The sequence below is a fragment of the Mustela nivalis genome (assembly GCF_964662115.1).
Source record: "Mustela nivalis genome assembly, chromosome: 3".
Taxonomy (NCBI): domain Eukaryota; kingdom Metazoa; phylum Chordata; class Mammalia; order Carnivora; family Mustelidae; genus Mustela; species Mustela nivalis.
Genome location: NC_139022.1, coordinates 67,393,580 through 67,454,895, shown reverse-complemented (window position 1 = coordinate 67,454,895; position 61,316 = coordinate 67,393,580). Strand labels below are relative to the sequence as shown.

The 61,316-nt window shown below is 37.7% G+C and overlaps 2 protein-coding genes across 4 annotated transcripts; one reads left to right on the top strand and one right to left on the bottom strand.

Moving 5' to 3' along the window:
• Nucleotides 1–727: 727 nt before the first annotated feature.
• POLR3G (RNA polymerase III subunit G) lies at nt 728–40,818 on the top strand. Of its 3 annotated transcripts, XM_082725847.1 has the most exons (8): nt 728–974; nt 3,988–4,137; nt 7,045–7,174; nt 12,345–12,401; nt 15,763–15,813; nt 27,633–27,715; nt 33,027–33,173; nt 38,464–40,818. In XM_082725847.1, exons 2-8 carry the CDS (start codon nt 4,021–4,023, stop codon nt 38,548–38,550), a joined length of 672 nt encoding a protein of 223 aa, XP_082581973.1. In that variant the 5' UTR covers nt 728–974; nt 3,988–4,020; the 3' UTR covers nt 38,551–40,818. The 3 variants fall into 3 exon arrangements, with proteins under 3 accessions (XP_082581973.1, XP_082581974.1, XP_082581972.1); XM_082725848.1 differs by lacking the exon at nt 728–974 and having other exon boundaries at nt 3,922–4,137; nt 27,636–27,715; XM_082725846.1 differs by lacking the exon at nt 728–974 and having other exon boundaries at nt 3,923–4,137.
• A 787-nt stretch (nt 40,819–41,605) lies between these two features.
• LYSMD3 (LysM domain containing 3) lies at nt 41,606–55,022 on the bottom strand. The gene is made up of 3 exons (XM_082725845.1): nt 54,826–55,022; nt 51,078–51,340; nt 41,606–45,280 (listed from the first exon to the last, which is right to left on the bottom strand). The coding sequence occupies exons 2-3, from the start codon at nt 51,330–51,332 to the stop codon at nt 44,618–44,620; spliced, it is 918 nt and encodes a 305-aa protein (XP_082581971.1). The 5' UTR covers nt 51,333–51,340; nt 54,826–55,022; the 3' UTR covers nt 41,606–44,617.
• Nucleotides 55,023–61,316: the final 6,294 nt, after the last annotated feature.

Here is a 61,316-nt window from a genome sequence, read left to right as displayed (position 1 = left end):
ATCCCATCTCCAGAAATTGTGATTTTGTTGTTCTGGGGGGGAAGCCTGAGGTATGTTTTGTTTCGTTTTGTTTTTAAATTCTGATGATTCCAGGTCCTCAACCCACCTCTCTTTACTCCTCACTCCTTACCAACAACATGGCTCTCTTGTTCCTTGGACACTCCCAGCATGTAACTTCTTCCTCTGCACTTGATCTCCTTCTCTATCTCTGCTTTGCCCCTCCCTCCTGTGGCTCACAGGCCTTCTCCAGCATGCTGCTCAGATTTATCCTCCAGAGAAACCCCTTCCTTCTGTGAAAAGCCACTACCATACTCCTTTGTTGTTCTCTATCCCCTTACCATGAGTTCTTTTTCTTCAGCGCTGTATTGATAATTTTCTAGGGCTGCTCTCACATTTTTTTTTTTTTTTAAAGATTTTATTTATTTATTTGACAGAGAGAGATCACAAGTAGGCAGAGAGAGAGAGAGAGGAGGAAGCAGGCTCCCTGCTGAGCAGAGAGCCCGATGCGGGGCTCGATCCCAGGACCCTGAGATCATGACCTGAGCCGAAGGCAGCGGCTTAACCCACTGAGCCACCCAGGCGCCCCTGCTCTCACATTTTACCACAAATTGGGTGGCTTACAACAACAGAAACTTATTCCCTTGCAGTTCTGGAGGCCCAAAGTCTGAAATCAGGATATGAACAGGGTTTATTCTTTTCTGACAACGTTGAGGAAAAATTTGCTCCCTGCCTCTCCTAGCTTGTAGAACATCCTGGCACTGTCTGGTGTTCCTGGCTTGTAACTGCAGCACCCTACTAGCCGCCTTTGTCTTCATATGGTGTTTTCCCGCTATGCATGTCTTTCTGCCCAGATTTCCCTCTTAGAAGGACACCTATCATTGGAAGAGGACTCACCCTGATTTGCTGTGACCTCATCTTAATGTGATTACATCTGCAAAGACTCCACTTCCAAATAAGGAAGGTCCCATTCACAGGTAGTGGGGGTTAGGAGTTCCAGCATATTTTGGGGGAGGGAGGGACACACAAGAATACACATATTATGTTACACGCTTACTTGTTTACATGTTTGTGTTCTTTCCGGTGCTGAAATACAAGCTCTTAGGACAGGGACACAATTTTATTCAAAGCTTTCTGGGTCCTGCCACAGTGCCTGGAATGCTCAGTGCTGGTTGAATGAGTGACTCAGTGAAATTGGTCTGTAGGAAGTACAGGATAATGAGGAAATGGGGAAAGTTGGTTAAAAAAGGGGGGGGGGCACCTGGGTGGCTCAGTGGGTTAAAGCCTCTGCTTTCAGCTCAGGTCATGATCCCAGGGTCTTGGGATCGAGCCCCGCATCGGGCTCTCTGCTCAGCAGGAAGCCTGCTTCCTTTCTCTCTGCCTGCCTCTCTGCCTACTGTGATCTCTGTCTGTCAAATAAATTAAAAAAAATTTAAAAAGCCCTTTAGTCAAGAAGTTTGGGAGGGTGAAAAAAGGACAAGGTAGTGGTCAACTCAGAGGATTCCAAAGATTGAGACTTAGGCCTCATTTGTGAGCCATTTTCCCTATGAGACAGTTACTGGAGTCCAAGAAATACGTCTCAGCTCTGCAAGAGAAGAAAATGAATGTGTCAGTTTCTCTAGGTATGGGACGAAAGACTCCTAATAGCCAAGCTAAAAAGAGATGAATCTCTAGGCCAGAATACCATGTAATCATTAAGGGTGGCTCAAGAGCTAGGACTGATTTTTCTGTCAAGGGCAGTGTATTCACTACTGATAACAGTTTATATACCCAAAAGTGTTTAATAAATATGGAAGTGTAGAGGCAGCAGGGTTTGATATTTCTCAAGGGGTATTTCATCAAGCAGTGGTAGCTGGTAACTCTTTTTTTAGGGTGAATTTTCCCAACTGATTCTTAGAGCCCACCTCCAAAGATTCTGGTGTAAGTTTGAATACTTGAGGATCACTTGAGATTCTGTTTATTTAACAAGTTCCCCAGGTAATTCTTATGATCAGGTGTTTTGGGAAATGTTACCCAGAATTCTTCTTAATCTTTATTTCATAGCAAATCCCAGATTGGAAGTAAGCCCTTGGTCTCAACCATGCCTCCTGGGCTCCCACACTTCATTTCTTAGAGTAAAGGTGTGTCTTTCTGCTCAGCAGTTTTCATACTTGGGAAACCTGCTTTGTGTGGGCTCAGCGTATGCTTGGGTGACTCAGCAAATGAAACACAGCCATTTGGATATTCTCCCCTTCTTTGAACAGATGGAATGAGCCTGATTATTAAAATAAGCACCTTTCCCGTATAACTTGTGCTTCATTGTAACTAAATAGTGAATGAGGGAAATTGATTCCTGATAGAATTCCAATTAGTAGATATGGAAAGAAGAGAATTACAGTACATAATGGAATGATGAATTTAGACTATAATCATCAATGGCTACTAAAATCATTAGGTAGAAACTGATGGGGAAGTTTGTACTAGATGAAACAGACTGATAGTACCTGAACCCACTCACCAGAGAACATCACCGAGAGAGAGTTAGTTCATGTGCATCCTGATATGATGCAGTTGGAAGAACAGAGCATCTCTTTTAAGTCTTCTTTCAAAAAATTTAACTCAAATTTGAGTAAACGTCTAGCTCACCTATTTAGAAAATACAGGGGCTAGAGGAATGTATTAAGCCACATCTCATGGATTCAATTCCTCAGATTCAGAAATGGGAGAATGTATAGCATTGCTACTTTCAAAGTGTGGACTGCATACCAGCGGCCCTGGTATCCCCAGAGAGCTTGTTAGAAATGCAGGTTCTCGGCCAAATGAAAGACTCCGCATTTTAACAAGATCCTAGGTAATTCTCTTGTGCCTTAAATTTGGAGAAACATTGTCCAGGAAATGACCTCATGTTTTCAACAAATAATGGGAAGGGAGAAAGAGAGAGGGACTGTTGAGTGGTATGGATATATTACTGCTTTGTTGGGCTTGCAGGATTGAATGATGTATCAGTGGGAAAAGAGATTTAGAGGATGTGTGTTATAATCATCACTACAGTCAAATGCCGACTTGTAATGAAAGAGCCTTGGTTTAGGGACCCCTGTTAATATGCTGCCAGCTCACTTCTCACTCTATAGTATAACCATGTTTCAGACAATTCAGAAATTCAATGCAAAACTTGAGTACGTGACATCTCTGCCATCCCCAAAGTTGAAAAGAGTACAGGTTTTTTGTTTTGTTTTGTTTTGTTTTGTTTAATTTTAATTTATTTATTTTTTTCAGCATAACAGTATTCATTGTTTTTGTACCACACCCAGTGCTCCATGTAATCCGTGCCCTCTCTAATACCCACCACCTGGTCCCCCCAACCTCCCACCCCCCACCCCTTCAAAACCCTCAGATTGTTTTTCAGAGTCCTCTGAAAAGAGTACAGTAATTGTGCCTTTAATTTAATTTTTTTTTTTTTTTACTTGGACACACTTCAGAATCTTAATGAGCCTGTTCCCATTTCTAAAAGGACATTAGATTAAATCTCAAGGATTTTTACCAATACTCAAATTCTAGGATAAATAAATCATTTAAAAATCTCAATGTATATGACTAACAGTGTATGTGACTAAGGATAGTCTTCACGTTGAATGTAAAAGCAAGTCGGTCTGTCTTCATCAGCTAGACCTTTCTTGTCCACACTTTTCACAAAGGTCTGAGATCTTGATGCCAAATCACAGAGGGGTGGAGAGAACTACATCAGCTGGTTGTACAGTGGTCCAAGCAATGTCTCAAAGGAGCCCAAGGGTCAGCTGTTCACGTGGGGCCGAGGTGAGGTAGTTGAGGCCATCCTCATATCACCTGCCAGGCATGACTAGGTGTGAGGGGTCCAGAAATTAGTCTTTCCTGTTTCTTTCTTTACAAGTTTTACTTTCCAGAAGCATTTTAAATTGGCTGTGCTACTTAACAGGTAGAGTTTTATATTTTGTTTTAAAATGTTGGTTTCCTTTTTTACATGATGTCTTTCAGAATTTACCCACTTCTCTAGTATAACGAATTCTGATGGCTGGGAATAAAGGACGTGGACGTGCAGCTTATACCTTTAATATTGAGGCCGTTGGGTTTAGCAGAGGTGAAAAGTTACCTGATGTAGTATTGAAACCACCTCCTCTGTTTCCCGTAAGTACATTAAAAGCAGATTTCTCATGGTTCTTTCATGTTTTAAAGAACATTAAAATTCTATATAGGACTGAATAGAGGACACCATTATAAAATCTTAAATGTAAGAAAGCCAAAAAGAGTGTGCTTTGCTGCTGCTGTTCTTCCCTGAACCTCTTTCTGATTTTTAACACGGCTTTCTTAAAACACAGAAAAAACTGTACTCACCTTTCCTTAAATATACTCAGCCCTGTGTGAACGAAGAAAGAATTTTTTTTAATTCCTGCATCTTCTATTGCTGTTTCTGATGTATTCCAACATCAAAATAATATTTTTGAATGTCAGGTTAGATTTTACAATGGTCCCCAATGGTCCTCACTCTACCAGACTTTCACTTAATGATTTTCTTATCTTATCTTATCGTATATCTATAGAATTTGATTTTATTCCCTAGAATACCATTCAGTCTACTATTCCCTAATCCACTTTTTTTTTGCTTATTTCTCTATTTTTTGAAAGTCAATTTGAATTTTGTTGCTGTTTCTCAACATCTAAGTGTTCCTACTACATTTAGTGTTGCTTTTAAATTTAATGAGTATGCTGTAAACTTAATTGGCATAATATTTAATGCTTTCACTTTGCATTTAGTTTAAAACCTAAGCTAACATTTCCAGGTATGTATGTGTTACAGTATTAAAAAAATGAAAAATCATAAATAACCATATACTTCTCAATCCAGAAATCTTTCCCCTATATCAAAAGGGAAAAGTCACTTGTCAAAAGAATTATGTAGGTAGAGTACCCTGAACAAATGTATCTAGGGATCTACATGTCTTACACAGGGAGTCTCTACGTTTTGTTCTTGGTATTTTCCCTTTTTGATATTTAGTAAAACAGTAAATATTCCATGTGGAGGGATAATGTCACTTTATACATTGATTTTTTTTTTTTTTAAGATTTTATTTATTTGGGCGCCTGGGTGGCTCAGTGGGTTAAGCTGCTGCCTTCGGCTCAGGTCATGATCTCAGGGTCCTGGGATCGAGGCCCGCATCGGGCTCTCTGCTCAGCAGGGAGCCTGCTTCCCTCTCTCTCTCTGCCTGCCTCTCCATCTACTTGTGATTTCTCTCTGTCAAATAAATAAATAAAATCTTAAAAAAAAAAAAAAAGATTTTATTTATTTGACAGAGAGATCACAAGTAGGCAGAGAGGCAGATGGGGGTGGGGGGGTAGGAAGCAGGCTCCCTGCTGAGCAGAGAGCCGGATGCGGATACAGGGCTCCATCCCAGGACCCTGGGATCATGACCTGAGCTGAAAGCAGAGGCTTTAATCCACTGAGCCACCGAGGCACCCCTACATTGATTTCTTTTAAAACAAGCTCTTCTGCATGTGTGAGGATACTTCTAAACACCAGGAATATTAGGACATGTTGTTTTATACTTGGAATAAAATTAAAATTCCTTACTGCTGGCAAACTGGCTCTGTTTGATATGGCCTTGCTGGTGTCTCTCTAACTTTTCTCATCACCAACCTTCTCTCTCCCTAGCCGTCATGGCCTCCTTGTTCTCTCAGACATTATCCTGTGCTGGTTTCCCTGACTAGAGCCATCTGTTGTTCTCAAGTCTTTCCATGATGGCATCCTAATTTTTTCCAGAGCTCTGCCCAAATGTGACTTCCTGAGAGGTCATGTGTGCTTACCGTGTTTAGACCAACTACCTCCAGCCTGCATGTACTCTGTCCATCACTCTTTCCTCTACCCAGTTTGTTTTCATGCCACTAATCTCTATCTGAAATTGTGTATTTCCTCATTGTTTACTTACATCTTGTGTTTTTCTCCCCTAGAATGTAAAATCCATAAGGGAAGGAAGTTTGATTAGTTCATCATGGTGTCTCTTGTTGTCTGTGTCTGGCTTATTATATAGTAAGCACTCAATAAATAGTTGTAGAATGAATAAATAAATTCAGAGTGAAATTTTGAAAATGTATCCTATACTTAGCTCTGATAATGTCTTTTTTTTTTTTTTAAGAAATGTCTTTACTGTATACCCGGAGGCCCCACAATTTAATAAACATATGTATTTTATGAATATACATACATATATCCATATATGTGCATGTGTGTAATTCTTTAAAATTGAAGGCATAGAGAGGCACCTGGGTGGCTGTCATTTGGGAATCTGACTCTTGATTTCAGCCCAGGTTATGATCTCAGGGTCTTGGGATCAAACGCTAAGTCAAGCTCTGCTCTGAATATGGAACCTACTTGGGATTCTCTCTCCTTCTCCCTCTGTATCTCCCCACCCCCACATATCCACATGCGTGTGTTCTCTTTTTGTCTAAAAAAAAAAAAAAAAAAATTGAAAATGTAAATTCAAATTCCTGCTTTGTCATTTACATGTCATATGAGCTTAGAGATTGTTCACTTCTCAATTTATTTACTGTCAAAGGGAAAATATTGATGATACTTAATTGGGATCATGGATGTTGTATATTGAGGACGTCCTGGTCAGAGTAATCACTTGCTAAATAACAGCTGCTACTTTTGTTCTTTTTTTTTTTTTTTTTAAGCCACTGCTTCCACTAATACCACCACTACTAATTGAGGTTAATAGGAAACTAAAGCAGTTGTTGTCATTTGGGTGCCTTGACTTCTAAACTATGTAATCATGTTCAACAGACTATGTAATAAAATATCTGTTGGTGTGGTCAGAGGAAAATTAAGTATCTTTCTTTCCTACCTCTAAAATAAGAGCAAGGTAGGAAATGGGCTAAAAGGTTAAAAAGATGACAAAAGTTCAACATCTTTTGAGCTGATTATAAAACTTAAAATCTGTAAGATATAGTTTTTCAATAAAACTGACATTTTCCAGATTATAGACAAAAAGGATATTTAAAAACTTAATTTATTAAAAAAAATTGTCTCTTAAAAAGGATACAGATTATAAACCAGTGCCACTGAAAGCAGGAGAGGGTGAAGATTATATGCTGGCCTTGAAACAGGAGTTGAGAGAAACTATGAAAAGAATGCCTTATTACATAGAAACACCTGAAGAAAAACAAGGTGGGTAGTAGAATCTTTGATTATGTGGCTGAATGGATACAGATAAAATAATGTTTCTATATAAGATACAAAGGTCAATTAATGCATTTAATGGTTGATGGATGTAGTTCAATCAGAAATTATCCACTACCTGGAAAAGCATACTTAATGTTGATTTAAGAAAAAAATGTATTTTAAACTTTTTGATATTTTATTTTTAAAATTACCTTTCAAGAGAAATTTTATGCATTTGGTGAAAATTTTGAGAAACAAAAATATTAAAAAATAAAAGTTACCTATAATGCATATGTCTAGGGATCTATTAATATTGTATTGTATATTCTGGATTTTTTTCTTTTATATGGGTATTCTTTTTATAAAATTGGATTCATGGTCTTTGTATCTTCCTTTTCTACACAATAGCAAGTTATTAGCCTTTTCACATATCCTTAGTATTAGTATTCTTTTTTCTTTTTTAAAGATTTTATGTATTTATTTGACAGACAGAGATCATAAGTAGGCAGAGAGGCAGGTAGACGGAGAGAGAGGAGGAAGCAGGCTCCCTGCTGAGCAGAGAGCCAAATGCGGGGCTCCATCCCAGGTCCCTGAAATTATGACCCAAGCCAAAGGCAGAGGCTTTAACCCACTGAGCCACCCAGGCACCCCTATCCTTAGTATTCTTGGAAATTTTAATGACTTTGTGGTATTTCATTGTGTGTATATAACATTATTTATTGTGAGTAGTTGCCTGCTATTAGATTTAAAGTGGGTTTTTTGCTCATATATGTATATAATGCAATGATTATTATCCTTTATATCATTCTCTGATTATTTAATATTTTGGTTAAAACTTTTAAAAGCCTTGACTATATTTTGGCTTATTATTTCTATATCAGACATAATAGGAAGCATCAAGCATGTACTCATTGGTTATACCAAGGACAAAGGGGAGAAATTACAGCTGGAGAAGGCTTGACAGTCTCAGACAGGGAGTGGGAAGTGGTTTTAGAGGAAGAGAACTCATTCCTGAGTAGTTATTTAGCACAGTAGATCTATATTGATTTTCAGTTTCTGCCCTTGAATGATGAAATTAGAGAGATCGATATCATCCTTGAATTCCCAAAACAACATCATTAAAGAATGAGAAATTCATACAGTATCATCTCATTCCATTAGTATTAAAAATGCATCCCATTTTAACTCTGCATAAAAGACTTAGAACTAAGTCAAAAAGAAAATCTTATATAGTAATATTATATGTGCTTATAATTATAAGAAGCATTTTAGACAAGTTCATTTAATTTTTCGAACATAATGGCCTAAAATTGATATAATGGTTTCATAAGACATTTTTATCTCTAAAATACTGAATTTTTTGGCTTTTATGATTATATTGCATGCTTTTATCTATTTGATTAAAAAATGAAATTAAAGCTCTCATTTTAAAGATTTTAAAAAGTAAGATTAAATGAACTAATAAACATTTATTCTTAGAAAAAATAATAGTGTATAACTTTAATCTTTTTAAAATTAGTGTTTCTCTAGACCATGGAACAGATTAACCTAACTAAATATGATAATTATTAAAGCACAAGTCTAACTTACAAGTATGCCATTTTATTAAAGCCTACCCGTGAGTCTTTTAAACAGGGACATTAGGAACATTATTTTGTTGCTGGTTTCTGGGAGTGGTTGCCTTGTACCTGGATTAAGAGGCTCTTTATCTTTGATAATTGCACAAAGTATTTAAAAATACAAGGAATCTTTGTTTCTCTTTCTTTCTGGATAAAATGCTTGCATAGAATTCTTTGAATTGATACAAGTACATTCTCCTTCAAAATCTTCATGTTTATTTTTCTTTTCTGTTGTAATGTGTTTTTAGAAAACTATAGTTGAAAATGAAGTTTATAAGAAAAAACATACACATACATATGCATGTATAAAGGTTAATATAATACCTATTGTAAATATATATGCTTATTTATGTGTGTGTGTATACATATTTACAATGTTTATATACTGTGCACACCACAAAGGAGAAAGAATTGGCCAGACTGAACAGAAGGATGCAACTGTCAGAGGGAGCTGTATTCTGGGTGGTGGTGTACCACTGTACCTTTGCCAGCCTTATCCTATCACTCACCACCTACATGCTTTAGGAAAGAGAGACTTAGGGACTCATGTGAATAAATAAGGGTAAGAGGTTTCAAGGCTTCCTGGTAATTAAGTGACTAGTGGCTCAGGGTATTGAGTTTACAAAGAACCAAGGGCATAGAATAAAAATGTTTCTTGTTGTGATAGCTTCATAATTTGTTTATAATGTTCTTGGGTAGAATTATAGAAATGATTGGTATTTTCTTTACATAAAATTTATTATCTTTGTAATGTAATAAAAGAAAAACACTGATGAATATTATTACTTTAATGGATTACAGCTGCAAGGGTATATGGAGAGTGTCTGATCCGATGGTTCCCAGATAAATCTCCTGAACCACTCAAGGCCAATGAGGTAGCTACAGGAGTGATAGTTGTAATGGTTCTATAAGCCACTTTTAGAATTTCAAAAGCTTAATAGAAATTATACATTTACCTGGGGCACCTGGATGGCTCAGTCATTAAGCATCTGCCTTCGGCTTAGGTGATGATCCCACGGTCCTGGGATTGAGCCCCACAACAGGCTAAACCTCTCCTGCTCCCCTGACTTGTGTTCCCTCTCTCGCTGTCTCTGTCAAATAAGTAAACTCTTTAAAAAATAAAATAAAATATGTAATTCAGTGGCTTTTAGTGTAGTTAACAGAATTATGCAACCAACACTACTCTCTGATTTTTGGAACTTTTTCGTCATCCTGAAAGAAACCCTATCCCTGTTAGAATAACCCCTCATTCTCTTGCAACCACTAATCTGTTTTGTCTGTAGTGATTTGTCTGTTCTGGACATTTCATATAAATGACTCAGTCAATGGAGCATGCAGCTATTGATCTCGGCATTGTAAGTTCAAGCCCAACATTGGGTGTAGTGATTACTTAAAAATAAAATCTTTACAAAAAAGGAATCATAAAATGTGTCCTTTTGTGCTTGGCTTCTTTAACTTAGTGTAATGTTTTCAGAATTCACTGATGGTACAACATGCTTCATTCCTTTTTGTGGCTAAATAATATTCCATCGTTTTATGTGCCACATTTTGTTTATCCATTGGCCAGTTGGTGGACATTTGGGTCAGTTCCACTTTGGAGCTATCACGATTATTGCTGCTTTGAACATTTATGTACATGTTTTTGAGTGGACATGAAGTATTTCTGTTGGGTATTTATCTAGAATCATATGTTAACTCTATTTTAACATTTTGAGGACCTGCCAAACTGTTTTCCAAAGTGCTTGCACCATTTTTATTACCAACAATATATGAGGGTTCTAGTTTCTCCATACCCTTGCCTTTTGGTTATAGGCATTCTATAGGTATAAAGTGGTGTCTCATTGTGGTTTTGATTTGAGTCTCCAAAATAACTATGACATTGAACATCTTATGTGCTTTTTTCCATGCATATCTTCTTAGGAGAAATGTCTGTTCAAATCCTTTACTTCTTTTTAACGGGATCTCAGTAGTTGGTTTTCAATATTGCTTATCTACAGTTTACTACTAAAGGTTAAATTTTTCCAAAATATGCAATCTGTTGTAGAGAAAATTTTAAAAATGCAAATCTGTCATCTGTTCTGACTTCTTTTTAAAAATAAAAAGCTTGAGAGCAAGATTGAAATCAAGGGGCACCTGGGTAGCTCAGTGGGTTAAAGCTTCTGTCTTCAGCTCAGGTCATGATCCCAGGGTCCTGGGATCGAGCCCTGCATCAGGCTCTTTGCTTAGCAAGGAGCATGCTTCTCCTCGCCTCTCTCTGCCTACTTGTGATCCCTCTCTCTTTGTCAGATAAATAAATAAAATCTTTAAAAAAAGAAAATACTGAAGTCAAAACAATTAAAACCTAGAAGAGCTTGGTTTCTTGGTCTCCCTGATCTACTATTTATTTTAGTTGTTTTTGTTTAACACTGTGCTGTTAGTATTATGTGGAATCATGTTCTTAACATGGAAGAGAAATCAGCACATATTTGGGCCTTGCTTTTTACATTTGCATCATTTGTATTAACTTCCCTATTTCATGGCTATATTCCTAAACCACTTTCTGTGATGAACCTTGGTTTCAGGCTATGGCTTGGTGGTGTTGCTTGCCAACTTAAGTTGCTAGGAAAGAGTTTGGGCCCTCATTGAGGGAGTTTCTTCTGGCAGAGTGGACAAAGCAGAAGTAAGAGCCAGTCCCATTTGGGGCAACTGCAGAAGGTCCCTGCAAAATTGTCAGTACTTGGCATGGAAGACTTGAAGCTTGCTCATTCATACCCCCTCATGTCCAAACTTAGCTACTCCTACCCTTTTCCCCATTCTCCTCCTCACTGGATTGTGAAGAGTAGCTCATTGAGAAGCCTAACTGTGTATTAATGTGTATATCAAGCCCTGGAGGTGAGCATACAGCCCTCCATCTCCACGTAGGTAGTTAATAAATCCCAGTTAAACAAGATTTTAAGAGTGGGAGCTGGAGGCTAATGTCACAAGAAGACTTTCTTGCCTGTATATGTAAGTAACTTCCTGACCTGGCTTTGGGCTTTTGTGAATATTATCAGAGGTAAGTCAGGTTGTCTGATTCTGAACACTGTGTTAGGGTTTAGGTCTCTGCTCACCCCCAGCCATTCGTACCCATTTGCTTCTTGCAATGGGCCCCTCAAACTTGTAATATTTATTGAACTTTTCAATAGGTGTTCAGGAACACATTATGTACAAATATAGGAAATTCCCTATGTGTGAAATAAAAGTTGTTTTTTGGGGTTTGTTTTGTTTTTAAATTATTTATTTATTTATTTAACAGAGAGAGAGAGAGAGAGAGAGAGAGAGAACAAGCACAAGCAGGGGGAACGGCAGAGGGAGAGGGAGAAGCAGGATCTCCACTGAACAGGGAACATGGTTTAGGGCTCTTATCCCAGGACCCTGGGATCATGATCTGAACCAAAGGCAGACACTTAGCCAACTGAGCCACCCAGGGACCCTGAAATAAAAGATGTATTTGCTGTTTTTAGTTATGGCTTACGAGCGGCTGAAGTTCAGGCTTATTCTTGACTTCTCTAATGAACACTTTCTTCTCTTTTTTCTAGATATTGAAAGATATAGTAAAAGATACATGAAGGTGTACAAAGAGGAATGGATACCAGGTAATTATAAAAGTGAGAGTATTAAAGTAATGTTTAAAGTTTATTTCCCTACCCCATATTTTTTTAGGGAAATTTTTCTATTTTCACCATAGGAATTAATGCTATAGGAAAATAGCCTGGTTCCTTTCCTGTAATTAATTAGTAATGTATATCCTTTGAAAACTAGGATATTTCCTTATATTATAACAAGGAAGAGTTGAAGTGATTTTTGAAGTTTTTATTTATTTATTTATTTGACACAGAGAGAAGTCACAAGTAGACAGAGAGGCAGGCAGAGATAGAGAAGGGAAGCAGGCTCCCCACTGAGCAGAGAGGCCTGATATGAGCCTCAGTGCCAGGACCCTGAGATCATGACCTGAGCCGAAGGCAGAGGCTTAACCCACTGAGCCACCCAGGTGCCCGATTTTAAAGTTCTTAAGGTACTTTTTTATAAAATAGGACTTGCCAAACCCATTTGGGCTTTCCTTTTCCATTTGCTACAATTACAGTTTTAATCTACAGTACCAGTAATACTTCTGTGTTTGTGAGTGATTTTACAGCTTTTGGGGAGAAAACAAGACTAGTTAAAGGACATTTTTAAGTCATGCTCGTGGATCTTCCTTTCTTTCAAGCACACAGAGACTATTTTTATTTGTTAAGATACCTTTTCAATAGAACCATAGCTAAGAGAGTGTTTTTCAGTGTTCACAAATTTTCCTAAAGCACAGGCAAGATGGAAGAAGCTAGAGAGATTTCATCCAGCTCATTCATTTTGCAGATAAAGAAACATTGCCATAGAAATGGAGTGATTTATCAGGGTGACTTGTTAAGTACGACTAGAACCCAGGTCTTCTCATTTTTAACTTACTTCCCTTTGACTTCTGTTCTTGGTGTTTTGTGGAAACTGTCTTTATGTAAGAGCATAAATGGCATTTACCAGCATTATTGCTTGCATGGGTTATAGTGATCTTTCCAGGTTAGATCATTGATAAGGTTGGATTCCCCTTGAACACTCTCCTATCTCCTGTCTCAGATCTTTCACATCTGCCACATCATAAATATTCATTTCCTGAATGATTCTCTTTACATACCTTTTCATGATCATCTGTGACTCACTTATAAAAGCAGAAATAGATTCAAAGCCAAATTTAGTAGTTCAGGTAAAATAGCTTGAGATACAAATGCTTTCTGCAAACTACACTGAGCTTTTCTTGACAGGCAGTATTTTTTTTAATCTATTTTCATGTTGTTTCATTTTTCTAATTAGTTCTGTGCTTCAAAACGTAAAGAAACTGGGACGCTTGGGTGGCCCAGTTAGTTGAGCATCTGAATCTTGGTTTTGGGATATAGCCCCACATAGGGCTCCATATTCAGTGAGGAATCCCTCCTGCTCATGTGTCCTCTTTCTCTCTAAAATGAATAAATCATTCTTTTTTAAAAATTGGAATAAAGTGACTAATTAGAGGAATTGTATAGCTAATTCAAGGCAAGAAATTTTGTTAAAGATTACTTATTTATTTGAGAGAAAGAGTGTAGCGGATGAGGCAGAGGGAGAGAGGGAGAGAGAAAATCTCAAGCAGACTCCCCACAGGGCTCAATCTCACCCACAACCCTGAGATCATGACCTGAGCTGAAATCAAGAACCTGAGGCTCAAGTACCTGAGCCCCCCAGGTACCCCCAGGCAAAATTATTTCTTAAAGAGAATTACCATTTTTTCGCTATTTATATTTTTAATTATAAAGTTTTTGGATAATTTTTAGAATTGTTTATTTAATTTTGCACATGTTGGGATTGTAGTCACATATTTTAACTTTTGAAAAAACAATTTCTTATTTTGCAAGATATACATGTCACTATAGAAAACTTACAAAATACAGCAGAATCAAATAATAAATAATATGTAAGAAAAGCAGCTGTAATCTTAACACCCACAGAGAATTATTGTCATATTTTGTTCAGAACCTAGAGGTTTCCCTGCACAAATATTAAATATATAAAAATATATGTTAGGTTTATTTTTTAATGGGATTCTATACATACTATTTTAGAAACTTTTTATCAAACAGTATTTTATGAGTAACTTCATAAAAATTTTCTTACATTATTTTTCTTGTTATGAAAATTTCTGTATTTAAGATTGATTAGATAAATACTATGTAGCTATTGAAGGAATGTCATAGAAATTTTATAGCACTATTACAAAGTTGGGTTTTTTTTAAAGTTTATTTTTTTAATGATCTCTGCATTCCATGTGGGACCGAACTCACCACCCTAAGATCAGAGTCACATGCTGTACTGACTGAGCCAGCCAGATGCCCCAAAGTTGTTTTTATTTTTTAAAGATTTTATTTATTTATTTGATGCAGTTTGAGAGAGAGAGAGGGAGCACAAGCAGGGGAACTGCAGGCCAAGGGAGAGGGAGAACCAGAAACTCTACTGAGCTAGAAGCCCGATGCAGGACTTGATCCAGGACGCTGACTGAGATCATGACCCAAGAGGAAGGCAGATGCTTAACCGACTAAGCCACCCAGGCGCCCCACCTCCCAATTTTTTAAATGAAATTTTCTTCTTCATAGGAGAAAATATGTTACTATTATATTTTGATTCCCAAGCTAAATCTGTACAGTCAGATATTAGGAAATTTTATTTTTCATTGCAGAAGCAACAGTAATGTCATTTATTCTTTTTAAAGATTTATTTTTTTATTTGAGAGGGGGCTGGATAGAGAGAGAGGGAGAGAGAATCTTAGGCCCTGATCCAGGATTCAATCTCACAACCCTCAGATCATGACTTGAGCTGAAACCAAGTGTTCAGTGCTTAACCTACTGAGCCACCCAGATGATCCCATCATATCCTTTGTTTTTTGTTGTTGTGTTGTTGGTTTTTAAAAAAATATTTCATTTATTTATTTGAGAGAGAAAGAGAGAGAGAGAACATGAGCAAGGGGAGGAGCAGAGAGAGAGGCACAAGCAGCCTACCCGCTGAGCATTGAGCCCAGATCGGGGCTCAATTCCAGAACCCTGACATCACAACCTGAGTTGAAGTCAGATGATTCACTGAATGAGCCACCCAGGTGCTCCTGTCATGTCCTTTTTTTTTTTTTTTTAAAGATTTTATTTATTTGACAGACAGAGATCACCAGTAGGCAGAGAAGCACGCAGAGAGAAAGGGGGAAGCAGGCTCCCCGCTGAGCAGAGAGCCTGATGCGGAGCTTGATCCCAGGATCTTGGGATCATGACCGAGCTGAAGGCAGAGGCTTTAACCCACTGAGCCACCCAGGTGCCCCCTCTCATGTCCTTTAAAATAGTCATGTTGAATGAGTGCCGCTAATCCCTAAGGGGAATTTCAGTTTTTGTATCTTTTTTTCTTTTGTACATGCAGATTGGAGAAGACTCCCAAGAGAAATGATGCCAAGGAAGAAGTGCAAAAAAGGTACATTGACTAATGTAATAATCCAGGTTAAAAAAAGTTATTGCTCAAATTCTATTTATTGAATTATCAATCTGAAGTTACACTCAGTGTTCTGAATGCTTTTCCTTAAAATATATTTAGCATTTGGTTATTTTGTTAAAAGTTTTTATTGTCGATTTTCATTTCGTTTTGGTTTGTTTAGTTGTTTTTCCTTTCTTTAATTATGGAATTTTGATGTGCCAAGAAAGACTTTTCAAGTATATAAACAATTTTTTAAATTAAATTAAATTTTTTTTGAGTGTTCCAAAATTCATTGTTTATGTACCACACCCAGTGCTCCATGCAATAGGTGCCCTTCATAATACCCACCACCGGGCTCACCCAACCCCCCAACCCCCTCTCCTCCAAAACCCTCATTTTGTTTCTCAGAGTCCACAGTCTCTCACAGTCTCCCCCTCTGATTTCCCCCAATTCATTTCTCCTCTCCTTCTCCCAATGTCCTCCATGTTATTCCTTATGCTCCACAAGTAAGTGAAACCATGTGATAATTGACTCTCTCCACTTGACTTAGTCCACTCAGCATAATCTCTTCCAGTCCCATCCATGTTGATACAAAAGTTGGGTATTCATCCTTTCTGATGGAGGCATAATACTCCATTGTATATATGGACCATATCTTCCTTATCCATTCGTCCGTTGAAGGTCATCTTGGTTCTTTACACGAAGGTCATCTTGGCTCTTTACACAGTTGGGCGACTGTGGCCATTGCTGCTATGATCATTGGGGTACAGATGGCCCTTTTCACTAATACCCCTTAGTGCAATTGCAGGGTCATAGGAAGCTCTATTTTTAATTTCTTACGGAATCTCCACACTGATTTCCAAAGTGACTACACCAACTTGCATTCCCACCAACAGTGTAAGAGGGTTCTCCTTTCTCCACATCCTCTCCAACACACATTGTTTACTGTGTTGTTAATTTTGGCCATTCTAACTGTTGTCAGGTGGTATCTCAATGTGGTTTTGATTTGAATCTCCCTGATGGCTAATGATGATGAACATTTTTTCATGTGTCTGTTAGCCACTTGTATGTCTTCCTTGGAGAAGTGTCTGTTCATGTCTTCTGCCCATTTTTTGACATGGTTATCTATTTGTGTGAGTTGTTTGAGGAGTTCTTTATAGATATTGGATATCAGCATTCTATGAGTTGCCTCTTCATTTTGTTGACTGTTTGCTTTGCTATGCAGAATCTTTTGGTCTTGATTAAGTCCCAAAATTTCCTTTTCGCTTTTGTTTCCTTTGCCTTTGGAGACATATATTGCAATTTAGCATAGAAACTTTTTTAATGGTTATACAACCTATATTTTAAGTTTTTTTTTCAATTAACTAACATAATTTACTATTCATTTTGAGGTACAGGTCTGTAATTCACTAGTCTTAACATAATGTTCAGTGCTCATTACATCATGTGCCCTCCTTAATGACCATCATCCAATTACCCCATCCCCCCACTAAATCCAGCAACCCTTGGTTTGTTTCCTATGATTAAGAGTCTCTTACAGTTTGTCTCCCTCTCTGGTTTCATCTTGTTTTATTTTTTCCTCTCTTCCCCTATGGTCCTCTGTTTTGTTTCTTAGATTCCACATATGAGTGAAATCAAATGATGATTGTCTTTCTCTGATTGACTTATTTTGCTTATTGTAATGCCCACATCATTACAAATGGCAAGATTTCCTTTTTTGATGGTTGAGTAATATTCCTGTGTGTGTGTGTGTGTGTGTGTGTGTGTGTGTGTATACATATATACCAAATCTTCTTTATCCATTCAACTGTCGATGGGCATCTCTGGTTTTTCCATAGTTTGGCCATTGTGGACATTGCTGCTATAAATTATTGAGGTCCAAGTACACCTTTGGATTGCTACATTTGTATCTTTGGGGTAAATACCCAATAGTGTGATTGCTGGGTTATAAGGTAGTTCTATTTTTAACTTTCTGAGAAACCTCTATGCTGTTTGCCAGAGTGGCTGCACCAGCTTGCATTCCCACCAACAGTAGGAGGGACCTCCTTTCTCCACGTCCTGGCCAATATCTGTCATTTCCTGACTTGTTGATTTTAGCCACTCTGACTGGTGTGACGTGGTATCTCACTGTGGTTTTGATTTGTATTTCCCTGTTGCCAAGTGATGTTGAGCACTTTTTCATGTGTCTGTTGGCCATCTGGAGGTCTTTTTTGCAGAAATGTCTGTTCATGTCCTCTGGCCATTTCTTGATTAGATTATTTGTTCTTTGGGTGTTGAGTTTGATAAGTTCTTTATAGATTTTGAATACTAGCCCTTTATCTGATATGTCATTTGCAAATATCTTCTCCCATACTGTTGGCTGTCTTTTGGCTTTGTCGACTGTTTCCTTTGCTATGCATATATTTTAAGTCTTTAGCTTAAACATTTCAAACTGCTAACATTTGGGAACTGGTGGATTAGAACTTTATATTGTACATAAAATACCAAAGTGAAAGTTTCTAATGTGTTATTCTTTCATAATTCCACTGACGAAAAAGTTATTGAGCATCTACTAATGCCAGACACTGTGTAAAAGGAATAAAACAATGAGCAAAATGGGAATAATCCTTGCCCTAATGGGGCTTACAGTCAAATGGAGTAAAAACATTAAACAAAAACACAATGTCCTCATTGGGAGGTCAGGGGTTTCTTTGAGAAACAGAATAGGAAGTCCAGATTGAAAGATGAATAAGAAATTACTAATGTAATTGAGGGAAGAACATTGGAGAAAGACCAGGTTTGTGAGGGGAAGGTCATAAGTTCAGGTTAAAGGTGGTCTTTAAGGTTCCTTTGAAATATAGCAGTAGAAATGTTAAGCATGTTGTTGAGTACAAGGGGGTGAACCTGAAAATGGAGATGATAGTGATTAACATAGATACTATAATTGAGACTATGAGGAAAGTATGAGATTGTCTAGGGTGAAATTAGAGAATTAGAGGAAATGAAGGCCTAAGCCTAACCTTGGAGAAATGCCAAAATTTAATAGGCTGACAGTGGAGATGGAAAAAAAAAGAGAGAGGGGAAGAAGAGAGGCGAGCCCAAGAGAGTAGAACTATGGAAGCAAGAGTACACAAGAAGTAGAGACTATTTCAGGGCACTTGGGTGTCTCAGTTAAGCATTTGCCTTCTGCTCGGGTCATGATCTCAGGGTCCTGGGATTGAGTCCTGCATCAGGCTCCTACTCAGCAGGTAGTCTGCTTCTCCCTCTCCTCCTGCTGCTTCCCCTGCTCTTGTGCTTTCTTTCTCTCAAATAAATAAATAATTATTTATTATTTATTAAATAAATAAAATCTTAAAAACAAAAAAGAAGTAGAGACTATTTCAAGAGGTAACAACAGGGGCACCTGGGTGGCTCAGTGGGTTAAGCCGCTGCCTTCGGCTCAGGTCATGATCTCAGGGTCCTGGGATAGAGCCCCGCATCAGGCTCTCTGCTCAGCAGGGAGCCTGCTTCATCCTCTCTTTCTGCCTGCTTCTCTGCCTGTTTGTGATCTCTCTCTGTCAAATTAAAAAAAAAAAAAAAGAGGTAAAAACAGTGTTAAAGGAGGTTAAACAAAGTTGCTGTGAGGCAAGTAAGATAAAGATTGGAAAATGTAAACTAATTTTTGACATGTTGATCATTGTTGACCTTAGTGAGACCTTTTCTCATTTTTTAAAGATTTCATTTGTTTGTTTATTTAGAGAGAGAATGTGAGGGGAAGAGGTGAAGGGAGAGGGAGAGAGAAAATCTCAAGCAGACTCTGAGCTGACATGGGGCTCAATCTCATAACCCTGAGAGCATGACGTGAGCCAAAATCAAGAGTCTGATGCATAACTGACTGAGCCATCCAGGCTACCCTCAATGAGAGCTTTTTAAAAGATTCGTAAGGGTAGAGTTCAGATTGGAATGGGTTAAACAGTAAATGAGAATTTAGGAAAAGGGGACAGCTAGCATAAATGAGTATTTGGGAAATTTGGATATAAAGAATAAAGAGAGAAAAAAGGAAGTAGCCAGAAAAGTTAACAACAATGGAGTAGAAACTAAGAGAAGAGAAGAAATACCCCCATCTCTTACCCCTCTCTTTTTATCAGGCCTTGTATTTTATGTTTTGCTTTTTAATAAATTTCATTTTTAGAGCAGTTTAAGATTCACAGGAAAATTGAACAGATAAGTACAGATTTCCCGTATGCTCCCTGAAACCACGCATGCATAGTCTCCCCCATTATTAACATCCCCCACCAGAGTGGTACATTTGTAACAATTAATGATCCTACCTTGACATAGCACTATTACACAGAGCCCATAGTTTACTTTAGGATTCATTCTTGTTATTTTGCATTCTGTGGGTTTTGGTAAATGCATAATGACACATGTCCACAGTTGTATTATCATAGAGTACTTTCACTGCTTTAAAAATTCTCTGTGCTCTGCCTTTTCATCCCTTCCTCCTCCTAAACCCTGGCAACCACTGATCTTTTTACTGTCTCTACAGCTTTGCCTTTTCCAAAATGTCATAGAGTTGGAGGCGTAAAGTATGTAGCCTTTTCAGATTGGCTTCTTTTACTTAGTAAAATGCATTTAAGTTTCCTCCATGACTTTTCATGGCATGACAGCTCATTTTTTTGTTAGCACTAAATAATATTCCATTGTTTGAATGTGCCACAGTTTATCTATTTACCTACTAAATGTCATCTTGATTGCTTCCAAGGTTTGGCAATTATGAATAAAATTGTTATAAAATCCATTGTTGTGTGTGGACATAAGTTTTCAGCTCCTTTGATTAAATGCCAAGGAGGATGATTGCTGGACTATCTGGTAAGAATATGTTTAGTTTTGCAAGAAACCATTAAACTGTCTTCTAAAGTTCCTCTGCCATTTTGCATTCCCACTAGCAACCAATGAGAGTTCCTGTTTTTACTCATCCTGGCTAGCATTTGGTATTGTCAGTGTTCTGGATTGGCCATTCTAATAGGTATGTGGTAGTATCTCACTGCTGTTTTAATGTGCATTTCCTGGTGACAAATGTGAAGCATCTTTGTGTATGCTTACTTGCCATTTGAGTATCTTGTTTGGCAAGATGTCTGTTAAGGTCTTTGGCCCACTTTTTAATGTTTGTGTATGTCTGTGTGTGTGCGTGTGTGCACGCGCACGTTCTTACTGTTGAGTTTTAGTTCTTTGTATATTTTGGATAACAGTCTATAGGAAAAACTCACAGTTTATGCTGTGAGTTTCTCCTTTACTCTCATACTACCACCACAACATTTCTGACACCAGGTGTGTGGAATTTTTTCCCCAAACCAAGCTGTTCTCTGCAGCTGGATGTCTTATAATTTAATTCAATTCCAACAGCAACTAGAATTAACACAGACCCCACAAGTTGAGGGCTCAGCCCAGCAAGACTATTCCCCACTTCAGATACCAGTTTCAAGTAGTAGGTTCCCCGCATTACCCACAACTTCTGTCTGACTTGGCTACAGATCAGAGGTTCCCATGACCCTCCTCCCACTTGGATTTCATTTGCTAGAACAGCTCACAGAACTCAGGGAAACACTTAGGCTTACCCGTTTATTATTTAATGAAGGATATGATAAAGAATATAGATGGACATCAGATGAAGAGATAGATAGGGCAAGGTTTAGAAGGGTTCCCAACACAGCAACATCTGTTTCTGTGGATTTGAGGTGTACCCTCTTCCCACTATGTGCATGTGTTTACCAAGCAGGAAACTCCTCAAATCCCCATACTTTGGTGATTTATATAGAGACTTCATCATATAGGTATGATCACTCATTAATTCAATCTCCAGTCCCTCTCCCCATTCCCTGGGAATGGGGGATGGAGCTGAAAAAGACCAATCTTTTCTTTTTTTTTTTTTTTTAGATTTTATTTATTTATTTGAAAGAGAGATAGAGATCACAAGTAGGCAGAGAAGCAGGCAGAGGGAGAGGGGGGAAGCAGGCTCCCTGCTGAGCAAGGAGCCTGATGTGGGGCACAATCCCAGGACCCTGGGATCATGACCTGAGCCACCCAGGCGCCCCTGAAAATTCCAATCTTTTAATCATAGTTTGTTCTGTTTTGTGAGTAGCCTCCCTCTTGAAGCGATCCAAGAGCTCACCAAGAATGGCCTCCTTAGAACAAAAGACACTCCTATTACCAAGTAAATTCCAAAGGATTAGGAACTTTGTCAGGAACCAGTTTCAAAGACTAAATATTAGAACAAAACATGTTCCTAATGTTCTTATCACTTAAGAAATTATAAGTTTTAGGAGTTCTGTGTCAGGAACTAGAAACAGAGACCAATATATATTTTTTCTATTATTTCACACACTCCTTTATCAGATATGTCTTTTGCAAATACTTTCTCTCAGTCTGTGGTTTGTTTTCTGTCTCCTGACATTATCTTTTGCAAGGCAGAGTTTTTAAATTTTAATGAAGTCCAACTTCTCAGTTATTGCTTTCATAAATCATGGCTTTGGTATTATATCTAAGAAGTCATCACCAAGCTCAAGGTCATCTAGATTTTCTCTTATGTTATCTTTTAAGAGTTTTGTAGTTCTGTGTTTTGCATTTAGGCTGTGGTCCATTTTGAGTTAATTTTGGTGAAGGGTGTAAGATCTACCTAGACTCATGCATGTGGAAGTTTAGTTGTTCCAATACCATTTAAAATAAAATAAAGTCCAGTATTGTCAGTCCTCCAACTTTGTTCTTTCCTTCAACATTATGTTGGCTATTCTGGATCTTTTGCCTCTCCACACAAACATTAGAAACAGTTTGCTGATACTGTAAAATAACTTACTAGGATATTGACCAAAATTGCATTGAATCCAAAGATGAAGTTAGGAGAACTATCATCTTGACAATACTGAGTCTTACTATCCATGAACATGGAATATTTCTCCATTTATTTAGTTCTTTGACCTCATTCTTCAGAGTTTTGTGGTTTTCTTCATATAGACTCTATACATATTTTGTTAGGTTTGTATCTAAGTATTTTGTGTGTGGGGGGTGCTAATGTAAGTAGTATCAGATTTATAATTTCAAATTCCATTTGCTCATTTTTGGTATATAGGAAATATATATTGACTTTTGTGTATTAACCTTGTATCCTGAAATCCTTCTATAATCGCTTATTAGTTTCCAGAGTTTTTGTCTCATTCTTTCAGCCCAAAACTGACCTTTGTATATTAACCTTGTATCCTGCAACCCTTCTTTTTTTTTTTTTTTTTTAAGATTTTATTTATTTATTTGACAGAGTGAGAGAGAGATCACAAGTAGGCAGGAAGGCAGGCAGAGATAGAGGGGTAAGCAGGCTCCCTGCCAAGCAGAAAGCCCAATGCGGGGCTCGATCCCAGGACCCTGAGATCATGACCTGAGCTGAAAGCAGAGGCTTAACCCACTGAGCCACCCAAGTGCTCCTCCTGCAACCTTTCTACAATCACTTACTAGTTTCCACAGTTTTTGCCTCATTCCTTCAGATTTTCTGCATAGATGGTCATGTCATCTGTGAATAAAGACACTTTTATGTCTTCCTTCCAAATCTGTTGAAAGGAATGATAAGAAGGAACTTTCTTGCCTTGTCCCTAGTCTTAGTGGGAAAGTGTCAAGCTTTTCACCATTAAGTGTGATGTAGCTATGGGTTTTTTTATAGCTATTCTTTATCAAGTTTACAAAGTTCCGCTCTACTTGTTTACTAAGAGTTTTTTTGATGAATGGGTGTTTGATTTTGTCAAATGCTTTTACTGCATCTGTTGATATGATCACATGATTTTTCTTCTTTAACCCATTAATGTAGTGGATTATGTTAATTGATTTTGGAAGGTTGAACCAGCCTTTACATACCTGTGATGAGTCCTACTTGGTCATGATGTATTATTCTTTCTATACATTGTGGGATTGGATTTGGAAATATTTTATTGACCACTTTTGCTTATATGTTCATGAGAGATACTGGTTTTCTGTTTCCTTTCTTTTTTTTTTTTTTTTTTAAGATTTTATTTATTTATTTGACAGACAGAGATCACAAGTAGGCAGAGAGGCAGGCAGAGAATAGGGGGGAAAAGCAGGCTCCCTGCTAAGGAGAGAGCCCAATGCAGGGCTCAAGCACAGGACCCTGAGATCATGACCTGAGCTGAAAGCAGAGGCTTTAACTCACTGAGTCACCCAGGTGCCCATGTTTCCTTTGTTGTAATATTTGTCTGGTTTTGGTATTAGGGTAATGTTGGCCTCTTAGAATAGGAAGTATTGCTTTATTTCTTGTTTTTTGAAAGAGATTCCCCTCCCCTTTTAATAGCTCTATTGAATTACCTTTGACATGTAATAAAATGCATATATTTGGAATATATAATTCAATAAGTTCTAACATATGTATTTAAAGTGGAAATATTTTTATTTTGTTTTACCTCAGAACTACAATTTATAAGAATATTTAGCTTGCTTGAATATAAAATATTATATTTTTTTTAAAAACCAAAATGCTGTATGTTGAGATATAATAGTTTATCTGCTATCTTTTGTACCTTTGGCTTTTATTAGGCAAATATATTATTTTTACAGTATAATATCATACACTAATACTGGTTATGCCTTGATGAATCACAAATTTATAGCAGACTTTAAAGAGCCAAAAAAGAATGTATCTGATTTGGAAAAATTGATATTTTCAAATACGTCACACTACATCCCTGGAACTTTAAATACAAATTGATTATTAGTAAAAATGTCCAATGTGTCAGAATTTCCATTTGTTAAAAAATAAGACAACAACCACAAAACTTTCTGTTTCTATTCTGAGCTTTTTTTTTTTTTTTTTTGCAAATTGTAAAATTTCTGTGTTTTATTCCTGATAAACTTATACTCTCTCTTTTGTTTTTGTTTTTGTTTTTTTCATTTTTTGCATGTTTTTTAAAAAATAAATATATACTGTATTATTAGCCCCAGGGGTGCAGGTCTGTGAATCTTCAGGTTTACACACTTCACAGCACTCACCATAGCACATACCCTCCCTAATGTCCATAACCCCACTACCCTCTCCCTACCCCCTCCCTCTCTCTTTTGTTAAAATGACTTTCACTGATTTACATGAAAGTAAACAGTACCCAAAAAAGACAATGACTGAAAAACTTTGTTTCTTGAAGAACCAGCTATTGGCAGGTATTGAAAGAAACAAAAACAAACAAACTAAAAAATCAAATATATGCATGTATTTGGCCAAAGATGAAAAAAATGCATATTAATGTTTCTGGGTTAAAACAGTCTTTTAACAAATTTTTGCAATTTTTTTAAAAGATTTATTTATTTTAGAAAGAGAGTGAGAAACCATGTAGGTTGGGAAAGGGGCAGAGGGGGAAGGAGAGGGAGAGAATTCCAAACTCCCCACTGAGCACGTGGCCCAACTTGGGGGCTCTGTCTCACAACCCTCAGATCATGACCTGAGCCAAAACCAAGAGTCAGACACTCAACCAACTGAGCCACCCAAGCAGCCCAACAAATTTTGGTAATTTGACACTTCTCTCCCAGTTATACATAAAAGAATTTGTGATTATATAAAACCAGATTTATAAGTACCAAAAGACGCTTAGTGGCCTTTCAGCAACTGACTTTCTTAGTTAAGAGATCAGTAGTGGTTTTTTGTTGTTGTTGTTGTTTTTAATTTTTAAGATTTATTTATTTGAGAGAGAGAGAGAGTGAGCCAGGGGGAGGGGCAGAGGAAGAAAGAGAATCCTGAAACAGATTTGCTACTGAGTGTCGAGCCTGACATGGGGCTCAATCCCAGGACCCTGAGATCATGACCTGAGCCAAAATGAAGAGTCAGCTGCTCAACCGACTGAGCCACCCAGATGCCCCAAGAGATCAGTAGTTTTTAATAACTTTATTTACCTGACCATGTTTTATAATACCCAGTTAATAGCCTTGTGTGTTAGGAAACTTAAGTAATTCAACAGAAGATTCTTAGAGAAAAAGACTTTATGATGTGAGTAAGTTACATTCTTAGCTAATTGTTAAGTCCCCCAATAATGGGTCCATGAATAAAGGAGCGAGACTGATACAAAGTGAAGGTCAAGCAAAGCTTTATTTCGCACCAAGCATCAAGAATCAAACCAAACGTTCGGGGCCACACCTCTTACAGAGAGGGCGACCTCTCTCTGCTTCACAGACTAGCTTTTAAGGGCAAAGGCCATATGGTTAGGCCTGGCCATGCACAGGTGGCCAATGAAATTGTAACACACAGCACAGTCATGTTAGGTCACACATAAATGACCAATTGATTTACAATTTACCCTAGTAGATATTTGAATTAGCCTATCACCTTGGTCAGAATTGGCGCCCAAAAGGTGCCCCAAGGGGCGGGGCCCATACTCCTTGGTAACTAGGGAGACAGTATGCGTCCCCCTACTGATCTGATGTCTCCACCTGGCCTGACCCACCCTTGTATTTAGGGTTTGTTACCTGGGACTGGTTTCCGGACATGTTTTTAAGTAAGTCCCTTGGGGAAGAGCTACAGGGACAGTTTAAGGGTTAAACAACAAGGTTATTGTTTAACCTGGATGGAAGTGCTCTAGCTAAAATAGGTTCTTACACTAATGTTTTCTAGCATCTATATTATAATATATATTGAGATCTAGTTCATATATGATACTACATTTTATGTGCTACAGTTCAAATTAAACGGTTTTTACCCTCAAGGGGAACAGAGAAAGTTACCCATTATTAAATCTAACTGTTACCTTTTTTCTGAGAAAATGTCACAAATATATATGTTGGGGTTCTGAGCTCAGTGACTCCCTGAGGGGCAATTTGGTATAACACAGTAAATTATAATTCTATCAGTTAGGAGTCATCCACCACAATCTAGAAATTTGTTCTTCTATAGGTTAAATGTTAATCTTTAATGAAATTACATCTTTCTGAATCATATTTCCTCTCTTGCCAAGGAATTTCTAGGTATTTAGTTTGATTTGGGGAAAGGACTATAATACTTTTTGATCACAATGGGACAGTTTGGTAACATATCATAATGCTTTGGTAACTGACTGGCTGGATCTATATATGAAATAATTCTCCATTCCCTGTGGTTGTAGAATAGCCTCTAATGCATGATTTTTTTTATATGGCTTTAAAAAAAATCCAAAAGCCATTAAAACTTTTTATTTACATTGCTTTGAGTTTTCAGATTCATGTAACAGATACATTCAGTTTAACCATTTTAATCTTTATGCCAAAGATGAGCCTTACGTTGCATGAGTATAACTCCTTCCTCATTTCTTTAACCATTGACAAATGCATATTTATTCTGCACTTGTTTTTTATTTTCCAAACCTGGTTGAATTGCTCTAGTTAAAATAAGATATACTGATCAGTGAACAGGAAGCCAGTGCAGATGATATATTTGTGAGAGTCTTTCTCTGGTCCTCTCATGCTTCTACCTTAGGTAACATTTTAGTAGTCAGTGTAGGCCTTAATAACATTATTTTCCAGTACAGATCTTCAGTACTGGTAAAAATATATCTGGTTACAGTGTTAGAAAGCATCCTTTAAGTGATTATCATTTACTCCTCATCATGGAAAATTGGTGAGGTCTGCTGACTCAGTTATTCTTTATTTATTTAAGAAATACTATTTTTATTTAAGAAAATTATTTTTATTTTTAATTAAGAAAATTAATTCGGTCTGCAAATTATGTGACTGTCTGCCATGACATATCACTGCTAGGCAGCATATGAAGAGGCAAAAAAAACAAACAAAAAAAAAAACGTAATGCAGAGTTACTGTTACAGAAATATGTGTTAACAGTGGTTTTACTTCAGCAGGCCCCAAATCCGAAAAGGCGAAAGATACAAGCAAAGGCGTTTCACTCACTAATACTGCAGATGTGTTGAAAAAAATCGAGGTAAGGTTTTCTTCTTGCTATCTGAGCAAGCTGAAAAAGTGTCATGCCTTCTTTCATCTTTTTCAGTCTTTCCACCTTCTCTCACTTTTGATAATATGTGGATTTGGCAGAAACAAGCCCATCACACAGGGTAACTGGAAAGATTTGAACATTGTTGGCTGGGATATAAAAAAAAGTTCCATCCTGGGGCACTTGGGTGGCTCAGTGGGTTAAGCCGCTGCCTTCGGCTCAGGTCATGATCTCAGGGTCCTGGGATCGAGTCCCGCATCGGGCTCTCTGCTCAGCGGGGAAGCCTGCTTCCACCTCTCTCTCTCTGCCTGCCTCTCTGCCTACTTGTGATCTCTCTCTGTCAAATAAATAAATAAAATATTTTTAAAAAAAAAAGCTCCATCCTGTCCCTTTTTTTTTTTTTTTAAATTTATTTGTCAGAGAGAGAGGAGCGAGAGCGAGCACAAGCAGGCAGAGTGGCAGCAGAGGCAGAGAGAGAAGCAGGCTCCCTGCCAAGCAAGGAGCCCGATGCAGGACTCAATCCCAGGACCTAGGATCATCACCTGAGCCGAAGGCAGCGGCTTAACCCACTGAGCCACTCAGGCGTCCCCATCCTGTCCTTCTTTACCACTTACCTGTCAATGTACCTTACCTTCTGTCACCTACTTCCTTTCCCATGTATCACTACTTTCCCCTTACACTGGAATTACATATGGGAAAGAAACATGAGTTACATACCTAAAATGTATTTCTTTTAAAAAAAAGTCTCAGGGTTTGTTTTTTTTTTTCCTATTTTTACTCATGTACTTTGTTAGTGCTTTTTTTTCTGTCTCTCGGTAAGTGTAGAAGATTCTATTGAGAAAAAAGTAGATCTTATAGAACTACTTTTATGCCTTCATTGTTTTTAATATTTCAAAAATTGAAAGATAAAATATCCAAAAGGTTAATAAACTGAAAATTTGCCCTCCCATCCCTGTCCCTAACCATCTAGTTCTCCTCTTGTACAACCAGTATTATCAGTTTCTTATAGATGGATCTTCCAGAAATATTTTATGTGTAACAAATAACAGATTTTTTCTTTTTCTTTTTCGTGACAAAAGCTAGCATATTATACTCTTCTGCATTTTCATTTTATCACTTGTAATCAATGGAGACGGCTCTACGTTAGTCTGTGTAGAGTTTGCCTCATTTTTTTTTTCTTTTTTGGCTGCACTATAAGAATGAACCATAATTTATTTAACCAGTATTGTATTGATGGCCAAGTTTCATCTAGAGCTTTGCTATTATAAACAGTGCTATAGTGAATTTATATTAAATATGTCATTTTACATCTTCAAGTAGGTTTCTTGAAGTGGATTTCTTGGGTCAATAGTTATGTATATCAAATAATATGGATAAATATTGACAGACCACTCTCCATGGAGGTTATGCCAATGTATTCCCACTGTCCTTGCAGATACTACCTTGCACTGATGGTAATGATCATGATGATAATGATAGCAGCTTATTATGTACCAGGCTCTTTGGTGAAAGATATTTACATACCTTATGTCCTGAAGACTTCATAACAACAAGGAGAGATGGGTATTTTTCTTCCTTACTTACAGATAAGGAGGTCAAGGCTTTGAAACTTTTACTTGCCTGGTCAAGTTGGCACAGCTCTGTGATAACAGAAACTCAGTTATTTTATTTTTTGGCTAGTGCTTGAGCCAGAGATAACATATCTGAAAATAATGGCAGGAGGATATTGAGGGAATAGCGATAACTGTCAGGTTTAACCGTGGTGGAATGATGGGAAGGGTTGCAGAACTAGCAACTGACTCTTCTTAAAGCTTCCTGGAAAGAAGTTGCTAAGATGACATGTGCTATAAGGAGGATTGATCTGAATGTGGTTTCTCATCAGAACAAATTGTGCTTCCTGATTTTCTACATTAAACACCTTTTTCATTTTGCACATGTTAAAACTGAAGTTTTAAATCTGAAAATTAAATGAGTTAGGTTTTTTTGTATCTCTCGGTTAATGAGCAAAATTAGCTTCTGGATGACTTTCTTATTGTTCATTTCTTCAGCAAAAGTAGTTGCAGGTTTTAATATAATAAAACTGTGGATGGGGCGCCTGGATGGCTCAGTGGGTTAAAGCCTCTGCCTTTGGCTCAGGCCATGATTCCAGGGTCCTGGGATGGAGCCCCCACATTGGGCTCTCTGCTCAGCAGGGAGCCTTCTTCCCTTCCTCTCTCTCTGCCTGCCTCTCTGCCTACTTGTGATCTCTGTCACATAAATAAATAAAAATCTTAAAAAAAAAAAAAACTGTGGATGGAGAGAAAGTAACAAACAGTCAAATCTCATGTGTGTGAATAATCAGACAGCAGTAAGCTAATATTTGAGCCTCTGTCTGCTTGACATGGGAAACTCTATAGGTTGGCTGCATATTATTTTAACTGGAATAACTCTTCCCTCTCTATAAGTTAACTGTTTGAGAAGTGTTTTCACATTGTGTTCATCACATTATTATTTTTTTTTTAAAGATTTTATTTATTTATTTGACAGACAGAGATCGTAAGTAGGCAGAGAGGCAGGCAGAGAGGAGGAAGCAGGCTCCCTGCTGAGCAGAGCTCCCGATGCGGGGCTCCATCCCAGGATCCTGGGATCATGACCCGAGCCAAAGGCAGCGGCTTAAACCACTGAGCCACCCAGGTGCCCCTTCATCACATTATTCTTTTTTTTTTTTTTTTTAAAGATTTTATTTATTTATTTGACAGAGAGAAATCACAAGTAGATGGAGAGGCAGGCAGAGAGAGAGAGGGAAGCAGGCTCCCTGCTGAGCAGAGAGCCCGATGCGGGACTCGATCCCAAGACCCTGAGATCATGACCCGAGCTGAAGGCAGCAGCTTAACCCACTGAGCCACCCAGGCGCCCCCTCATCACATTATTCTTAAAACAAATCTGTAAGGTAGTAGTGGGTAAATAGTTAAATCTCACAGAGGAGGAAATGGAGACTAAAAAGTAGACAAACCAAAATTAGTAGCTTAGCACACAAAGAAAAAAGTAAGGAGACAATGTGTGTGGCTCAGAGATCATTTTTTTAAGTTTAATAAATCTACTGTAGTTAAGCGATTTAAGTATTTTATGGGTTTGACTTAGGCCTATGTAATACAAATAAAGTTGTTATTTTTTAAAATATTTGAAATGATAGTAATGGAAATAAAGACTTCCTAGACCTACAGAGCAGTGAATGATTTTTGTGTTTTAAAAACATGTTCCAGGGACACCTAGGTGGCTCAGTCATTAGGTATCTGCCTTCGGCTCAGGTCATGGTTCCGGGGTCCTGGGATCAAGCCCCACATTGGGTACCCTTGCTTGGCGGGGAGGCTGCTTCTCCCTCTACTTGCTCCCACTGCTTGTGCTCTCTCTCTCTCTCTGTCAAATAAATAAATAAATAAAATGTTTTTTAAAATAAAAAATAAAATAAAAACATTCTCCATAGTTGGTTTAAATATGCTTATTGCTAATTATGAAATAATAGCTAATAGGATTTTTCAAATAGAGTATATACCTTACGCAGAGCTAAATAAGTACAGCACTACAATTCCCTTGTAACTACACAAAATTTATGAGTCGTAGACCTCTTTACTGTAATTAGATTAAAATAGAAAAGACTCCATATGTTAATGTCAACATAGCATCATTATATGTGGGTGTGGGTGTGTGTATTTGTAGACACTTCCAAAGATATATCTATAAACACTATTTTGTTTATTTGCGATTTTCCAAACGGATTGTCAATTTGAAAAATTGCATGTGTTATAGTAATAACTCATATAAGGCAACATGAGTCAGTGTGAAGATAAATCATCTTATGTCTTTTACCTTTGTTTTATTTGTTCTCCCTCAGTGGAATGAGGTAAAAAAGTGGAATTTGAATTTTCTTTAAAGATTTTATTTGTTTATTTGACAAAGAGAGAGACACACACACACACAGCAGGCAGAGGGAGAGGGAGAGAGAGAAGCTGAGCAGGGAGCCCGACACAGGGCTGGATCCCAGGATTCTGGGATCATGACCTGAGCCAACAGCAGATACTGAACCAGCTGAGCCACCCAGGTGCCCCATAACTTAAATTTTGATTAGAAATTGGGTGGCTCAGAGGGTTAAAGCCTCTGCCTTCGGCTCAAGTCATGATCCCAGCATCCTGGGATCAAGCCCTGAATCGGGCTCTCTCCTTGGTGGGGAACCTGCTTCCTCCTCTCTCTCTCTCTGCCTGCCTCTCTGCCTACTTGTGATCTCTGTCTGTCAAATAAATAAATAAAATCTTTAAAAAAAAAAAAGAAAGAAAGAAATTGAATCTTTCTGTAGTGTTTTTATTGCCTTTGATTTCCTTAAATTCAAACTTGAATATAATTAAAAGGATTTTTAAAATAAGTATTTAAGAGCCAGTAAAGGAATAACTAAATTGTAGTCACTCCAAATACAAAATGTGTTTCTCTTTATATGTAATCTACAAAGCAAATATAATAGAATGGAGCATTTGCAGCTATAGAAATTCATGTTCTGTTTATTATTTAAGAACAATCATATCTTAGCTAAAGTGATCCTGTGCTTTAATTATGAGTATTAACATAGAGTCACCTGGCTGGCTCAGTTGGTAGAGCATAGGACTCTTGATGTCAGGGTGGTGAGTTCTAATTCCATGTTGGGCATAGTGCTTACTTTTTAAATAAATACATATATATATATACACACATACAATGTAGACATTTTTGAAATTTATGTGGAAAGATAACAAAATAGCCTTCTGAAAGTTTCTCTCTATGAATTCAATCAATTCAGTGTGTTAGAAGGAGGTAAGGGTGCCTGGGTGGCTCAGTGGGTTAATTAAGCCTCTGCTTTTGGCTCAGGTCATGATCTCAGAGTCCTGGGATCCAGGCTTGCATCGGGCTCTCTGCTGGGCAGGGAGCCTGCTTCCCCCTGCCCCTCTCTGCCTGCCTCTCTGCCTACTTGTGACCTCTCTCTCTCTCTGTCAAATAAATAAATAAAATCTTTTAAAAAGGGGGGGGGGTAAGACAGAAATCGTGAGAATAAAGCATTGTGCTTAGAGCTGATATTGAGCCATCCCTGAGACCCAGTTATGAAGTTAGAAACTCAATGAAAACACTAGTATAATGACAGGACAGAGAGTTCTTCCTTTGTTGAGCAAACTCAAAGTTTCCTAGGTAGTGGCCTGGAGAATTAGAATAAGATGATGGGTAACTGTGTTTTCTTGAAGCTGAGCAGGGAGGTCAAAGTCTAGTGGGTTCCACTTAAATTAATGAGGTTCCTTTATACCAGGAGCTGGAAAAGAGAGGTGATGGTGAAAAATCAGATGAGGAAAACGAAGAGAAAGAAGGCGGCAAAGAGAAGAGTAAAGAAGGTGATGAGGAGGACGACGATGACGCCGCAGAACAAGAGGAATATGATGAAGAAGAGCAAGAAGAGGTAAACTTAGGAACTTTATTAAGGGTTCTCTACTGAGGAGTCAGATATGTGCTATATAGTCAAAATAACAAACCAGAACCAAGTTGATGAGAACGAAGGGTATGTCATCATCACTGGTATCAGTTCCTTAGTATCAAGAGAATGACTTTAACATTGAAATCAAGATACCAAACTGAATCTGGGAGGTAAGAGGAACTTGACAGGCAACTTTGTAAGTGGGAGGCCACAAGTGAAGCGAATCGATCAGATTAGTTGAAGGTTTATCTACATAAAATTTTAAATTTGCCATTACTATAATTAAGGACTTAGTCATTTAGGGTCTGAAGAGGAAACCCCTGCCATACCATCGCGTTTCAAACCTCAAAGTGCGTGTGGACACTGGCAGAGAATAGGTATGATCTAAACTCCAGTATCTGAGTTACGACTTAGTGGTTTGGATTTGGGATTTCTGACTTCTAGAAACATGGTGCATTTCAAAATAAGCTAGAGCCTATCAGGGTGCTTTTGAGTAGGGTAACTTTGTTGGCCACAGTCTCTTTGGGACTTAGTAGGTACCTCATGCAGTAACCCTAGGCTGGGAGTTTCTTCTCCATGGCAGTGAACTTTATCTTCACTCCATTTCAGCTTCCCACATGATGCTAAATCTTTTCTTTATCTGAAAGTGCTGTATCTCCGAAGTCTTTATTATATACTTTAATTCATTTACATTAAATTTTGGATTGTTTTGGAATTTATATTGGTGTAAAGAGAGAGGTTTGGATCCATTTTTATCTATTTCCAAATGGCTGGCCAGCTACTAACTGAATTTATTAAATAATTCGCTTTCTTCATTGATTTGCAATTCCCTTGTACCAGCTATTAGATTGCCACTTCTGCTTAGATGTATATCTGGGACCTAGTTTTGAACCATCACTCTGCTGTTCCAGTTAATAGAAGCTTTTCATTTTTTGTTATTTCTAGGGAAGAATTTTCCTGAGTATTCTTTATTCTTTCAGATAAATTTTAAACATTTTAAAATTAAAAATATCATATTGTGTCCAACTTTCTTTGCAGATCATTCACTTTTTTATCCTGCACTCTGATGTGATTGAGCCTGCCAGACCTCTGATTCTCTATTTCCCCTTTACTTATTCCCTGTCTTAATCTTTCTCCCTCAAGGGCCTAGATCCTTGCTTACCCTTTAACTGCTTTCTTGACATTACTGTCTTCCTGTATGCTCCCAGCACACACTTGAGATCAAGGTAACCTTCGATCAGTTCCTCTGTCTCCCCTTTTCCCTCCAAACCACCTGTTGAGCTTTTCTGAGGAATCCCAGAAACTGATGCTCCTAAAGCAAGACTCACTAGCCCCTTTTTGCTGACTGACACGTTCTCTGTGTTTCTCTTATCATCTGTCTACAGCAATTATTTTAGGTCATCTCTCTCTCTTTTTTTTAATCCCTCTCCTTGTCATCTTTTCCTTTCACTCTTAGCAGATAATAACCTCTTTATACAGAGAATGAAGCTATCAAGAAGAAATTCCCTTGATTTCATGTCCTCTGCCTTCAAACTAAATGTCTTTCCTCCTCCTCCTGTTTTTTAGTGAAAGAAATAGTCTTCATTGTATTTAGAGTTAATTGTCCTTTTTTTGGGGGGTCCATCATCCTTGTGTCCTTTCCCTTTTCATATTTTCAGTCTCTTCCTACTCATCTCTTCCATTCATGCATTAAAGCCTGTTCATCTCTCATTATGAAGTATGTTCCCCATGTTCCTTTCCAAGTGTCCTGCTATCTTTTGGAAAGCTGTTCAGCTGGCTTCACTTGCTCGCTCCCCCACCCTCCTTTCTTTAGTTCTTTTCATCTGATTTCCACCTGTATGCTATGGAAATTATTGCCATCAAGTTCACCAATCGATAAATTTTAGTCCTGATTTCACTTTTCTGCAACATTTAACACTGCTCACAACTTCATTGTTAAAGTATTATTTCCTTTATTTAAATTCAACAATTTAAGGCAATTATGGCATCAACTCTATGCCAGGCATTGTGCTGCATGCCAAGACATAGGCAAACATTGTTGCTTTTCTTGGTTTGGGGGACACAACACTTCTTGGTTTTTTTTCCTGTTTCTGGTGCCTTTTCACGGTCTGTTTTGAGTTCTCTTCTTTCTGATCTTTAAATGTCAGTATTCTTCAGACTCCTTCCCCTGGATTTCCTTTTCTCTCTACAATCCCTATCCAAAATTTTAGTTGCCCTATAAATACCTATTAGTCCTTGTTTATTTTTTTTTTTTTCATTCACTATGCAATAATTGTATGCCATGCATATGCTTGGAATTGTACTAGGCAAGGGGAATATCAAGATAGGAAACAGTTCTCTCATCAAGGATATTGGTGTAGTGGGGAGACACACAAGAGAGGAGACAGTCATAATACACTGAATAATACTATGGTGTGATACAGTACAGGATGCCATAAGGGTACATAAGAGGGACACCAAACTCCATTTTAGTGATGTGAAAAAAGGTATCTCAAAGAAGACAATCTGAAGACTTAATCAGATCAAGATGAGAAATGGACTGGAGGAGATTTGCAAATAAAGGAAAGTGGGCGGAGAAGGCTTGCGGGTAATGAGAGTGTAGCACTAATAGTGTAATTGACCACGTAAGTCAAAATGACTGGACTAGAGAGTTCAAGTAGGGGACATGGAGAGACAAAGCTGAAGACAAATATTAAATACCACGCTGAGCAATATGACTTTATCCTGAGTGCTGCGGGTACCCTTTGAAGGGTTAAAGCAGCGGGATAGTTTTATCGTATTTGTGTTTTAGAAAGCTCATTTGCTTGGATTGAAAGGAACTGTGGTTAAATCATGCTTGAAAGCTTGTTGCTATGAACCAGTGGTGATTTTGCCCTCCAAGGTGTTGTTGGTAGTATCTGAAGACATTTTTGGTATAGCAACTGGTCTTGGAGATCGTGGCATGCTATTATCTTTGAGTGAGTAGTGTTCTGTTTCCTAGACAAGACTCGCTTTTGGAATGCTCTCTTTATAAAGTCTGCTTGAGGTGAACTCTGTTGAAATTAAGATCATCCCTAATAATAGCAAACATCAAGATTCTATTACTTCTGTATTGGGCCTTAGCAGAGTACTAAACACAGTTTATATAAATACATATCATTAAAAAAAAAAAAAAACAACCAAACAAACAACTTTCCACTTTAGTAGAGAAAGGATACATGTTTTGAATATGAGTCTGGGTGAGGGATGAAGAGGGGAGCTCAGTTAAAGACTTTCTAGACTTAAAGTCTTACTCTTGGTGCTTTTTAGCAATTAATTAATGAAAAATTCATGTTAATTAACTTGGCATATTGAGGGTTTGATAAGCATTGTTTTTGAAGAGTAAATGGAGCAAATTATCTAAGTAACACCTCTGTCAATTTAAAGAAACACAGACCTTTTCTTTCTTCAGTCTTTTGAATATTGTAATTAAGGGAAAAAGCAAGGGTTCAAATGAAAGCCAAGGACCACTTAAGCCATCAGTTTCAACAGGTTCTCACTTTGTACCTGTTTCAAGATTATTAACATCACAAAATTACCCAAGGTAAATAAATCACTGAATGTGCTTGGAAGTGTTTGTGACTAAAGCAAAAGTTGCATCTGCTTGACTTTGGAATAGTGAAGTATCCCTTCCAACTCATTTACAAAGTGGTCTCATTTGAACTCTCGACCATGCACCCCTCCCCTGTACACTAGTCCCAAGGCTTCAGCCAGGCTTCCAGATGTTACTGGATTTCTTGGCACCAGAGAAACCAGGCCATCTTCCTGGGGATGCTATGGAAACTTACTGGATACAGAAACTTACAGTGTCAGGGAAGACAAAGTAATAAAATCTGTATCTGAATATTACAAGTTATCTTGCATTATTTATATAAATTTATATGTTAAAAAAAAAAACCCCACTATGCAGGTACTAAAAAAGCTGACATCCAGGTGACCTTCTTTTGAGAATCATCTCTACTTCTTACTTTATCATAACTCTTGCTATAGAGAGTGGAGATGTAGAGATTAATTTTTTGATGGTAGATTTCAATGAAGTAAAATAAACACCCATGGACTTATCACACAGCTTTAACAATCATCAATGTATAACCATTCTTTCAACCACTCATTCATTCATCCAATCCATTCCTATCCCCTGACTTCCATTTCCCATCCACCTTGGATTGTTACAAAGCAAATCCCAGGCATTGTATCGTTTCATCCCACAAACATTTCAGTATGTACTAAAGAATAAGGGCCCTTTAACAACATGACAATATTATTATTATACCTAACATAATGAAATATTTCCTTAATATCATCAAATATTAAGCCAATATTCAGATTTTTTAAAATATTTTATTTATTTATTTGACAGACAGAGATCCCAAGTAGGCAGAGAGGCAGGCAGAGAGAAAAGGAAGCAGGCTCCCTGCTGAAGACAGAGGCTTAACCCACTGAGCCACCCAGGTGCCCCCAATATTTAAATATTTTTAATTGTCTCAAAAAATTTATTGTTCATCCCAGTCAAAATCCAAATATATCCCATACACGGCACTTAGTTAATAACTCTCTTAAATATCTTTTAATCCATATCCAAAATGGATTTTTTAATTTTTGACAGAAAGCACAGAAATATCGGGAATCATTTACATGAATAAGAGTCTTCCCCAGTCTTGATAATTGAAACATTCCCAGGAACTTAATTACTCTTAACCTCAAGGAAACTGAGGGGCCCTAGATGGAATATGGCATTTTCTAGGTTTCATTTCGTGTCTTCGAGCTTGTTTTTTGGCCAGAAGCAAAAATCCCTCTACTTATGCTCTGTTACACACTGTGACTGAAAACCTCAGTTCTGGTGTAGTTTAATGAATGTTAATGTAAATTGGCTTTGTTTCTTGAGTGTCTGTACATTTGTTTGGAGTGTTTAGTGGTATAGGTAACTAAACCATAGATCGTCCTCCTGAGGTGTAATGAATTCAATGTATCATTCTACTGAAGTGTCATGGACATTCCTTCATTTTCTCTTAACTAGTTGGTGCCTGAAAATTATAGGAGGTGATGGTCTTGTGGAAAGCAGCACAGGTAGATGGGAATGAAAAACCAATGTAATTTTTAAGCAGATGAAATAGCAGAGACTTTTCAAAAGCCTACTATGTTTTCTTATTACTTGATATTTAGAAACTTAAAGGGACAGCCTACATTATATTGTTTAATAATGATCTTACTACTCACTTATTTTAATGTTTACTGAGGAATATATCATTTCACTTAGGAAAATGACTACATTAATTCATACTTTGAAGATGGAGATGATTTTGGTGCAGACAGTGACGACAACATGGATGAAGCAACCTATTAGCTAGGAAATTTCTCCAAAAATATCTTGATGATACCACTTCTGAACATTTGGACAGACTTGTTTTCTATTTCTGATAAGGAATATTATATTTTTGTTCCTCTTTTGCTGGGCAGATACTTGCTGTCGAAATACTCAGAACCACTTTGAGTTTACATACTACTTACCTTACCAATCAGTCTCTGATATTCTGACATTTCCTTCTCAACACCCCTGTCATCCGTCTTATGTATTCAAGTGGATTTCTCTTCTATCACTGGGATTTCAATGTGCCCAGAGTTTTTGCATTTTTTAATCTATGTATTCATACTTGAACAAATTACTCTTATGGAACTCGATCTGTTGTAAAACTGTTACTAATCATTATAGTGAATTTCTCTAGTCTGGAAGTTGATGTAATAATACTGCACAAAGAGCACTTTAAAAACAAAGAAACTTGAAAGTAGTTTTATCTTTTTCTTTTGCATGGTCTGTTCTGTGCTGCATTATGACTACAAAACCCTACTGGAGCTCTTACAATTGCATATTTTATGAGATTAGAAGTTTTGTGATCAAAAACATACAGGGAAAAATGCCACTCTGAACTTCATGAATTTCCCAGGTCACATCTCAGCCCGTACAAAAACCTGGAATGAATACTAAAAAAATACTCGAATTTGGAGCCAACTCAATACCATTTAACATATAATCATCTCACTGTCGTTAAGTTTTATTTTTGAATAGCTGGGCTTATGAAAAATTAGATATCTAATTTTGTACTTTACAAAAGTATAGAGAAAGTTCTAGTTGTATAAATCTCACTGCAGAATCCATGTGTACAAAATCTGTAAGTTGTCATGGCCATTGTTAAATTTCACAGGACTCAGTTATCCAATTGATTTGTAGAACAGTGCAGAATAAAACTCAGGTCATTTTAAAGTTAAGATTAATCTTTTTGGTTTTGATTAAAAACTGGCTCCCCTGACTTTTAATATCTTGGCAGAGTAAATACCTAGACCCCCAGCATCCAAACACACACAAATGCCAAAGATTTTCAAGGGAATTAATATTGTATATTTTTAAGTGATTTCTTAATATTCTCTACCAAAAAACAAAGATTATTTTTCCCTTTGGGGAGGATAGTCCCATTACCTTCGAACCTTGAGAATCAAAGCCCTAGATTCTGTTTCTACCTTTACTATAGACTCAACTTTGAAAATGAGCTTGGTTAAGTTTTCTGTGCCTTAGTTTCTCCACCTGTACACTATTTCCTATAAAAATTGCTTACACACTAACCGAAATTTGCCGTGTATATTCATTCATACCTTACAGAAATGATCACTTCTTAAACTTGGTTCTCACCCTCTGAAAACTGGTAGCTTCATTAAGTGACTGACTGAAAACAAGCATGTTGTCCTCACAAACTATTTTATACTGATTTTCCCATCTTATGTTCCGGAGGGAAGGACTGAAGAAAATTTATGTCTTGTGCCATTTTGAAACATGACTTTCTCAGGAAAAACATCACTTTCAATTTTAATACTTCCTCAGATTATTCAAGGTGAGTGTAAAGACCATTGTTAGTTCAGTGTGCCCATCACATGTGAATTATTTGTTGAAATAAGTTTCTAGGAAATTTTAAACATTCTAAATGGAAAACAAAAGAAAGTCCATGTTAAAACAGCAACCTACTAGACTTAAAGGTTCTAGTTTTAATGGGCAAATAGTCACTTAGGATTGTTAAATAAAACATTGATATTTTATTCTCTCACCTCCTTAATACTTTAGCCAAATACCATTTAATTTATAGAAATCTGATCTCAACGGTTCTATTTACCTGCTTCAGTTTAACTCTGCAGATGACCCTGTGAATTGGTCAGACGCACTTAAGATACAGGTATTTATTTTCCTAGCTTTCAGTTTTGCCTCCAGTTTTAGTCCACAGATGGTAAGACAGCCCCTTTGGGCAGGGATTTGCTTCAGGAGCCCCCAGCCATCTGCCTTAAGTGCACTGTCTTCCTCTTTTTATAAGTTCAAAGTAGACTAACTGTGAGGACAGGGAGTATTTGCAGGTTGCTTTACCAGCATGAATCTTGTCCTTCTGGCTTAAAATCTGAGACTGTGAAGTTAGTTATTCCGTAAGAAGGTAAACTTCAATGCCGAGGTAGCCTCCTGTATATAAAAAAGTACTTGTTGGTGAAATGTCTTTAAAATTGCTGTATTAATAGGCCAAACTGTTTTGTTGCTATAATGCTTATTTTCCTGTTTACACATTAAATTCTTACAAAACAATTTTGTGTCCTTTTGTTTTATATAAACATGATTTATTTTGAACCTACTTAAATGTATGAGAAAACAGATTTGTTAATACAGGTTTTATGTAGTGAAATAACTATTTACTGAGCAAGTATGACAGTTACCAAGTATTCTTAATAAGCCCACAAAAGAAAACATTAGGTGATTAAAGTCATGTTAACAAATGAAGAGATTTGGCAGATAGTGTAGTATTAGTGAGACCACTGCTGTCGTGGACGGACAGTGGATACAAGATAATACTAAGGAATTTGGAAGATTTTGTTAACTTTCTACCCCCACCACATTAAAATGTACAGTGTCAATGGCTTTGCCTTAATATACTTAAAGGCTCTAGAGTAAAAACTTTTTATTAAAAAGTGAGCTTAAATACAATTTTAAGGGGAAAAAAGAATTACATCACAAATTCCTCCATTAAATAAAAACTTCAAACAACTTTTTCAGTTCTTTTTGCTACTGGTTAATTTTGAAAAATATCCTTGAAGTGGAAAGGTTGTTTCATGATAAAAATTTACATTTAGATCATGGTGCTAAACATGTGACCCACAGCTTGCTAATAAGCAGCCATGGACCGTGCCTGTTAAAGACTTCTTCCCTGTTACCCAAGTACATCCAAAGGACACCCAGCTGACATTTGTTTTCATTTATGTCCTATAAATAACTCAGTGGACTTTATTTCTGTATAACGGGAAAAATATGAATTGGTAAACCTTTGGCACTTCTATCTACCTTACACAGTATGTCTACATCAAAGAGTTTGACAGAAGAGGAGAAAACATTTGTTTTATTCAATTAATTCACCAGCTTCCATTTTAGACTGAATAATAAAATAGAAACTTTATTACATTTGGCATATCTTTTAAAATATGAAAAATAAGGGCAAAAAGTTTTAAAAACCAGTTTTACAGATGTTCATGCTAACAATGTTCTACAATTCCATTTTGCCTTTGTATAAAATACATTATACAAAAGATTTATAGTATCTGCATACATAAAAAGAATTAAATAAAGCATTCAGATAGTTCTATGATCTAACAGTGCAATATGCACATACGTGGAAGAAAAATACTGATTTCCTGAGCAATGCTGTTGTAATTCAAAATAAGAATGCTACCCATCATAATGCACCTGTTAAACACAGACTTCTAAAAACCCACGTTTACCCTGTAACGCTCTGACTGGATCCTTGCTTCATGATATTTCTGAAACATTCTTCATATTCTCAAGTAGGTAACTTTAGAAGTAGATACCTTAAGAACTAATTTAGTAAGTAGTGGTTCATTTAGGAATGCTTGCTGAACAAGCAAGCAGAGTACAGAAAAAGAAAAGCTTTAAAAAACACAAAAAGTCCTTCGGAAAAGCTCATTTAACATTAGTCTTCTTTCTAATTATAATGATCCATTTTAACCTATCTTTTGAAGAGGTGAATCTCATAATTTTCTAGTAGAATGGCAAAAATTTTAAATGGCATTCAATAGTTCAAAACAACTTAACCATTTGTAGCCAGCCTTAAAAAAAAAAAAAATCTGCCCTAAAAATAGCAGATTTTTCTTCACTTACAACTCCCAAGTTTTTAAGTGAACCAAATGCAGTGATTCACAATTGTTAGCATATATATAACATATGTACCTTCTAATGTAAAGCATCCAAGTAAATTCAAATAAGGATTTCAACACAGTTTTAAATCCATAATATCAAGTAACTCATTAAGTTTTACAAAGCAATTATTTGCTACAAATTTTGATGTATATTAGTACTTTTTAAAAGGTCAAATTATTCTAGATCTATTAAATGCTTAGGAAATTTTTTTTAAATGACCATTAAAGATTAGAATCTAAAATTCTATATATATGACATATATAGAATTATATAGGATTCAAATATATAGAAAAAGGAAACTGCCTGATTGTATCATAAGGATATATTTCCTTCGCGAAACAGGACATGCTGCAAGACAAAATGGTTTTTAATCAAGTACATAGGACACTTCACTACTTTAAGTTAGTTATTTTGGAAATCAGATCTATCACAATTTCAAAGCAGCACTAGCAAAAAGGAATCACTGACTCTGTAATTTCATCAATTTGATGTAAACAAAGTTCTTCATTCTACCCTAAAATAATCCAATCCATTTTTCTTCCCTAAAACTTGATTTTTCAGCAAGCATAATAAATAAAATGTAAACTGACCAAGTTAACACTGAACATAAATTAGATCATATACTTTTTTTTTTAAGATGCCAAGGCACATTAAAACAATTTTTAAAATTCCAATCTAAAAGTTATTCAACAAATGATTTTGCTATAACTTCCATATTAACACTTTCCAATAATTGTCTAAGGCCCTCTAATACATGCAAGGGCTTTAATGCTTGACTTCTTTGTCCTTTTTTTTTTTTTATGATACTTTGCTCCTGAAAGTACATGAAACTTCATTTACCATATGCACTTATTCACCCCTTTTTTAAAAATCAGTATTGGAGTTGGAAATATAAAATGACCAGTTAAAACCTGAAACATTAAAAATTAGGAAATAATGCCCAGAAAATGAGGTGGTGTTATATAACTTAAGGTACACACTTTATTATACACAAAACAGGCAATCCAGACTCCACCAAACTTTCTTCTAATGAATCATTTGGTTACATTTTTAAAATACATACTTGAAGAAATTAAATGATGGAAATCAGTATGTAAATGATCCTTATTTGGCCAGACTATGTCTGATCCCCAACAAATCTTACAAAGTAGCACTATCAAGCCCTTTCAACTGATCAACACACCTGTGGCCTCTGTTTCCCCAATGTGATGCTATGTTCAGAGGGAAAAAATGGTCTAAGTTGGACATTTCCTCTTTGAAAAATGTAGGTTAACAGACCAACAAATAATTTGTCTGTTATTGTTAATGCAAAAGGTCTCTTGCACCTTTGCTTTTGCTTAATGAACCCTTTCTTCAACAGACCAGAGGGAGCCAGTGAAAATCTGTTTTAACCCTATGAAGTTTTCCTTGATAGTGAAGATGGAGACGAATTTATAGGGCCTATGAATCCCACTGGACCATCAGAAATAATCCTTAATTTTAATTCTAAAACTTGTATTAGCTTACATAATGTAATATTATAAGGCATTAAATGTAATTAAGGCATGTTACTGCATATAACACAGCAACAACTTATCACAGTATGTAAGGATTTATTTCCTAAATAATGCTAACTCATGTAACACTTTTCATTAAAGAATTACAAAAGTGCTTTCAAATAACAGAAGCAATTATAATCACAGAAGCAGAGGCAGAGAGCTTTAAGAGACAAAGATTACTTTTAGGTCTTGACCTAATCCAGTGTTCTAGTGACCAAATGGCAACTTCCTAACTGCAAAACATTATTCTGGGGGGCTTATAAATTTTATTTTGCTTAATATATTTAAAATTAGTAACTTTAAACCAAAAAATAATTTGAAAAATAAAATTTAAACATAACCAGGCTTGAATAAGAAAAATGATGCATTTTCTGAGTTAACAACTTCCTAGACCCATATTTCAATTCATTTTTGCTTTAAGCATTGATACAACAGATACAGATTTACAGCTTTCAATATCAACAACTAGCAAGTGTAGGAATTTATACTCAATCTACTTGTAACTGGCTCCAAAAAAAGGGTGAAAAACAAAAGCATCTTCAATCTCCCTAACTTCTGCCTTTAAAGTGGTTATTGAATATAACTGATTCACCACACGCCAGATATACATGATCATTAACACTGCAATTATGAGCCAACTGCTATGTTTTGTGTTGAGCAGCAGGTGACTGAGAATCTTGGCGATATAGTTTATGATCATGTTGGCCAAAGGGTATTCCTTTAGTTGGACCAATTCCATTTTCTACTTCTCTCTGTTGTGATGGGGGTGTCACTCCTGAATGCAAATGTGAAGAATCCACTGTTGAATGGTGACTTACATCCACTTTAGCTAAAATTTCATAATACAGCAAATAAAATACAGGCGTTACTATACCTACTATCAACATTATCACTACAGCTGTCCACCACCCTATTCCCCAGTCCGCTCCATAATAAGGATCCTTACGTTGAGTGTTTTTGTTATCAGGTTCAAAGCGTATTTGTTGTGCTGTTAAAGCAGATACTACCTCATTAAGGTTCTCTCTTTTGGTGTCTGTACATTTTACTATTTGTTCTATGTCTCGATCTACTTCTTTTAAAAAGTTATCAGCTGACTCAGTGGAAGAAAGAGAATCATTAGCTAGCAAAATTTCCTGTTGTTCTGGAACATACTGAACAGACGAAGGACGTAAAGCCTGTCTTCCTTTTGGAGGATAAAGTGTTTCAGTCAATGAACTAAACTTTTTAACTGGAATTTTAATAGACCTAAGGGCAAAAAAGTCTTGGTCGCTGATGAGATTGTTAACCCTCTTGATATCCGCTACCTGTTAAGAAACAAACAAAAAAAAGCAACATTCATCTGAATTCTCCATCAAAATAGAGGTAACAATAGTCATTCATCCCAGTTACTTTTGGAAGGGAAAAAAGAAAATGGAGCTTAATTATTAGCAGTATTAAGTTATCACACCCAGATTTTATTTTGTGGTTAACAGTTCTTTTTTTTTTTTTTTTTTTTTTTTTTTTAAAGATTTTATTTATTTTATTTGACAGAGAGAGAGATCACAAGTAGGCAGAGAGGCAGGCAGAGACAGAGTGGGAAACAGGCTCCCTGCTGAGCAGAGAGCCCGATGTGGGGCTCGATCCCAGGACACTGAGATCATGACCTGAGCCGAAGGCAGCGGCCCAATCCACTGAGCCACCCAGGCGCCCCGTGGTTAACAGTTCTGCATCACTTTTGATCTACCGGTCTTGGGAAATCACTAATTACTTGTTACTATCACCCATGTATTATTAACAGTAATCCTAGGTATTTAAGTAGATTCTGGGATCCTTTGATATTTCTCTTTGTACATCATGCACAAATATCACACTTTCTATTGTTTGTAAACAATTTGGGAAGGAACAATTACAAATATTTATGTTCTTTCTTCCAGTCTAGCAATTAAAGTGTAGGCAAATGTCAACTTACCCAACTAAAATTACCACATTTTATCAAAACTCAGTTGCCATCCACTCTAAGATGTGTCATTATTTTATATATGGGGGGGGGGGGAGACCTAAAACACCAAATATTGAGGATACCACCATTCTAATTTCAAAGATGTTAAAATGTGTGAAAAAACATGCATCTTAGAATTGATAACATAATTTTACTTCCTCATTGTCTTCTGGTGACATTTTTCCCAAACTTCTCAGTGTTCATGCATTGTCAATTACCCCCAAGACTGGTCATTATTTATAAGCTTTCCCAATATATTATATGGTTCTCACCTTATCTGTATATCCTATCCATCTGCCACTGTCAAGAGGGAGAGCATGGGAGTGTTCCTCAGATTACCAATTATGATAGGCTCTCCCACCACCTTTAAGTAATTAGTCCCATTCATGACTTCCGTCAATGCTTTAACCTAAGCTCTGATCATTTATCACCTGACTGATGTCAGAGAGGCAAAGTGCTTAGTCTAGGATAAAACTTTTGTGGTGGCCAACTCTATGGTTAATGATGCCATTTATTAAGATATGGAACACTCTGGAGGGAGAAAGAGAATAAACACAGATTTTATACACGTTGACTTTGAGGTGACTGAAATATCTAAGTGGAAGGCATCCAACAGGGAGTTAATAGATATATCTGAAATCTGGAAGAATGAACTCAAAATATAGATTCATGGATTACCAGCAAAAACGGTAATTGAAGTCACAAGAGTAGACAGATTCACTAAAAAAGACTGGAAGAAAAAAGTGACACATGAAAGATCTCTTGAGAAATGACAGCGCTTGAGGGGTATATTGAGTAAGAGAAATCTACAAAAGAGATTAAGAAAGAGTGGCTAAGGGTGTCTGGTTGGTTTAATCAGAAAAGCGTGGGACTCTTCGTCTTGGGGTTGAGTTCAAGCCCCATGTTGGGTAGAGAGATTACATTTTTTAAATTTTTTTTAGAAGATTTTATTTATTTATTTGACAGAGAGAGACACAGCAAAGAGAGGGAACACAAGCAGGGGGGAGTAGGAGAAGGAGAAGTAGGCTCCCCACGGAGCAGGGAGCCCAATATGGGGCTCAATCCCTGGGATCCTGGGATCATGACCTGAGCCAAAGGCAGAATCCCAACAACTGAGCCACCCAGGTGCCCCCAGAAATTACTATTAAATAAAATTAAAAAAAAAAAAAAGAGGGGCACCTGGGTGGCTCAGTGGGTTAAAGCCTCTGCCTTCAGCTCAGGTCATGATCCCAGGTTCGTGGGATCGAGCTCCGCATTGGGGTCTCTGCTCAGTGGGGAGCCTGCTTCCCCCTCTCTCTCTGCCTGCCTCTCTGCCTCCTTGTGATCTCTGTCAAATAAATAAATAAAATCTTTAAAAAAAATTTTTTTTAAATAAAAATAAAAAAAAGAAAAAGAAGAAAGAGTGGCCAAGAAAGCAATATATGATGGTGATTTAAAGTATGGACTGTCTGGGTTTGAAGGACAGTTCTGATGACTTTCTAGCTTTTTGATATGGGACAAGTTGTTTAACCTCTCTGCAATTCAATCTCCACATATGTAAAATGACAGTAGTTAACACAACCTACCATATAGGGTTTTGTAAAGATTAATTAAAACACATGAACATTTAAAATAGCAATATATGGTGTTATAACAGCTATAATATTTAATAGTTATATTTAATATATTTAGTATAATTAAATATCACTAGCAGAAAAATCTGTAGCAGAAAGATGCAAAATCAAGGAAGTCAAAAAAAGAGGGTATTTAGGAGGGAGTGTGAACTGATCAATTGCAGATTCCCAATCAAGTCCACTGAAGAATAAGAATTCCTGGAAAAATCAATTCCCTGGAAGTGTACATGTGGGAGGAGAATAGAGAGAGGACTAAGGAGTAACAAGATGAGACAGTAAAGAAAAAGGATGCTTTCAAATTTTACAACCTCAAGACTGTTTTTCTTAAAGCAAATGAAGATTCATTGACAAACCCAAGTCTGACCCTATTCTCTTTTAATGTTCATTTGTTCGGTACTGTCTATTCTAATAACCACTCCATACTCTTTCTGAACCAGGCTTCCAAGGTTTAGTAGTCTAACTAAGTTCTCACTCTAAATATCCCTACATTTTGTTTTATACTAACTTTCTTGATAGCATTAGGATTCCAACCTTGGACTTTCTGTCCTCTTGTCACTGTTTTATGACTGTCATATTTTTAGTAACTTTTAAAACTATTTATAAGAGGAATACAGCACTAAGTACTCAATTTTTTAAGTGAAAAATCCTTTGTAAGGTTCATCCTTTTTTGCTGGTTGAACTCCTGGTAAAACAGAGCACTTAACTCCCTAACTCTATTAGTTTTCCCTACTGTGGATAATGCCTGCCTTCCTCTAATGTTAAGCTAACCACCCTTTCATCATTCTTCATTTTAAATGAGGAATTTGGGGCACCTGAGTGATTCCGTGGGTTAAAGCCTCTGCCTTAGGCTCAGGTCATGATCCCAGGGTCCTGGGATCGAGCCCCGCATTGGGCTCTCTGCTCAGCGGGGAGCCTGCTTCCCTCCCTCCCTCTGCCCACCTAAATGCCTACTTGTGATCTCTGTCAAATGAACAAATAAAATCTTTAAAAATAATAATCATAAACAAATAAATAAATGAGGAATCCACTAATACATCTTGTAGAATACCCAAATGATTTTCTGTAAACTTCTCCAGTCTTACCGCACATATTTTAGTCTAAGCCTTGATCTTCCTCACTTGAATTATTCCACTAACCTCTTTATTGTTGGGTCCCCTCCAACTCACCAGTAGGTTTGCCCACCATTCTGCAGCATTCCTTAAAACTTTATAATAGTGTACTTACTAAATAGATCAAACTTTTTCTCCATTAGCTCAATGTGCTTCTTCCCATCAGTCTATGCCACTCATCTCTGGAACACCTATAAAAATTTCATCTGTTGTTCCCCTTGTTTTCTCCTTCCACATCACTATGGTATACCTTTCTCCTCATATACTCATATAGTCATATACTTTTTCCTTTTCACCTCATTGGAAATATGACCTATTTTTAATCATTCAGATGGCATTTCAAATTTCTCCTTTTCTAAGACAACTTACCAGATTCATTAAAGGAAAACCCATGTCTTTCTCTAATGAAGCTACCGGACCACACTCCTCTCTTGGACGTCCACCTTGATAATTTTAGCTTTGCTCCTAATTTTTAAATCTTGATTGTTTTCTATCAACTTTCTAAAGCACATTCTGAAACTTCTCTACAAACATGTATTCACATGGTTATATACACTAAAAAATGAAATCAGGTCTACTATGACCTAATAAAAAGTAGTGTTGCCATACTTGAACAACTTGCAAAAAAAAAAAAATCCAGCTCTTCTTCCCTCACCAAGAAATGCATTTTAATAAACTACATTATTAAATTTTAAAACACTGTCATATCTGTTTTGATCAACTGAAGTTCTGTAATTACTGTATTCAGAGAAAAATAACACAAAACTTCATGGTCACAGGAAATTTTTTAAAATGCAATTTAAATTTACATATATTTGTATAAATAAATTTATAAATATGTATGTTTCTGTTACAGAGAATTATAATAGGTAACCAATAAAGGGCTTTCAAGTATAAAAATACAGAACACTATGAAAGATTGTGGGGGGAGGGTAAAAATATTAATCAAGGAGAAAAAGGGATGATAAAAATTTCATGCTATTAAAAAAGTGCATATAGGGGTGCTTGGGTGGCTCAATCAGCTGAACATGTGACTCTTGGTTTTGGCTCAGGTCATGATCTCATGGGTCATGAGACAGAGCCCCATGTCCAACTTCGGGCTCCATCTGTACTCAGGAGCAAGTGTGAAGGTTCTCCCTCTCCCTGAACCCCTCCTCCCAGTCGCAAGCTCTAAAATAAATAAATCTTTTTTTCTTTTAGTGCATATAAACAGTATTCTAACAGTCATATTTTTAAATATCAACATTGACAACATTCTGGAAATTATATCCTTTAAGTCATTAGGAAATAATTTAAGCTCACTTTAAAATGTGCCAGGAGATAACATGATACATACATTACAAAATTCTACTGGAAGTATGAGGACAAAAAGTTTGAAAAATGTTCCAACAGTTTCCGGATCTATGTGTTTACATGAAAACATTACATGCTAAGGATGCAAGATGGACATAATGATACAGATATAAAAAAGATTCAAACAGAGTTTAATATTATTAAAATTAAAAATAATACCTTTCCTTCTATTTAACAATCATGCTTTTGGGAATCTATTCCACAGAAATAAAGGTACCACCATTTAATTTAAAGATATAGTTGTGACAATATTCACCACACAATTCAAAATGACTATGTGATAGGAGAACAGCTTAATAATTACGGCACTTCTACACTACGCAATACTATATAGCGATATAAAATAATGAGTTAGATCTATAAGACACGCAGGAATGACCCTAATATATAAGAAAATGAAAAAGGCAACTTGAGTAATAGGCATAGTATAAACAAATTTTTTTTTATTTATTTTTTAAGATTTTATCTATGCATTGAGAGAAAGAGAGACAGAGAGCACACAAGCAGAGACAGAGGGAAAGGGAGAAGCAGACTCCCTATGAGCAGGAGCCCAAAGTGAGGCTCAATCCCAGGTCCTGGAGATTATGACCTGAGCCGAAGGCAGATGTTCAACCATCTGAGCTACCCAGGAGCCCCTAAACCAGTTTTTAAAAGCCCAATAAACAAGAGTGATCACCCCAATTACCCCGTATGTTTAGTGTTTTTATAAGCACAAAAAAGTTATGGGAAGAAACACCAAACTGTGTTATTTCAGGAAGCAGTGGCAGAGAAAAACTTTTCCTTATATATTTCTATATTCTCATACATCTTGAGTAAGGAGAAAACATAACACATATGGGTGTTTTTCAATACTGACAACAGAATCATTGATTTAGAAATACACAGAAATTCACTTAAAAGTGGAAAAAGTTAACAGCTACGAACATAAATACAGATTTCTATGGAAAGAAAGGGAAAAAGAAGATAAAAGAGCACAGAACTTGTTTCAATTTGTGCTAATGAACGAATTATTCTGGATAGCATTATGCAAAATCAAATGAAAACTTACCGTACAACAGTACTGAAGGGCTATTGCATTTAAAGTATCGCCTTCCTGTATATCTTTTGTTAAAACTATAATGTCATCAAGTCTATCTCTTGATGTACTTCTTCGGATTTTCTCTTTTCCTCTGGATCGAAGCTCATAAACTTCAGCATCCTCCTCCAACACATCACTGTCTGTACAATTTCCAAATGCATGTACTTGACCACTTGAATGAACTCCTGGAAGAGGAAAACTACGATTCTGATGTCTCCCTGCCATGTCAAAATCTGAGGAGGAAAGAAGAAAACTTTGGAATGTACCTGAGCCATTCACCCAAGTTACATGAATCTTATATTCAGGACACTTTAAAAAAAAATGATTTTAGGTATTTCAATATTTAGGTTGAAGTTTTACAGATGTTGAAGTGCAATTAACATATCTGGAAGAGGTAATCCATTTTTATAAACCATATATTACAAAATATGGGGGTGATAAACATTTTTGCAAAAGTAAATTGCTATCTTTTTAAAGTCAAAAATGAAGCTCCACTTATTCTGAGCATGTGAATAAAATTAGGAAATAATTTTGTATCATGTATTAAAAATATATACTTTGACTCTATCAGAACTATGAATTGTACATATTTTATATGTACAAATACAACACTTTAGTGAACCCAAATATTCGGCTTGTTCTGAATTTTAAGTGCATGTGGGATTGGAATATCTTTTGTACTACCTCCCTACTTCCCAACCTCCCCACCTCCCTACCGTAATTCATGGCTCATATGCGTTAAGTAGAAACTGAAATTGTGTGGGTATAGATGAAATTACCTAAAGAAAGTATAGCATAAGAAGGGGCTAAGACTGAGCCTTGAAGAACTGCTATATTTGGTATTTTGAATGAAGGAAAATCAGCCTGCAACGAAGCGAGAAAGGGATATTCACAAGAGGAAGAAACCATCAAAATACTGTGTCACAGAAAACAAACTTAAATGGTGTCCTTTTTTTTTTTTTTTAAGATTTTATTTATCAGAGAGAGAAAGCACATAAGCAGTGGGGGCAACAGGCAGAGGGAGAAGTGAACAAGGAGCCCGAAACAAAACTCAATCCCGGAACCCTGGGATCATGACCTGAGCAGAAGGCACTCGGCTTAACTAACTGAGCCACCTAGGTGTCCCTAAAAAGGTGCCTTAAAGAAGGACTTAGCTCAGTTGTAAATACTACAGACAAATACCAAGTGAAAAAGAGAAAACAAACAAAAATTCCCAAAAGTCTGAATTTGTAATATGGATGACAAGAGATTGCGTTCTGTGTGTAGACACATACGAACATAATATATGAACTATCTCATATCATTGAATATAACCCCTGAAAAACAGGCTTTTTGAGGGCGGAGGTGAAAAACAGTTTTTGACCCTGCTCTACAGCAACACTTGCAATGCTTTAGAAATTCAAGAGTTTTTCTAGTAGGATAACACAGCTAACTAGTAACTATATATTAAGCTGACTCTCTCACCCATCCCCACCCCCTAGGGTGCTACTATTTAATAACATGTATTGTGATTCCTAAATTCACAGCCACCAAATTCAAGAAAGCTATCCAGTTTACATCTCTAAAGCAGTTTTGAAGTCCTGGTCACACCTATTCCTTCATGGAGTTCTAACCAAGTGACAACTCTAAGAAGTTCAAAGATTAATCTTGTTTTAATAGCATGATAAATTAAGGATGCTTTATTCTTAATTCTCAGAGAAATGAAAAAGTATCTCAGCTTCACCTAAAATAGATAATAGTTTTATTTCTACTTAACCAAGTCTTTACTATCTTGTGTTTTTAGTTTAGGAAATGTCTGTGAATTCTGTGGAGTCTTAGGCAAAATTTTATACTTACGTACATTTTTCTGGGGGGAATATTTGTTTTCCTGTTCTCAGAAGGGGCCCATGTTTTAAAAGGAACCACTTAGGGACACCTGGGTGGCTCAGTGGGTTAAAGCCTCTGCCTTCAGCTAGTGTCATGATCCCAGGGTCCTAGGATCGAGCCCCACATTGGGCTCTCTGCTCTGTGGGGAGCCTGCTTCCCTTCCTCTCTCTCTCTCGCTCTCTCTGCCTGCCTCTCTGCCTACTTGTGATCTCTGTCTATCAAATAAAATCTTTTTTAAAAAAAAAGAACCACTTAAGGGGCACCTGGTTGGCTCAGTGGGTTAAAGCCTCTGCCTTGGCTCAGGTCATGATCCCAGAATCCTGGGATCAGCCCTGCATCATCCAGCTCTCTGCTCAGCAGAGAGCCTGTTTACCACTCTCTCTGCCTGCCTCTCTACCTACTTGTGATCTCTATCAAATAAATAAATAAAATCTTGAAGGAAAAAAAAAAGGAACCACTTAAAATTAACAGCAATTTACATGTGGTTATACGGACCCATTTAGACATTTCCCCACTAATAATTTGTTCTTAGAATCAAGCTGGGGGCGCCTGGGTGGCTCAGTGGGTTAAGCCGCTGCCTTCGGCTCAGGTCATGATCTCAGGGTCCTGGGATCGAGTCCCGCATTGGGCTCTCTGCTCAGCGGGGAGCCTGCTTCCTCCTCTCTCTCTCTGCCTGCCTCTCTGCCTACTTGTGATCTCCCTCTGTCAAATAAATAAATAAAATCTTAAAAAAAAAAAAAAAATCCCAAGCTGGCTTAGAACAGCTGCAATTCACTGAGCAATGCCCAAAGCCATTTCACATATTTCTATCAAAACTTCTCCATGGTACAATGCTAAATAATAGTTAAAGACTAGAACTTCATCTCACGATCTTTTCACTCTCTTGTGTAACGAAATGAAGGCAGCAGAAAACCACAAACTAGATACTGTTTCTGAATAATCAAGAATTGGTTGCGCCTCCAGACCAAGTGGAAGGCTAGACTCTGGCCCAAGCAGATAATTATCTAAGTCAACCATACAGAGTTTAGAAAGTACACTGTATTGAAGTCATCTGGCTCAATTTTCTTCAACCTGTCTTAATTATTAGAGTAGCAAAAAAGCAGGAATCCCCTCTTAAGAAAACTGAAAAAACTCTGCATGCTATCTAGATTACAAAAAGTCCCAAAAGTTACGAATGGACACGTTGTTAAGGCTCACTCAGTAACTGAAAATGGTTTCCCAAACACCTTAATTTTGTATTAATTATTGTTCGGTGTTTGGCTTTGCCTTTCCTTAAGCAGAGAGCAATAAAAGGGCCATAGGGCACAAGCTAGTTCAGCATTGCGATAACATCACAGCGACTGTACCCGCCAGGGCCAATTCAGTTTTTAAAACTTAAGTTCCCTCCCTCTCCATTCCACACACCCAGGGTTTTTTTGTTCTTGTTCTTTTTATTTTTATTTCCCTGTTTTCCCCTGTTTATCCCCTGCAATGATCTCGGATTTTTCTGTTACACCATCACACTTGGACGGTGCGGACAAGAAGCCGTCAACATTTATTCAACAAAATAGTAAGTGGGGAAAATACAGTGCTTAGGTTGTAAATGCGTTGATCTGGGCAACTGGCAGGTAGGAGTCCTTCCTCTGAGCCTCAGTTTCCCCAAGAGTGTAACGAGGGGCTTCAGTGGGGTTGGTCGCGAAGGTATCCCCTGCCTCGGGGTCTTGTCCATGCAGGCCGGGATCCGAGCCCTGCCCGGCCGCCCCGGCTACACCTGCGGCCGAGGACTCCCCGCCATCTCCAGCGAGGACGCAGCCGGGGCCCGATCCCACAGGTCAGGACCAGGACACCTCCCATCTCTCGCCGCCATCTTTACCTGTTCTGTTAGCAACGGGGACACAACAAGGAGCCGGTTGCCAGGTCCGCCGCCGCGGCTCCTGTCCCGGGAAAATTCATGACCAACCCTCCGTTTTGGGTTGGCCCCCGTCTTCTGCCGCCACCGCCGCCAACGTCTCCGCCTTCCGGGCCGTGCGCCGCCGCCACGTCCGCAAACCTGCGGTGCGTCATCGCGTCAAGTGGGCGGAGGTGGGAAGGAGTGGGGGAGGAGGAGGAGAGCGGAGGTGGGAAGGGGCGGGGAAGGAGGCAGAGGGCGGGGACTCGAGGTGAAGACCAGACCCAGGAGCTTTCCAACCACTGGCCCACGCCGGGCGCGCAGGCGCAGGGATGCCGTCAGGGCCGGGTGGCGGGGATCCGAGTTCCAGCCCCGCCCCTGTCTCCTCCCCCTCTGCCCCGCCCCTTCATCCAAGGAGGAATAGCTCCCAAGGCGAAGGCTGGGGGCTGACCCCGCTCTCCAGAGAGCCTGGCCGGCTTCTCTTTTGTCCCTCGTCCACAGAGTGCTGGCAGACTGTGTAGAAAATACGCGGCGGTGGGGTTTCAGGAGGAGGGAGGTTCTTGAGGATTTCACGGGGGCCGTTGTACATTTCTTCTTGGTCTGCATCTAGAGCTTTCTGTAGGGTGGAGAAGGACGCCCGGAAGCTCAGTGTTGACATCCGTGTTTTAGCAAATTGTGCTGCGCTTATCAGTCTAACTGCTGAAGCTTCTAGACTTGCAGAAGAGGCAAAATACTGGAATGAAGTCCTTGGCCGGCGGGGTACGATTGCTTCTCTTTGTGTTTATAGGTGAGGAAAGTGGGCCACCTAGAGTCGGGCCCGGGGACACGTTTGCCCACGGGCTTTGGTTCTCAGGCTCCCTAGTCTCAGTGAGACAGGCTGTCTACAAATTAACTCACTTGGTTTTGAAAATTAACTGAAAGGCACTGGCAGTCACTGCTAGCGTCTATAAGATAACTATCTCAAATTTGCTAAATGCGTATGATAATGTGTTTGAATTTACGTAAATGATGTAAAGCGTTTCCATGATGTGCCTGGTACTTCCCCTTACACACTTCGCCCTTGGATGAGTGTGCTTGCTGTCTTACGACGATACACGTTTGACCCAAAGAGCTGGGATGCAGAGTGCAGAGCACTTCTTTTCAGAAAGTCTGGGTATTTATGCATCATGAAGACCTCGAAGCTCTGTTTTTGAATTACTTTCAAAGACTGTTTTTGTTTGCCGGGAAGTGCCTTCAGTAAAGGTTAGGAATTTCGCACCGCATTTTTTTTTTCTTTTATTTAAGGAGATAGGCACGCCCGTCCACAATGCTACAAAAAGAACTGCAGGAGAAGACTTTTGTTTATTTGTTTGTTGTCGCTGTTCTGTGTGGTGTTGCCCTTGTGACACCCGTCTGTAACCATTTGTCACTGAGACATTTTCTCATCAGTAGACAAAAGATATATTCCCTACTTGATATGTAGGGTTTCAGCTGCTCAGCCTTCATGAATGTTAATGGAAATACAACCTTCTTTCTGCATGTAGGTTACTTTTCTTATTTTAATGTCAATAGGCAGTGGAATCCATGTGAGAGCCAGAGTGGTAGAATTACAAGTACTTCTACAGACTGCTACCTGGGTCCGTTCTATAAATATTTTTTTTTTCAATGATATCTGCATGTTCTTGAATTGTTATTTATGTTTAACAAAGGTGCAGTTATTGAATTCTTATAAAAAGACAATAACAGAATTCTATTTTATTAAAATATACAAAGGAATCAGTTAACCATGAATTTTGGCCAAGTTCCAAAAAGCAGGCCAGTAGTAACAAGTACTTTTCTTTGAGAAAAAGGATGTCCCCGGAGCTCAGCAAAGCCAAAAGGATTTTCAGTTTTTTGAGATCGCATCTGAAACAGTTTTCGTTAAAACGCCTACATGAAAGAATACATAGTTTCAAGGAATGTGCGTTTCTGTCACTGACTCAGATTTTGTGATTGTTCCAGAATAAAAAACGGTATTGTAATGAGAGGATAAATTGATGCAGCTGGCTAGGAGTGTTACTTGGAAATATCTATCAAAGTTAAAAATGCAGTCGAACTATTATATGGTTAAGAAATTACTTTGGGTTCACTTAGAGCTACATATGTATAAAATTTGTGATGTTCAGGAATGCAAGCATTCCTACAGTAATAGCCAAAAATCTGAAAATATTCTAAATGTAGCAGACTAGATACTTCTTGTACATTTAAATAATATAATGTTATGTTTAATGTTTAATGTTTAACTTCAAAAGAATGAAGTTAGTCTATATTTTCTGATTTATTTATTCATTTACCTAACACATTTTCGTTAGAGGAAAAATATATGCAAGACCTTAATTCAAAACGTTGGGAATACAGTACTTTAAAAGAGTGCCCTTCCTCATTGAGCTTCCACAACTTAGGCACCTGGAAAAAATCTCCAAAATGTGTTTTCTTTCTTTCTTTTTTTTTTTTTTTAAAGGATTTTATTTATTTATTTGACAGAGAGAAACACAGCATGAGAGGGAACACAAGCAGGGGTGTGGTTCCTGCAGAGCAGGAGGCCTGATGCAGGGCTGGGGTTCTGTCTGAGGACTCACGGCTGGGGCTCTGTCCCAGGACGCTGGGATCATGACCTGAGCAGAAGCTGCTAACAACTGAGCCCCACAGGTGCCCCTGCAAAGTATATTTTAAAGAAAAAACAGTAAGTTACATATAAAAAGTATGACGTTATTCCTTTGTAATAAAATTTTAAGTGTATATCCCCCATCACAACCTCTACAGACTCATGTATCTATGCAGAGAGATACATTTAATTTTTCTTTCTGGAAAATTACTAAAGGAATTTTGAACAGTGGTTGAAAAGTATGAGATGTATCAGGAGAATAAGCAGAAGACTCTGCCTTTTCTTCTTAGTCCTCTCTATGTAGGTTGGATTTTTATTACCACATGATTTTTTTATATTGAACAATATGAAGACTGAACGCATTTCATTATTAAATAACTAGATTTGTTTTATCTACATTTAACCAGTAGTCAACCATCCATCTCTTAATCACTTTTGAGTCTGTACTTTTATATTCAAGTAGTGAGTACCTAGAGAAAAGAACCAGATCAAGTCCCTTGGAAATTAAAAAAAAAAAAAAAAAAAAAATTGAAAGGGTAACAAAACTGAATTCCTTTTAACTTTTTTCTTCATTTCCCTCTGCCAGATTTCTTTCATCCCTGCTCTTTTACTCTCTGCTCCATCCTATATCCTTTTATTGACCTTGCTTTCTAATTCTAATTTCTAGAAGCAAAACTGGAAAAGACTGTTGTGCACTAAGGAAATACTTCAACTCAAATGAATTTAAAATTGTCTTATGGGGTGAAACCTAAAAAAGATCCCCTCTTCTGTCATCTTCATGATTGAACCTATAGAGAGAGAATCTATACAGACAGAAAATTATTGTGTCTTTTCCCTAAAAGTCTTGGAGGGAAAAAAGAAAGACTGCGTGGTTTAGATATGTTCTGGAGATGAACCAGATAACTTCCCTAGTTGCCATTTACTCTGTGATTTTAAAACACAGTGATTATGGTAGTCACAACTCTTCCATAATGTGGATGAAAGAAGAACCAAGGGTACTTTAAGAGTCCAGAATTGCTGGGCACCTGGGTGGCTCAGTGGGTTAAGCCTCTGCCTTCAGCTCAGGTCATGATCTCAGGATCCTGGGATTGAGCCCCGTATCCGACTCTCTGCTTGGCAGGGAGCCTGCTTTCCCCCCTCTCTCTCTGCCTGCCTCTCTGCCTACTTGTGATCTCTGTCTGTCAAATAAATAAAAAAAATCTTAAAAAAAAAAAAAGAGTCTAGAATTGCTTATAAATGCTAGTAAGTAATTCAGGAATATTAAATATGAGTTGAAAACATTCTGATGACTCTGTCTGTATAGATGTTACTAGATGAAAACTAGTCTCAAAAATACTATTCTTAAATTCATTAGCTAGGTAGTTGTTACATATAAAAATGAATAATTATATGTTTAGGATTAAGTAGACTGTAACTTAAATGCTTTGTTTCCCATAATCTTTGCCATCATTGTAGTCACATAAGTAAATTGGTGCAGGTGAATGCCTGAGAACCTATAAACTGCTTGTTATTGTGCCTTCTCCTCCGAAGACCTGAATGGTCAGACAGAATTAAATTAAGTCCACTTCACCAAAAGAAAACATTACAAGAATGGCCCAGTCTATAGCATTGAATGAGAGCAGAAAGTGATTATCTGACAGTGGAGAGTAATAAAAATAGACTCCAGAGAGTAGACATCCATTAGATTATTTTAGGTGTTCAATGGTGTGCTCAGGAAGTCAAGAAGATTAGGGCATGGGGAAACATAAAGGAAGAATGGAAAGAATGGAATGTCTTCATTCTAGCCTGTGTCTCTAGGAATAGTTAGAGACCACTTTTGTGACAGTCCTCGGCTTGACAAACAGTATCTGAAATACCGAGATAGAAATTCAAAAGTGACTTTTATGCCCATATAAAGAATCACAGGGGGACGCCTGGGTGGCTTAGTGAGTTGAGTGTCTGACAGCTCAGGTCATGGTCCCAGGGTCCTACATTTGACTCCTTCCTCTGGGGGAAGTTTGCTTCTCCCTCTGCCCCTTCTCCTGCCCCTTCTCCTGGTTGTGCACACTCTCTTTCCCTCTCAAATAAATAAAGTCTTTTAAGAAAATGGGGGGCACCTGGGTGGCTCCCAGTGGGTTAAGCCTCTGTCTACAGCTCAGGTCATGATCTCAGGGTCCTGGGATTGAGCCCCACATCCGGCTCTCTGCTCGGCAGGGAGCCTGCTTCCCCCTCTACCTCTGCCTGCCTCTCTGCCTACTTGTGATCTCTCTCTCTGTCAAATAAATACAGTCTTAAAAAAAAAAAAAAATAGAGCAGTGAGCTCTATGTGCCTAAACTGAAGTACTTATCTGACAAAGTCTAGTCAGAAATTACATCTATTCAATAGAAAAATTAGTTAAACACAACTGTGTTGAAGGCTCTGTTTTAAGCATTGGGCATATATGCCCAAACAAACAGGCCCGTATCATTGCTCTCAAGGAGCTTGCATTCTTATGGTGGAAGAGAGAGAAAACTAAAATGAATAAATGAAACATCAGTGTGTTAGATGGTGTTGAATGAATGGAGAAAAATTGAGTAGGGAAGGAGGTTGGAGTATTTGGGGTGGGGGAAATTTGCATTTGTGATAGGGTGGGTAAGAAAAGGCCTGGTTGGGGGTACCAGGATGGCTCAGTTGGTTAAGGGTCTGCCTTCGGCTCAGGTCGTGATTCCAGGGTCCTGGGATTGAGTCCCGCACCAGGCTCTCTGCTCAGCAGTGAGTCTATTTCTCCCTCTTCCTCTGACCCTCTGCCTGCTTGTGCGCTCTCTCTCTCTCTAAATGAACAAAAACCTTTAAACAATAAAGAAAAGGCCGGATTGAAAAGGTGATAGAGCAACACAGGCCTGAAGAAAGTACATGAGCTCTGTTGGTACCTGGGAGGAGAACTTGCTAGGCAAAAGGAAGTGTGCCTAGTGTATTGAAGAAATAGCAAGAAAACCAGCAAGGCCCATGAGGGTTGCACGATGTGGGGGAGCAGCAGGAGATGAAGTTAGAAGGAGCTAAATTGGGTGAGACTGTGTAGGCCTTTACCAGGACATAGAGTTTTCCTCTGAACAAGATGGGAAACCACGCACAAGAGGGCTTTGAGCAGAGGAGAACATTACCTACCTTTGAAAAGGATCACTTAGGATGGCTAGGGTTGAAAGCAGGGAGATGAGTAGGCTGCTCAGGCAAGTAACTCAGGCAAGAGGGATGTTGCTTTGAATCAGAGAGAATGTCCAATTCGTCCAAAAAATTTGGATTAAAAATACTTGGTTTAAAAATATTTTTTCAGGGGCGTCTGGGTGGCTCAGCGGGTTAAAGCCTCTGCCTTCGGCTCAGGTCATGATCCCAGGGTTTGGTGATCGAGCCCCACATCGGGCTCTCTGCTCTGTGGGGAGCCTGCTTCCTCCTCTCTCTCTGCCTGCTTCTCTGCCTACTTGTGATCTCTGTCTGTCAAATAAATAAATAAAATCTTTAAAAATATATATATATTTTTTCAGGGGCACCTGGGTGGCTCAGTGGGTTAAGCCCCTGCCTTCGGCTCAGGTCATGATCTCGGGGTCCTGGGCTCAAGCCCCGCATCCAGCTCTCTGCTCAGCAGGGGGCCTGCTTCCCTCTCTCTCTCTGCCTGCCTCTCTGCCTGCTTGTGATCTCTCTCTGTCAAATAAATAAATAAAATCTTTAAAAATATATATATATATTTTCAAAGAATCTCAATTTAGGAGGTGGCACAGTTTTGGCTTTAAAGATATATTTCTTCTTGTATACTTCGATTAGCGAGTCTGTCCTTGGGTGTCTTTTCCCCCATTAATTCTGAATAAGCTAGATTTACCACCTCAGCAATTGCTGGATCTA

Coding starts and splice junctions, on each gene's coding strand:
- POLR3G (XM_082725847.1), top strand. CDS start 4,021: ATGGCTGGGAATAAAGGACGTGGACGTGCAGCTTATACCTTTAATATT. Junction 4,138..7,044: donor AACCACCTCCTCTGTTTCCC/GTAAGTACATTA, acceptor TCTCTTAAAAAG/GATACAGATTATAAACCAGT. Junction 27,716..33,026: donor ATGTGTTGAAAAAAATCGAG/GTAAGGTTTTCT, acceptor CCTTTATACCAG/GAGCTGGAAAAGAGAGGTGA.
- LYSMD3 (XM_082725845.1), bottom strand. CDS start 51,332: ATGGCAGGGAGACATCAGAATCGTAGTTTTCCTCTTCCAGGAGTTCAT. Junction 45,281..51,077: donor CCCTTCAGTACTGTTGTACG/GTAAGTTTTCAT, acceptor GTTTCTTAACAG/GTAGCGGATATCAAGAGGGT.